Source organism: Bufo bufo, chromosome 4 (genome assembly GCF_905171765.1).
Source record: "Bufo bufo chromosome 4, aBufBuf1.1, whole genome shotgun sequence".
Taxonomy (NCBI): Eukaryota; Metazoa; Chordata; class Amphibia; order Anura; family Bufonidae; genus Bufo; species Bufo bufo.
Genome location: NC_053392.1, coordinates 551,466,774 through 551,538,862, shown reverse-complemented (window position 1 = coordinate 551,538,862; position 72,089 = coordinate 551,466,774). Strand labels below are relative to the sequence as shown.

General features: G+C 44.3%; 1 long non-coding RNA gene across 1 annotated transcript; it reads right to left on the bottom strand.

The window, feature by feature from the left end:
- Positions 1-30,623: 30,623 nt before the first annotated feature.
- LOC120997460 lies at positions 30,624-50,231 on the bottom strand. Its single transcript, XR_005778178.1, has 3 exons — positions 50,221-50,231; positions 46,971-46,976; positions 30,624-30,749 (listed from the first exon to the last, which is right to left on the bottom strand). It is a non-coding gene; the product is annotated as an uncharacterized LOC120997460 (long non-coding RNA).
- Positions 50,232-72,089: the final 21,858 nt, after the last annotated feature.

The window sequence follows — 72,089 nt, the reverse complement described above, 5'->3', positions numbered from 1 at the left end:
GTAAACCTCTCTTTTAGAGAGGAAAATGCATTTTTAGCGGCGTCAGACCATTTAGAAAAATCAGTCCCCTTCCTAGTCATGTCGGTAAGGGGTTTAACGATCACTGAATAATTTTTAATGAACTTTCTATAGAAATTTGCGAAACCCAAAAACCGTTGTAGGGCTTTAAGGTTCTCAGGAAGATCCCAATCTAAAATTGCCTGGACCTTCCCAGGATCCATACGGAAACCTGAAGCAGATAATAGATATCCCAGGAACTGTATTTCCTGAACGGCGAAAACACATTTTTCAATTTTCGCATATAATTTATTCGTCCGTAGGACCTGCAGTACTTGCCTGACATGCACCTCATGTGTTTTCAGATCAGCCGAATAAATTAAGATATCATCTAGGTATATGACTACAAACCTGCCGATGAGATGACTAAAAATATCATTAACGAAATGTTGGAAGACAGCGGGGGCATTGGTCAGACCGAAAGGCATAACTAGATTTTCATAATGCCCCTCAGGGGTGTTAAAAGCTGTCTTCCACTCATCCCCTTCCCTGATACGAATCAGATTGTAGGCCCCCCTAAGATCAAGTTTGGAGAACCACCTAGCACCCGCAATCTGATTAAAAAGGTCAGGAATGAGAGGAAGAGGGTATGGGTCTCGAATGGTTATCTGGTTTAGCTCACGGAAATCTAGGCAAGGACGCAGGCCTGCAGCCACGGGTGAAGAAGAGGGTCTGATGTGTCCCTTAGCCAGACTCTCGGAGATATAATCTTTTATGGCTTGTCTCTCGGGACCCGAAAGATTATACAACCTGGACTTGGGTAATTTTGCACCGGGAATCAGGTTAACCGGGCAATCATAAGGACGATGAGGTGGTAGCTTCTGACAACCCCTTTCAGAAAAAACGTCCTCAAAGTCCGAAATAAATGTAGGTAGGGAAGCTATGGAGGCGATTAAGCAATTGTTATTTAAGCAATTCTCTCTGCAATGCTCACTCCACTCCAATATCTCCCTGGCCTGCAAATACACCACTGGATTGTGCGCTACCAACCAGGGAAGACCCAATACCACAGGAGAGGGAAGGCCCTCCAGAACGTAACATGAAAGACACTCATTATGGTGGTCCCCTACCCGAAGGTGTAAATTATGAACAATGTGGGTGAGGTTTCTCTGAGACAGAGGAGCCGAATCTATAGCGAATACGGGAATAGGTCTCTGCAGCGTACAGAGAGACAAACCCATAGTGCGGGCAAAATGGGCATCTATCAAATTTACCCCTGCTCCACTGTCTAGAAAAAAAGAAATAGACTCCGTCTTAACACCAAAAACAATAACCGCTGGTAACACAAATTGAGATGTTCGTATGGAGGAAACGTATACTCCCCGGCTGACATCCTCCGCACAGCCTGGGGTTAGTAGTTTTCCGACGGTCTTTTGTTTTTGAGAAAGGAGGGACAGACATTAATGAAATGACCCTTCCCCCCACAGAAAAAACAAGCCCCCCCCCTACGGCGAACCTCAGGAGGACGGACCTGACGAGAAGTTCCGCCTAGCTGCATAGGCTCATCTAAGTCAGTACAGACTAATTGTTGCTTGGGAGAGGTAACCAATTGCTCAGGAATTTTCGATCTCTCCCTAAGACGCCTATCTATTCTGATAGAGAGGGACATAACAGCATCAAGGGAAAGGGGGGTCTCATACAGCGCCAGTGCATCCTTAACCCTTTCAGATAACCCAGAGCAGAACTGACTCCTGAGAGCCGGGTCGTTCCACTGAGTATCCGTAGCCCACCTACGGAACTCTGAGCAATATTCCTCTGCTGACCGATCTCCCTGTAGGAGTCTCCGTAACTTCGACTGTTCTTCATTACCTGAGGAGTAAGGGCGCAACTTAAAGTATAATTTGCAGGCCTGACGGAACGTCGCAAATTTGTCCCTTCCCCCAGAAAATCTGTCAGGAAGAACAACCTTGGGTTCTGTAACAACCTGGTTACCCATAGCAACCGCTGGGGGTGCGGTCTGCTGCATTTGCTGCTGTTGTTGGAGGACAGACGCCTTCAATCCTGCCACCTCCAAAGACAGGCCTTGAAGCTGTTTTGCCAAGGCAGCAATAGGATCCATATTGGATTCTAAGTAGAGAAAAAAAAAAAAAATATATATATATATATATTTTTTTTTTTTTCTCAAAAAGTAAGGGCCAGTTATAATATCACGGTCGGCGTGACTATCACATACGTGACACAGAGGGAGGGAACAAGGAAGGCCCTGCCCAAGTGAGAGGGAAGGTGGTGACCCCTGACTCACCTAGCGGCTGGCACCTGGCTGCCCTGACGTCCCTAGACGGGTTCCTCACCCGTACGCCGATCACGTGCCTAAAGCCCTGGCTTTCCCTAAGCTGAGCCCTAGATAGTGAACAGGGCGGTGGGAACACTAGTCCGCACCACTAGCTCTAAAGGAAAACACCAAGGGAAGGACAGACAATACAAACTCAACATATAATCCCAGGTGGGCGACAACAGGAGACAACAAGAAGCCCAACAGGGATCCGGAGGGTAGCACTCTGGAACGACAACCAGGATTCACAACTCCAGAGGGTCAGTATAGATGTCCAGGCAGGAAGCTCTATAACTGGCAACTAGAGAAGAGTGAGGGGAGAATATAAGGAGGTTGGGAGTGGCAGACAAGAAACAGCTGAGGAGGAGAAGCTACGGATCCCTGATTGAGACAAAAAGGATAGCAAGGCAAACACAGAAAACAATCACTAAGAAACAACGTGATCTTTAGATATAGAGCGCGCAGCCACCCGCTGCGACCTCCTGACCCCGGGTATAATGGAGTCAGACGTGGCTCTTGATACCCTCGTGACACCAATACATTCGAAGTGAGGGCATGCTGGTGACCCTATAAAAAATTAGGGGCGAGTGCCTGCTGCTGAGCTGACCTTTTAAAACATTATATGTGAGGGCCTGCTGTTCAGCTGATGCCATAAAACATTATATGTGAGGGCCTTCAGGTGAGCAGACCGCATAAAACATTACAGGCGAGGGCCTACCGGTGATCAGACCGTATAAAAGATTGGTGGTGAGCGGACCCTATAAAACATTGTAGTGAGGGCCTACAGGTGAGCAGACCATATAAAACTTTAGAGGTGAGGTCCTACCGGTGAGCAGACCGTATAAATCATTTGGAGGTGAGGGCCTGAAAGTGAGCTCACCCTAAAAAACATTGTAGTGAGGGCCTACAGGTGAGCAGACTATATAAAACATTAGAGGTGAGGGCCTACCAGTGAGCAGACCGTATAAAACATAGGAGTTGAGGGCCTACAGGTGAGCGGACCCTATAAAACATTGTAGTGAGGGCCTACAGGTGAGCAGACCGTATAAAACATTGGAGCTGAGGGCCTGAAGGTGAGCAGACCCTATAAAACTTTGTAGTGAGGGCCTACAGGTGAGCAGACCGCATAAAACATTACAGGCGAGGGCCTACCGGTGATCAGACCGTATAAAAGATTGGTGGTGAGCGGACCCTATAAAACATTGTAGTGAGGGCCTACAGGTGAGCAGACTATATAAAACATTAGAGGTGAGGGCCTACCAGTGAGCAGACCGTATAAAACATTGGAGGTGAGGGCCTACAGGTGAGCGGACCCTATAAAACATTGTAGTGAGGGCCTACAGGTGAGCAGACCGTATAAAACATTGGAGCTGAGGGCCTGAAGGTGAGCAGACCCTATAAAACTTTGTAGCGAGGGCCTACAGGTGAGCAGACTGTATAAAACATTGGAGATGAGGGCCTGAAGGTGAGCGGACCCTATAAAACATTGTAGTGAGGGCCTACAGGTGAGCAGATGGTATAAAACATTAGAGGTGAGGGCCTACAGGTGAGCAGACCATATAAAACATTGGAGGATGAGAAGACAAGATTCAAACATATACCCTTTTTTAGCGGTGAAAAGGGTGCATCTGAATCTTGTGGATTGAGTACATTATAAAGCATACATTTAAATTGTGTTTTTGTTCCTCATTAGCTCAGTTTTCCTCTGGTGGAGTGGAGAAGTCAGGGGCAATCCAGGCCTTCATTTTTATCTGAGTCAACTTGTCAGCATTTTCAGTGGACAAGCGGATACGCTTATCTGTTATAATACCACCAGCAGCACTAAATACAAGCTCAGACAATACACTGGCGGCAGGGCAGGGCAGCACCTCCAAGGCATAGAGTGCAAGTTCATGCCACGTGTCCAGCTTGGACACTCAGTAGTTGCAAGGCACCGAGAGATTATTGAGGATGCTGACACAGTCTGCTATGTATTCCTTCACCATCTTCCAAAACTTTTCCCTCCTTGGGACAGTAGGCTGCGCTTCAGGGTTCGGTTACTGGTGGGGTGTCATGAAAGTGTCCCATGCCTTGGAGAGTGTTGCCCTGCCTTTGTTGGAACTGGGGTGTGTTCCCGTTGCCTGCCTTCCTCGTTTGCCTATGGAAGTACAGACTCTGCCGCCAGCTTTGTCAGATGGAAATGTTTGGAGCAATTTCTCAACAAGGACCTTCTGGTATTGCACCATTTTACTTGCCCTCTCCACCACAGGAATGAGAGATGAGAAGTTATCTTTGTAGCGGGGGTCGAGAAGGGTGAACACCCAGTAATCCTTGTTATCTAAAATGCGTATAACGCAAGGGTCGCGGGAAAGGCAGCCTAACATGAAGTCACCATGTGTGCCAGAGTACCAACAGGCAAGACGTCTATTTCGACGTCAGGATGACTTTCCATCTCCTCATCCTCCTCATCATCCCCTTGTGCCCATCCACGTCGAACCGATGGAATTAAAGTTCCGTCGGTAGTACCCTCTGTAGCAGAGGCAACTGTCTCCAGCTCCTTCTCCTCCTCATGATCCAATTCACGCTGAGAAGACGAAATGTGGGTGGTCTGGCTATCACCCACACTAAAGTCCTCCCCCATTTCCACATCTGCCACATTCAGAGCACCGTCCTTAATTGTGAGCAGCGATCGTTTGAGTAGACAGAAGTGGGACGCTTAAGCTAATTATAGCGTTATCGCCACTAACCATCTGTGTGGATTAATCAAAGTTTCTTAAAACCTCACAGAAGTCTGCACAACGACCATGTTGCAGCTGGTATTTCACAACTGCCCTCTGCTGCTCACAAAGCCTGGACAACATGTAGAACGTACAGTTCCAGCGCGTGCTCACGTCGCACAACAGTCGGTGAGCTGCAAGCCCCAAGCGCTGCTGCAGCGTTAACAGAGCGTCTGAAGCTGTGGACAAATTGCGGTTGTCAAGCTCCAAAGCCACCACCAAGTTACGGCCATTGTCCGACACAACCATGCCTGGTTGTAAGTTGAGTGGCGACAGCCACAGCTTGGTCTGGTCCCTTATACCCTGCCACAGCTCTGCAGCGGTGTGCTGTTTGTCCCCTAGGCAGATCAGCTTCAGCACGGCCTGTTGACGTTTCCCCACAGCAGTGCTGCACTGCTTCCAGCTACCGACTGATGGCTGACTGCTGGAGGTAGAAGTGGTGAAGGTAGTGGCGGAAGAGGAGGAGGAGAAGTGGGGGTTGGAGCCAGTAACATAGCTGCTGGCGGAGACCCTGATGTACGTAGGACCCGCAATCCTGGGTGTGGGTAGCACCTGTGCCATCCCAGGGTACGACTCACTCCCAGCCTCCACAACATTCACCCAGTGTGCAGTGAGAGAAATGTAGCGTCCCTGGCCACCAGCACTTGTTCATGTGTCCGTGGTCAAGTGGACCTTCCCAGTAACTGCATTGGTCAGGGCACGGGTGATGTTCTGGGACACATGCTGGTGTAAGGCAGGGACGGCACACTGTGAAAAATAGTGAAGGCTGGGGACTGCGTACCGAGGGACGGCTGCCGTCATCACGCCTCAGTCTCCACAAGCCTATATGGCAACATTTCAAGGTCCAGTAATTTTGAAAATTTAGTGCTATGGACAGTGGGTGGGTGGGTAGTTGGGTATTTCCACTTGCGTTCAAATGCCTGGGGTAAGGACAATTGGACGCTGCGCCTTTGACAGGGGATTGGCCAGCAGTGCGTAACACAGGGGAAGAGGAGGCAGTGGGGTGGCCCGCAGACCCAGATTGTGGACCCAGGCATTCGGCCCACTGATTAGGGTGCTTGGATACCATGTGGCGGATCATGCTGTTGGTGGTGAGGTTGCTGGTGTTCGTGCCCCGGCTCATTTTGGTACGGCACAGATTGCAAACTACCACTCTTTTGTCATCTGCACTTTCCACAAAAAAGCGCCATACTGCGGAACACCTACCCCTTGGCAAGGGAGATTTATGCATGTGGGTGCTCCGTGTAACGGTTGCGGGCCTGTTTGGTGTGGGCCGACTTCTCCCTTTTGCCACACCACTGCCTCTTACAGCTTGTTTTGGTGCTGCAGATCCCTTCTCGTCTGTACTGCTTTCCTCGCTCGGCTTTTCTTCTTCCCAAGTTGGGTCAGTGACCTCCTCGTCCACCACCTCCTCTTCCACTTCCTCATTCCCATCCTCCTGACTTGACCTAACCACAACCTCAGTGATTGAAAACTGTGTCTCATCCACATCCACTTTGTGAACAAATAATTGATGTTCACCACCCACATCTTCTTGACCCTGTGATAGGTCCAGAGGTTGTGAATCAGGGCACAAGATCTGTGCCTCTTCAAGCGTGCTTGGCGAGAGTGCCAAATCTAGTGATAGCAATGAAAATAGGTCCTCGGAATGTCCGAGTGTGGTATCAATGGTTTGTCCGACTCCTGACTCTACATGGTGGGATGAAGGAGGATCAGGGTGAGGATTCTGTGGACCAGACTCTTTGCTAATGAGACTGGTCTTGGTGGAAGAGAGGGTGGAAGAATTATCTTCTGCCATCCAACCGACCACCCGGTCGCACTGGTCCGACTTCGACAGTGTTGTCCTGCGACGCCCAGTTAACTGTGAAATGAAACTGGGTATGGTGGATTTTTTCTTTTTTCCAGTTTCACCGGCAGCTGGCACAGTTTCATTGCGCCCAGGGTCACGGCCTCTGCCTGAACCGTTAGCAACACGCCCACTTCCCCGTCCCTTAGTGCTCGCCTTCTTCATATTAAAAGGTTTATTCAATAGATATTTGACAACTTATTTAAATTTGCCCCCAGCAAAATAATTCTCTGCTGGAATACTGTATATAACGTTTGTGGATTGAATGCACACACAGATGTGCCCCAAACTAGTTAAATTTGACGCAAATACAAATAATTCTATGCTGGAATACTGTATATATGGTTGCGGCCTAAACGCACACACAGATGTGCCCAAAAGTAGTTAAATTTGTCCCAAATAAAATGTATTTTCTGCTGGAATACTGTATATAACGTTTGTGGATTGAACGCGCACACAGATGTGCCCAAAAGTAGTTAAATGTGTCCCAAATACAAATAATTCTCTGCTGGAATACTGTATATAACGTTTGTGGATTGAACGCGCACACAGATGTGCCCAAAACTAGTTAGATTTGTCCCAAATACTAATAATTCTCTGCTGGAATACTCTATATATGGTTGCAGCCTAAACGCACACACAGATGTGGCCAAAAGTAGTTAAATGTGTCCCAAATACAAATAATTCTCTGCTGGAATACTGTATATACAGTTGTGGCCTAAACGCACACACAGATGTGCCCAAAACTAGTTAAATTTGCCCAAAATATTAATAATTATCTGCTGGGGTACTGAATATAATGGTTGCGGATTGAACGCACACAGGGGAGCACCCAGGAATTTTGTTTAGGGGGGTCTGAAAGGCAAAAAAATGCGGCATGTGTAGTGCGCTGTGCTAATTGAATTTTTCAAAGCCCCCTTTATATTTAAAAATGCAGGGAAAGGGTGTAGTGTGTTGCGCTGATTCTTTTACTTGGCGATTCTAAAAGCGAAGCGCGCCGCAAATTTTTTGGCCCCGCCCATTATTAAAAGCCCCTCCTACATATAATAGGCCACTCCCAACAAACACTGTACAGCTGACATTCTATAGTTGCGGCCTGTCTCTACACATCATACGGAGAGGGGGGGGTCTGTCCTGGCTGCACTGCCTGCTTATATAACAAGCTACAGCCAGGAAGCTCCTTCGCTCTCCTCCCTCCCCTGATCCTGCTCAAGGCCTGTGGTTCCCCCCACCATCTGCCACCCGCCCGTGGCCTGCTGCCCCCCTTGACCGTCCTCACCTAGCTCTGAATCCTCCTTCTGCAAATGGCAGGGGGAGGAGCCGGAGCATCTCCTCTCCTACATAGCACCACATACCTCTTACATCCAGTGATGTCACCTTTGTTGTAGACGTTCTCTTTCCTAATCTTCTCCATTCAGACCAGACCGCCATAATGATTTTTCAGCCATCTCCCATCTCTGCAGAGATTAACAAACAGACATTAGTTTCCCACATTTCCATCATCTTCACATCTTCTGAACACCCTTTCCTGCCACCCCCAATACTGTGCCCCCAATACTATACTGCAGAAACAGTCCCCCTGGAAATACTACTACCACACAGATAGTGCCCTCCTCAACAATTATTGGCACACAGTGCTCTAAAAAAATAACTGCGCCCAGACACTAATAGTATAAAGATAATGTCCCCCAAAAATTATTGTGCTAAGCTGATACTGTGGCAGGGTGCCCCCCAAAATAACAGGGCTCCCCAAAATAGAAATAATTCTCTGCCAGAGCACACTTAGTAGTAATAACGCCCCTATAGTGCCCATACTAGTAATCATGTTCCTCATAGCCCCCCAGTATTAGCAAAGCTCCGCATAATACCTCCTAGTACTAATAATTCTCCCTACAATATGACAGTACATGAAATACCCCCGCTTAGTGCCCGCTGTTGAGCTAATGTCCCCATAATGTATGCCAGTATAAAATACCCCTATATAGTGCCCCAGTAAATGCCCTCATAGTGCTCCTCTCCCCCTTCCCCATAGTGTCCACCATAATATGCCAGTAAAAAATGCCCCTTCTAAGTGCCACCATATGCCCCAATAGTGCTCCACTCCCCCATAGTGCCGCTCTCCCCTATAGTGCCTACCATAATGTGCCAGTAAAAAAATGCCCCCTTAGTGACACCAGATGCCATAATGCCCCCATAATGTGCCAATAAGAATAAAGGCCCCTTTAGAGCCCCCACTTCCCCTTAGTGCCCCCAAATAATGCCCCTATAGTACCACCAGATGCCCCATAGTGCCATTCTCCCCTATAGTGCCCCCATAATATGTCAATAAAAAAAAGCCCCTTTAGACCCCCCAGATGCCCCCATAGTGCTCCTCTCCCCCATGGTGCCGCCCCATAAAGTTCCACCATATGCCCCAATAGTGCTCCACTCCTCCATAGTGCCGCCCTCTCCTATAGTGCCTCCCATAATGTGCCAGTAAAAAATGCCCCCTTAGGGCCACCAGATGCCATAATGCCCCCATGTGCCAATAAGAAAAGTACCCCCACTTCCCCATAGTGCCCCCAAATAATGCCCCTATAGTGCCACCAGATGCCCCATAGTGCCGTTCTCCCCTATAGTGCCCCCCATAATGTGTAAAAAAAAAAGCCCCTTTAGAGCCCCCATAGTGCTCCTCTCCCCCATTGTGCCCCCCAAATAATGCCCCTATAGTGCCACCAGATGCCCCATAGTGCCGTTCTCCCCTATAGTGCCCCCCATAATGTGTAAAAAAAAAAAAGCCCCTTTAGAGCCCCCATAGTGCTCCTCTCCCCCATGGTGCCCCCCAAATAATGCCCCTATAGTGCCACCAGATGCCCCCTAGTGCCGTTCTCCCCTATAGTGCCCCCCATAATGTGTAAAAATAAAAGCCCCTTTAGAGCCCCCATAGTGCTCCTCTCCCCCATGGTCCCCCCCCATAATGTGCCAGAAAGAAGTGCCACCTAAAAAAAAAAAGTACCACCAGATGCCCCATAGTGCCGTTCTCCCCTTTAGTGCCAGCTCCCCCCCTCCAAAAAAAACAAAACAACAAAAATAAAATAAAAAATACACTGATACTTACCTCCATCAGCAGCGATGCGATGCAGGCTCTTCCGTCCTGTGTCCCTGCTGTGTGCTGCCCGGCTCAGGCGCGTGATGATGACGTCATCTCGCCTGAGCCGGCCTCTGATAGGCTGTAGGCATTAGTGCCTGCGGCCTATCAGAAGAACAGGGGAGGGACACGCCTCTCCCTCCCTGCCGCAGCACAGCACAGGCATCTGTATCGCTGTCCTAAGGACGGCGATACAGATGGATTAGATATGGAGATGAGCGCTCCTAGTACTCCCACTGCCCCCCGGCCCCCCCACCACCACCGCCGCGGCCGCCGCAAATACATCCAGGGCCGCGCCGCCTGTGGTGATCGGCGGTGCGGCCCTGAAGGATTAAAAAATAAATAAATGCCCCTTCTAAGTGCCACCATAGACCCGCTGGACCCCCCTGTAGGTGCGCCACTGAACGCACACACAGATGTGGCACAAATAAGGTTAATTTCCCCAGAAAAAAAAATTCTCTGATGGCGCGGTGTATATCTTACTAGCAGGCACACTCTAATGAATAAGCCCCTTTTTATAATGTCTGCTAAACACACTACTTTCTGATGGCGTACTGTAGATCTCACTTGCAGACAAACTCTAGTGAATAAGCCCCTTTTTATAATGTCTGCTAAACACACTGCTTTCTCATGGTGTATTGTAGATCTCACTTGCAGACACACTCTAGTGAATAAGCCCCTTTTTATAATGTCTGCTAAACACACTGCTTTACTGATGGCGTACTTTAGATCTCACTAATATCAAATCTTTCTGTCTTTTAAAAGCTTTTGGGTACTTAAAAAAGCGATTTTCCAGCCCTGCACTATCTGTCCCTTCCTGAAGACGCCTGTCCCTGATACTGCTGAATTTAACCCCTGGTAAAAAAAAAAAAAAAAAAGTGCTGCACTGCTGTCAAACACACACTGTAGTCCTTAAGAGGACTGTTTGGTCTTTTTTTTTTGGAGTTAAGGCCTCTTTCACACTTGCGTTGTCCGGATCCGGCGTGTACTCCACTTGCCGGAATTACACTCCGGATCCGGAAAAACGCAAGTGTACTGAAAGCATTTGAAGACGGAACCGTCTTCCAAATGCTTTCAGTGTTACTATGGCACCCAGGACGCTATTAAAGTCCTGGTTGCCATAGTAGGAGCGGGGAGCGGGGGAGCGGTATACTTACAGTCCGTGCGGCTCCCGGGGCGCTCCAGAATGACGTCAGAGCGCCCCATGCGCATGGATGACGTGATCCATGCGATCACGTGATCCATGCGCTTGGGGCGCCCCCACTACACTTACCATGGCTGTCAGGACTTTAGCGTCCCGGCAGCCATGGTAACCACTCTGAAAAAGCTAAATGTCGGCTCCGGCAATGCGCCGAAACGACGTTTAGCTTAAGGCCGGATCCGGATCAATGCCTTCCAATGGGCATTAATTCCGGATCCGGCCTTGCGGCAAGTGTTCCGGATTTTTGGCCGGAGCAAAAAGCGCAGCATGCTGCGGTATTTTCTCCGGCCAACAAACGTTCCGTACCGGAACTGAAGACATCCTGATGCATCCTGAACGGATTACTCTCCATTCAGAATGCATTAGGATAATCCTGATCAGGATTCTTCCGGCATAGAGCCCCGACGACGGAACTCTATGCCGGAAGACAATAACGCAGGTGTGAAAGAGCCCTTAATCTGTGAATTTCCAGCAAAATGCTATCTGTCCCTGCCTACTGTCTGATCTCCCTGACTCTGAATGATCCGAGCGCGGGACATCGGCTCCTATATAAACTGGTATCACGTGTTCCGGCCAGCCAATCAGTGTAAGGCTAATAGCTAACATGGCTATGGCATTACACTGAAGGGAATTGCTTACCTGAATGTTGATTGGCTGCTTAGGAGGCGCCAAACGTGCAGGGAGGAGACTCGAGCAATGTGACGAGCACACGTGGTATTCGGCCGAGTATCGCCAAGTGCCAAAAATAGCGATGTTCGAGTCAAAAAGGTACTCGGCCAAGCATGCTCGCTCATCACTAATGCTTTATATTAATTTCCCCACTATTGATGTCAGGCTTACTGGCCTATATTTGCCCGATTCCTCCCTACTACCTTTCTTGTGAATGGGCACAACATTTGCTAATTTCCAATCTTCTCAGACGACTTCTGTTACCAGTGATTGGTTAAATAAATCTGTTAATGGTTTTGCTAGTACACCGCTAAGATCTTTTAATAGCTTTGGGTGTATCCCATCAGGCCCCTGTGACTTATTTGTATTAATTTTAGACAGCTGACTTAGAACCTCTTCCTCTGTAAAGACACATGCATCAAAAGATTCATTAGTCTTCCTCCTTAACTGAGGCCCTTTTCCTTCATTTTGGTAGTAAGCTAGTTCTTTATCTTCTTCCATATACCTTCCTTCTTTTGTTTTTAATTTGGTAATTCCTTGTTTTAATTTCCTTTTTTCATTTATGTATCTGAAGAATGTCTTATCACCTTCTTTCACTGACTGAGCTAATTACTCTTCTGCCTGTGCTTTAGAAGCTCTCATAACTTGCTTGGCCTCTCTCTGCCTAATTTTATAAATTTTCCTGTCATCCTTGTGTTTTTTTTTTTAATAATTACTAAATGCTATCTTTTTGTTTTTAATGACTTTGGCCACTTCTGCTGAGTACCATAGTGGCCTTTTTTTGCTTTTACTGACAAGCCTAATGCAATTATCTGTTGCCTTCAATAGTGCCACTTAACTCGGACTCCATTAAGACTGTTCCAGTCTGATAGGGACTCGGATACCACTAATCTAATTTTAGAAAAGTAAGTTTTTCTAAAATTTAAAACTTTTGTTTTTGTGTGGCGTGACACAGTCACTGTGTAAACCACACTGACTAGTGATCACTAGATCCCAAGCTTTCTCCCACAGTAATATCAGATACCAAATTCCCATTTGTGAATACTAAATCTAAAATAGCCTCCTTCTGGGTTGGCTCCTCAACTACTTGCTGTAGAGATAATCCCAGTAGGGAATTTAGAATATCTGTACTCCTAGCTATTTTGGTTTTCCAGTTTACATTAGGAAAATTAAAGTCTCCATAATGATAACTTCCCCTTTCAATGTCATTTTACCTATTTCCTCAACTAGTAGATCATCTAATTCTTTGACTTGGCCAGGTGGTCTGTATATCACACCTACACGAGTTACCTTATGATTACCAAGCTGCAACGTAATCCAAACTGACTCTAAATTGGTCTCGCTAACTTGTATGAGATTAGATTTTATGCTATCTTTCACATACAGGCCCACCCCTCCCCCTTTCCTTTCTTGCCTTCTCTGTCCTTCCTATATAGAGAGAACCCTGGTATTGTTATTTCCCAGTCATTACTCTCATTGAACCATATCTCAGTAACAGCCACTAAATCTATATTCTCAGAACCCATTATAGATTCAAGTTCATTGATCTTTTTCCCTAAACTGCGAGCATTTGTAGACAAGACTCTGAGCTTGTAATTTCTTAACCTATGTGCTACTGGCATCTTCTGGCATTGTTCAGGGGGGCAGTCGGACTGATGGATTATCACTCTTTTGCCCCCCTTTCCTAGTTTAAATGCTCCTTAGCAAATACTTTGAACTGTCCATTCGTTCCCTTGAGAGAAAGATGCAAACCGTCTTTCTTGTACAGTTCTTTTCCATTCCAACTAGAGCTAACATGAGACACAAAGCCAAACCCTTGGTTCAGACACCATTCACCAAGCCATACATTGAATTCCTTAATGCGCATCTTCCTGTCATGCTGAAGGTTATGCACAGGCAAAACTGCAGAGAATGAAACAGTCGATGCAACCTCCCGTATATATCATTACCAAGTGTGTGAAAAGCTTCCTTCACCTTTGAAACCTCATTGCAAGCCAGATCATTTGTCCCAAGATGGACAATAACATCCACCTCTCTTTCCTGCTTTGCTTGCTTAACAATATTAAGGATACGTCGTCTGTCCCTGCTAGCGGTAGCACCAGGGAGGCATCTCACAAAACCATTTTCCTCAAACTTCAAACCTCATGATAGAATCACCCACCAACAGCTGCTTACTATCAGTCCTCACCTTATACTTTTTGTCTTTGGCTGCAGTCTTGCATACCTTAGGCATAGGAGATGATTGTTCCTCACCCACTGTGCCTGAGCCATGCTCCATGTTGCTCTTGCACTCTGAAAGTGCTGCAAATGAATTATGGATCGCCACAGACTGTGGGACATGTCTTCTATCACCAACTCGAAGTCTACCAGAACCTACAGTAACCCATCTTCCATTTCTAGGGGGACTCTGTGGCAGTGGAATTGCAACATTCCCAGCCTGCTGCATTAAGGAGAGCTGTCTACAGATCAGACAGCATCCAAACCTCCGAACAGTGGAACATTAAATAAAAGCACCACAATTCCTGCACAGAACCAGGTCTGCCATTTTAAACAGAGGAAATATTTTAAACAAACAAATCTTACTTTTCTAGATTGTATCCACCTTCAGATTACTTCCTGAGTATCTCCTGAATCCAGAGGATAGGTCATCAGTTCTAAAGTCTCGGAACAACCTTTTAATATGTGATGAGTCATCAATGTCACCTCCTCATTGTGAGATTCCATGCAGTCATCATACAATCTTTAATTCTGTTTTCACAATTTTCATCTTTATTTTTCTTTCATTTTTGACCGGCATAGAAATCAATATCTCATTTTTGTTTAATGTTTTATTGCTTCATTTGTCCCACTATTCAGAATCATAACTTATTGAGTGTTTCTTGACTGAGTAAAAAAATCAGCGATTTCTCAGTGTTGAACACTTTCTCTGTTATAGATTTCCTTGTCTTGTTTTTAATGCTAGTAGTGTTCTTGGTAAATTAATTAAATGGCTCTGCCAATAAGTAAAAACAAAGACACTTATGAGATTTGTTTTGCTGCCCTTATTTTCACTTGCTGCACAAAATTAGGTGGCAGGATTAAAGCATATATTCTTCTTTTATGCTGTGTTTGAGTACTTGATCACACAAGCATGGTTTAATCCAAACATCAATAGCACCTCATCAATCCAGGCTGATGCAGTCGTAAGAGTGGACCTCTGGTTTATTTAGACAGAATTATCCCATTTTAAGGTCAGGTAATAGTTTCTTTGATTTCTACTGCTGAAATATTTCTTAATCTTCTAAACTACAGAAACATATGTCAAGATTAAGATGTAGAAATCCCATCTGAAAACGGATGCACTATTTGCCGGTCTACAGATGTAGTCTGTGCTTCTAGATTTTTCTTGGGACTCTACAACTGTTGCAGCTCTTGAGAAGGTGACATTTGTGGTCAGCCACAGAGGCAGTATGTTTGTGAATGGGAAGCCCACAGCTGATTTCTAGGCAGTTACTGATCACTGTGGTCTATTTCCCCTGGCAGCTATAATACTGCAGGTCGTATGTTTGGCCACATTAACATGGTTACCAAAAGAAGGAAAAGAAACATGAAACTGATACAGTCTAGCATGCAATAATAAAATCATTTAATAATCTTTGTATATTATATAAGAGAGTGCCAAAAATGGCCACATGTAATCTGTGTGAATTTAAAGGCTATGGGCACCTTTTGGGCCATTTTTATTGCTACAATTACTGACATATTTGGGCTAACAAACATTTTTGTAATGGGTTTTTATTAAAAATGTTGCATTCTTTGGCTACCGTCACTTCTGTGTTTCATAGTACATAGAGGTGGCAAAAAGCTCATCGTTGAGAGAGCTTCTCTAATGGCTTGGTCCCCAGCTAATGACTTGGTCAAAAGTCCCCTGAACAAACATCTAACATTATTTATGTTCAAAGTTCAACTTTTATTTTAAGAAAAAAAAATCAGGCTAAAATACATGAAAATAAATAATAATAAAAAGTCCCCAAAGGCAACCTTATTACACTGAATGTTGTCCAATCAGTGACAAGCATGTTGAAGAGCACAGGAAAGTGAGCAGATTGTTATAAAGCTCACTCTGAGGCCAGTGGGCAGTCTTACTGCCAGTAGAGATGGGCAAAGTTCTGAAACATTTGATTCGGCTTCTTCGCCGAACAAGAAATTCAATTTGTTACGAATTTCTTCGTCACAAATTGCTTTCTATTGCATGTAGTGGGGGCAATGACAGGGAACAGCGATCACGCTATCCCCTGTTATTTGACAAGTGCAGGAAGGGGCGTGGAAAGCAGCTCCAACAAAGTTATCTTTATTTACATCAGTTTTCTGGTGCAAATGAAGCCAGAAATCTATGGCAGCTGTTGTAGATATCTGTTTAGGTGCACAGACTGGAGGAGAATTTATGACAAAGCGTGCCCCTTATAATGAATTAGATGCATCCTTTAGCGGCACAGGAGATATCTTGATAAATCTCCCCCTTGTGGTCTTTTAGAGAACACGAGTTCTAAGGTGTATGAAAACATTTTACAGGTGAATGTAAGGGCAGAAGTTCATTGCCTCAAAATGAGTAGATGTTGGGTGATACAAAATAATGACCCAAAGCACTCAAGTAAATCAACTAAAGAATGGCTAAATAGGAAGCAGATTTTTATTTTAGAATGGCAAAGACAGAGTCCTGAACTAACCCCAGTCAAGTTGCTGTGACATGACTTGAAGATGGCTGTACACACAAGGCATAGCTAGAATATTGAAGAACTAAAACATATTTTCAGGGAGGAATAGTCCAAAATTCCTCCTCAAATTTGCAGCTACTGGAAATGTTTGGTGTAGGTTAGGCTACTTTCACACTAGCGTTCGGGTGTCCGCTTGTGAGCTCCGTTTGAAGGCTCTCACAAGCGGCCCCAAACGGATCCGTCCAGTCCTAATGCATTCTGCGTTGAGGCGGATCCGCTCAGAATGCATCAGTTTGGCACCATTTGTCCTCCGCTCCGCTCAGCAGGCAGACACCTGAACGCTGCTTGCAGCGTTCGGGTGTCCGCCTGGCCGTGCAGAGGCAAACGGATCCGTCCAGAGTTACAATGTAAGTCAATGTGGACGGATCCGTTTGAAGTTGACACAGTATGGCTCAATTTTCAAACGGATCCGTCCACCATTGACTTTCAATGTAAAGTCAAAACGGATCCGTTTGCATTATCATGAAAAAAAAAAAAATTTTTTTTTTTTTTTTGTTCATGGTAATGCAAACGGATCCGTTCTGAACGGATCTAAGCGTTTGCATTATAGGAGCGGATCCGTCTGTGCAGATACCAGACGGACCCGCTCTGAACGCAAGTGTGAAAGTAGCCTTATTGCTGCTAAAGGCGGATCTACACATTTTTAAGTTAAAGGGTTCACTTATTTATTTCCCTTTTATGTGGATATTTACCCAATATGCTTAATACAGGACAAGGACGGTTCCAAAGGGATCACTCACCTTTTCTTGCAACTGTCATTTGCATAAAAAGAATGAAGAGGCCTCAGCAATGTGGCTTCTTCAATGTTTGTCCAGGCACTGTATCTCCTTTGTAAATGTGGCTACATATAGTTCTACATATTAACCTTTTTCAAGTAACCATACTGAGGATAGGCCATCAATATTTTAGTCGTGGAAACCCCTTTGTATGTAAACTTGCCATTGTGCCATTTTTGTATTTGCACTAGTCTTCATCTATGTTACTCTGGCTTTTCACTGGACAGTTGGTAACTTTTGGTGGACATTTTTTTTTACAATCAATACTGCTTAGTCTAGACTTAGTTTCTTATTTATGTACACAGAAAATGAGCTGTTTTTTTCTGCTGGAACAGTTCTCTAGGTGACACTTTTTATAGATATTTTGGTTGAAGAAGCAGATGACACTTGTTGTGGAATACATTAACAAAATGACTTTGCAGTGACAGGCAGAGTGGTTTTTTATTATCATATTTTCATATCATTATTTTTTTTTTATAAATTATTCCAACATCCAAAATAAATTCTGATTAAGACAGCCTTCTATACTAAATACAGATTTATGGGAGCAGATCTTTTTTTCCACTGTATTCATATATACCAACGATGATTAATCGCAAATGCATCCTCCAAGCTTCAACAATACGATTCTCTAATGCATTCATGACTATTTGAAATGCATTTTTTGTACATACATATGATGTTGTGAACTTCATGCATAAAAGGTTAGAGTATCACGTTCTTCTTGAATTCTTCAATAAATTACGTTCTTCTGGACCACTAGAATGTAAAGCAGGTTTAATTATATAGTCAATATCCATACAATTGTAGTCCTAAAGTGTAAGTGTTTGACTATTCAGATCAGAAAATACACAAACTACCAGAGGGAAGATGAAGAATTTCACAATTCCTGAGAGGGTCAATAGGCTGTTCATGTAATGCATAGATGTACTGGGTCATCCAAAGACAGAGACCCTCACTCAGTGGTGTAACTTGTGCCTCAATGTAAAGTCAAGGTAAAATGGCTTATGTCTGGCGCAGATTCTGTTGCACGTCATGGAGCGGCAGAATCTGCGTCTTTTTCCCTGCTCACGCCAGGTCTAAAAAAGTTGGTGTGATGTGGGCGGTAAAGGGGAAAGGCCAGTAAGCCTGTCTCATTCTTTATTTTCTACGCCTGGTTAAGGCATAGAAAATGGTCTAAATGTAAGACAGCAAGGAAGCTGTCTTACATTTAGAATTAGCGGTGGATACCCTGACGTTATGTAGAGGTCGGCCGGTGTGGCGGATCCAGAGCCTGATCTCAGGAGGGGGCACTTCCAGATTGTTTTGTGGCGGTTGACAGAAAATAATGTGGTGCTTATAGAACAGACTATTTTATTTAACCTATCGTATAGCTCTAACCTTATTTAAAAACAGTCACATTTGTCTTTCCAAATTACGGATTTTAAAAATTACAAACAAATAGGTGACATTTCACCACATATAACTTTATTATTTAACAGTTTTGGAGTCATTTGGGGCATCTGTCGGGATGACACTGTTATGGGCATCAGTGGATGACTCTATTATGGGGGGGGAACGGGGGGAGGAAAGAAAATAACTTGTGGAGGGGCCAGGGGGTGTACTGGAGCCAGCCAATCCCCCCTTCACACAGTATTTATTAACCCCTTTCAGCAGTCCCCCGAGGGGTTAATAAATACTCTGAATGGGGGACTGCTGAAAGGGGTTAATAACTACTGTGAAGGGCCTTTCACAATAGTTATTAACCCCTCTCAGCAGTCCCCCATTCACAGTATTTATTAACCCCTTTCAGCAATTTCCGGCAGCACAGACCAGCTAGTAGTACCTAATTTCCCCCCTACCCTAGTTATTAAAGTCAGTCCCCCACTACTCCCCCCATGAACAAACTTCCCCCCAGCCCTTTCAGTTTCAGCAATCCCCATTCTCGGGCCACAGCAGTCTTCAATCACAGTCTCAGACCAAGTTGACAGTGACACTACCTCAGCGCAGCTGCGCTCCTGAATGTCCTGAGACTGAGTCTGTTCCTCCTGCTCGGAGCTGCTCCTTCCTTCCACTTCCCGCCGGGTTGCGCACCTGCAAACCAGAATTGACTGGTCTGGCACGAATCTGAGGGCAGCGTGTGACGTCAGTGCGCGCTGCGCAGTGACTTGATTCAGATGATCGGATCATGTGAGTACAGTATATGGGCGATTGGAAACCCTCTCTCTCACTATAGTCTCCGGGAGGGACAATTGACCTGTTGACTTCCCCCCCCCGGATCCGCCAGTGATAGGGTTTTTTAAGACTGGCGTCTAAAACGCCAGTCTTAATAAATGAGCTCCATAGATTAGCAAAAGGACATAAAAACTACAGTGCCACACTCCTACCTGAAATAAGCCAGGGCACTAAAAGAAAGTACAGCAGTAAGTGTACAACCCCTATCCTGTTTCACCAGAATAACCAACCTAAAAATACACTGTTCCCTACTACCGACATCAGCACATGTGGAGAACTGCAGCAATGAATCACCACCCCGAGCACACACAATACCAGGTAGTGAATTTCTGTTCTATTTTTATATTGTGGTCTCATTATATGGTTCATGGTGTGGCCGCATAGATAACGTTTAAACAAATTTTTACTAGTGCTAAAATTTAAGCATATATAGGAGTTTTTATTTATCCCCAATATTATGTATGTGCAAGCTAGATAAGCAAAGTAGCACAGGGGCACAAGTGTATTGAAGAAAATATAAAATGGGCTACTTTGGCAACTGCAAATATAATTTTTTTTAAATTTGGGTGAATATCCTCTTTGTCTATGGTTGCCTATTACTGTATATTAGAAAGAGAACGCAACAATTCATGAAGATTGTTATCCTATGAAAATAGTTTATTTTGTTAATTGTTTAAGATTACTCAGGCTCCTTTTGGTTTAATCTTGCAATCTTAATTTCCTTCATTCATTCTCAGGGTAAAACAAGCTGGATCTGTGTGTCCAGGAGTCAACTGTCTTCCCCCTGCAAAATGCCTTGTTTGGGCATTCCTACCTACAGTATCTACAGCCACTTGTTCTCCTTGGATTCTTTACCCCATCTCCACACACATCTGCGATGTACAACATCTCGTTTCTATCTCTAACACTAAGACAAAGAAGTGGGACAGAAGAGAAAACTTTCAGTAACATGAGCCTAGCTCTGATGCATTTATGTCAGATTCATCACCACCAGCAGCTAGGTGAAGGACTTACACACAATCCACAGGATAGGAGAAAACTATTAGTTCAGTGGGGTGCCTACCACTGAGACTATCACCAAACACGAGAACATGTACCCTGTACCTGATGGAGACCCGTCAAATGAATAAAACAGGTGGTCAGCCTTGCACGCAGCTACTCTATTCATTTCTATGGGAGTTCTGGAGATAGCCAAGCGCTGTACTTGGCTATCTCCCAAATTCCCATAGAAATGAACGGAGCAGCTGAGTGCATGCTCAAGCGGCCACTCAGTTCAATTTATCGTTCTCCATGAGGCCACAACTTTTGTGATCGTGGGGGTCCCAGTGGTAGGAGCCCACCTATCTAATAGTTATCCCCTATTCTGTGGATAGGAGATAACTTTGTATAACCGAAATACCTCTTTAAGTTGCATTTAGGACTCTAATGAACAATAAAAAATTCTCTGCAATGGTTACCATAGCCTTTTGTGATCAGAAACGATTCAGTGTGACAAATAAACAATAAAAGGGGAGGTCATGGGGGAACATATTTTATTCACAGCCCTGAACACAAGAAAAAAATGCCAATTTAGTGTTTTTGAAATGAATAAAAAAAGTCTCGGATGTTTTAATTTTCATTCCAAAAGTTAATTATCCTGTACATTTTAGAGGAATATAGTTGTAATGGAGAATGATCTAACGATGAGCTAATTTACTGCTGCAGAGATCAAGCCCAACATTTACATTCTTTTACTTCACAGTTTGATGGTAAATGACAAATTCTGACACAAATGTGTATTTTTTTCCTTATTCTGACATGGCCCAATAATTCATGTATGCTTTTTATGAAGATAGCAATATGCAAATGTTAAAGCCTTCCACAATGATACACAGTGTCGGGAATATGTCTATAAAAGTGTATTGTAAAAAGGACAAGAAGTTGATATTATTTTAATTTTAAATTAAATCTATGATAATGAGATCTGCTGAAAAAAATGCTATTAAAATCCTGTCAACTTGTTGCCCTTTAAAGTGGACTTGTCACTTATATATAATGGAGACATTTTATAATCCGGATTTATATTCATCGTGAGACCATAGCTTATAAATTCACAAAGAGCAGGTCTTCATGATTATAATCCAAGCTCTCGGATTTTGAACATTAATCTGCTTGTCATTATCATTATCAAAGGGGTTCTCCCTCCGCAAACTTGAATGGAACCTAATTTTTAGTGTTGAGCGAATTAAACCTGACGAAGTGGAATACGATCTGAATTTCAGGGAATTTCCTCGTGCTTCATTGTAACAAATCGATTTCTTCTGAATGGTGGTAAAAAAAAAAATTCACTAGATTTTCAATCAAGATGGCGGCGGCCGGCTCTTGGCAGGTAAGTATGATTTAATAATTTTTTTTTATATTACACTGTATTATTAATGTCAGATGTCGCAATAAACTATGAACGCGGAATCTGAGGGGTACAATGACAGGGAGCGGCACAATCGCCATTCCCTGTCATTTCACCCACTACTTACAAAGAAATACGCTTCGTAATTCATCACAAAGCAAAATCTTTTGTGAAATTCAGCTAAGCAGCCGAATCGAATTTTCCAATACTTCACTCATCTCTAATAATTTTCATTGGTAGGAGCCTTCTGACTACCATGGATCTTGAGAAAGTAAGAGGCACATTTATTAAGACTGGTGTTAGAAGCCGGTCTTAATAAACCCCTAAGCCAAAGAGAGTAAAACTAACCCTAAAATGTTCTTCAATTATATAAATGTTAATAAGTATAAATCTGAAGGTGTCGGCCCTTTAAAAAGTAATGAGGGGGAAGTTGCAGAGAGCGACGAGGAGAAAGCAAAGCTGTTAAATATTTTTTTCTCCAATGTATTCACTGAGGAAAATAAACTGTCAGATAAAATGCTGAATGTAAAAATAAATTCCCCATTAAAAGTGTCCTGTCTGACCTAGGAAGAAGTACAACAGTGACTTAAAAAGATTAACCACTTGCCATCTGGGCCATTTGCCCCCTTCCTGACCAGGCCAAATTTAGCAAAACTGACATATATCACTTTATGTGGTAATAACTTTGGAACGCCTTTATTTATCCAAGTCATTCAGAGATTGTTTTCTCGTGACACATTGTACTTCATGATAGTCATTAATTTGAGTCAAAATATTTCACCTTTATTTATGAAAAAATCCCAAATTTACCCACAAATTTGAAAAATTCGCAATTTTCTAAATTTCAATTTCTCTGCTTTTAAAACAGAAAGTGATACCTCATAAAATATTTATTATTTAACACTCCCCATATGTCTACTTTATGTTGGCATCATTTTGGAAATGTCATTTTATTTTTTTAGGACGTTAGAAGGCTTAGAAGTTTAGAAGCAATTCTTCAAATTTTTAAGAAAATTGTCAAAACCCACTTTTTAAGGACCAGTTCAGGTATGAAGTCACTTTGTAGGGCCTACATAGTGGATACCCCCATAAATGACCCCATTGTAGAAACTACACCCCTCAAGGTATTCAAAACCGATTTTACAAACTTTGTTAACCCTTTAGGCGTTCCACAAGAATTAAAGGAAAATGGAGATCAAATTTAAAAATTTCACTTTTTTGGCAGATTTTCCATTTTAATCAATTTTTTTCTTTAACACATCGATGGTTAACAGCCAAGCAAAACTCAATATTTATTACCCAGATTCTGCGGTTTACAGAAACACCCCACATGTGGTCATAAACTGCTGTATGGGCACACGGCAGGGCGCAGAAGAAAAGGAACTCCACATGGTTTTTAGATGCCATGTCCCATTTAAAGCCCCCTGATGCACCCTTACAGTAGAAACTCCCAAGAAGTGACCCCATTTTGGAAACTAGGGGATAAGGTGTCAGTTTTTTTTTTTAGTACTATTTTTGGGTACATATGATTTTTTGATCATTCATTATAACACTTTATGGGGCAAGGTGACCAAAAAATTGGTTGTTTTAGCACAGTTTCTATTTATTTATTTTTACAGCGTTCACCTGAGGGGTTCAGTCAAGTGACATTTTTATAGAGCAGATTGTTACGGACGTGGCGATACCTAATATGTATACTTTTTCTCATTTATTAAAGGGGCTCATTTTTTGCGGGATGAGGTGACGGTTTTATTGGTACTATTTTGTGGGACATACGTGTTTTTGATCACTTGGTGTTGCACCTTTTGTGATGCAAGGTGACAAAAATTGCTTGTTTTGACACAGTTTTTTTTTTTTTTTACGGTGTTCACCCGAGGGGTTAGGTCATGTGATATTTTTATAGAGCTGGTTTTTACGGACGCGGCAATACCAAATATGTCTATTTTATTTTATTTTTTCTATTTTTAAATATTTTTTTTTATTCCTTACTTGGGAACTTTTTTTTTTTTTACATGTGAAACTTTATTTTATTTTTTCAACCCTTTATTTTTTTTATTTTATTTTACACTTTTCGTCCCCCATAAGGTCATACAAGACCTCTGGGGGACATTTGCTTCACTTTTTCTTTTTTTTTTCACTGTTGATTTCTCCTGTAACTGGGGCTGATATAGTAGCCCCAGTTACAGGACAAATGCACCCCTAGACAGGCTGTACAGCAGCAATCCAGCGCTGTACAGCCTCAGAGCAGGGCTGATCGAGGTCTCTGAGAGACCTCACACAGCTCCTGCACTCTCCGGTCCCGGCGGTCACATGACCGCCGGGCCGGAACAGGAAGCGCACAGCGCTTCCTGCTCTGCATACACAGTGCTCGGTGAGCGCTGTGTCTGCAGCGATCGTGAAGGCAGGGACACCTGGGCACTGTCCCTGCCTCCTCTCTGGGTTGCCCTGCTGTCACTGACAGCGGGCAACCCGATCAGCAGCTGCACGATTAGCGTGCATCTGCTATTTCTGAAAGGACGTTCTAAAATGTGCTTTCAGAAATAGACGTCCACCCATAGGACGTTTATATCCTATGGGCGGACGTAAAGCGGTTAAAATAGACAAATCGCCAGGACCCCCGTAGTATCCTAAGGGAATTATGTAATGTCATAGCCAGACCCCTATTTCTGATATTTGCAGACTGTATACTGACAGGGAATGTCCCACAAGATTGGCGCATAGCAAATGTGGTGCCAATATTAAAAAAGGGTCCAAAAAAAGAGCCTTGAAACTATAGGCCGGTAAGTTTAACATCTGTTGTGGATAAACTGTTTGAAGGTTTTCTGAGAGATGCTATGTTAGAGCATCTCAATGGAAATAAGCAAATAACGCCATATCAGCATGACTTCATGAGGGATCGGTCATGCCAAACTAATTTAATCAGTTTCTATGAGGAGGTAAGTTCTAGACTTGACAGCGGCGAATCAATGGATGTTGTATATCTGGACTTCTCCAAAGCATTTGACACTGTACCACATAAAAGGTTAGTATATAAAATGAGAATGCTCGGACTGGGAGAAAACGTCTGTATGTGGGTAAGTAACTGGCTGAGTGATAGAAAACAAAGGGTGGTTATTAGTGGTACACACTCAGATTGGGTCACTGTCACTAGTGGAGTACCTCAGGGGTCAGTATTGGGCCCTATTCTATTCAATATATTTATTAATGATCTTGTAGAAGGCTTGCATAATAAAATATAAATTTTCGCAGATGACACTAAACTGTGTAAAGTAATTAACACTGAAGAGGACAGTATACTACTACAGAGGGATCTGGATAAACTGGAGGCTTGGGCAGATAAGTGGCAGATGAGGTTTAACACTGACAAATGTAAAGTTATGCACATGGGAAGGAATAATGCAAGTCACCCGTACATACTAAATGGTAAAACACTTGGTAACGCTGACATGGAAAAGGATCTAGGAATTTTAATAAACAGCAAACTAAGCTGCAAAAACCAGTGTCAGGCAGCTGCTGCCAAGGCCAATAAGATAATGGGATGCATCAAAAGGGGCATAGATGCATAGTCCTACCACCCAAATCATTAGTCAGACCACACATGGAGTACTGTGTACAGTTCTGGGCTTCTGTGAACAAGGCAGACATAGCAGAGCTGGAGAGGGTCCAGAGGAGGGCAACTAAAGTAATAACTGGAATGGGGCAACTACAGTACCCTGAAAGATTATCAAAATTAGGGTTATTCACTTTAGAAAAAAGACGACTGAGGGGAGATCTAATTACTATGTATAAATATATCAGGGGTCAGTACAGAGATCTCTCCCATCATCTATTTATCCCCAGGACTGTAACTGTGACGAGGGGACATCCTCTGCATCTGGAGGAAAGAAGGTTTGTACACAAACATAGAAAAGGATTCTTTACGGTAAGAGCAGTGAGACTATGGAACTCTCTGCCTGAGGAGGTAGTGATGGTGAATTCACTAAAAGAGTTCAAGAAGGGCCTGGATGTATTTCTGGAGCGTAATAATATTACAGGCTATAGCTACTAGAGAGGGGTCATTGATCCAGGGAGTTATTCTGATTGCCTGATTGGAGTCGGGAAGGAATTTATTATTCCCCTAAAGTGAGGAAAATTGGCTTCTACCTCACAGTTTTTTTTTTTGCCTTCCTCTGGATCAACTTGCAGGATGACAGGCCGAACTGGATGGACAAATGTCTTTTTTCGGCCTTATGTACTATGTTACTATGTTAAGCTGGCGGTGGTTCCACCCGAATTTATTAAGAGATAACTTTGGCGGATCCTCCGCCTGTCCTTTTTATACCCCGGAAATAGGTGTAAAAAATGGTAAATGACATGGGCCAGCTGGTCCGTCCCCTTCGCCGCCCACATTTTTAGACTTGGCATGAGCAGGGAGAAATCGCAGATTGTGGCACAACTAGCTGTTGCGCCTCAATGTGCGCCTGAAATAAACCTAATATAGGGGAATTTCTGCTTAATAAATGAACCTCTAAGTGCCTAGTCCCCCTTCCCAACAATGAAGTGACTAGCTATCGCCATTTTAGGTATGCTTGATTAACATCACCTTCTCATGTGTTCACCTAAAATAAAGCATTAAACCTCAAAGTAAGTACTGGTTTCCTCTAAAGAATAAAGAACCCTTGGAAACAGAATTTTTTATTTTTAGTTCAAAATGGATTATCACCCACAATGTAAATTTTTCTATTCTACATACAGTATTAGTAAATCGAAATTGTAGTAGTAGACACATTTTGGTTACCATGTCTGATTTACTTACAGACATATTGACATTTTAGTGTTTTGTCAGCCTTGCCATCTCCAAGGTAACTAATGACAAAACTGTCACTTTTTCAGCATACCAAATAAATAAAAAAGTGACAATTTATCAATAAACTGATTAAAAGTTGACAAAATGAAATAACTGCACTTCCTGTTTTTTTTTCCAAAAATGTCAACCATACCAAAGCAGACAAATGCCAAGAGATAAAGTAAAAGAAACAATTTAGAATTTAGCGTTCTATTTCCTAAACACTCTGTCCCATAAACAGTTTTGAGTATTCACTTTCAACAGACCATGAATTGTAAAAGACTTTATTTAGAATTTGATGAAAGTGACTCATTTTAGTTGGAGTTCACAGTTGGAAGATGTCTTGGAAAAATGAAATGGCAGATTATTAAAGAAAGATAATATGATGGTATAGTTCGGCTTGGTTTGGCTAGATTTATTTTGTATAACTTTTATCTTTTATGGATTGTAAGCACAAGCAAGATGAATAACAAATGTAATAAATAAAAAAATGGCCCATCCAGCCCATAAACCATAATTTATTTTATGTACATTATTCTATATTGTTTATTAGACAGTCTGTGGTTAAAGGTAGTCTTTCAGTACGATTTACCATATACAGCTAAGCACAGTGAGGGGCTTTCTCAGAATCTCACACCAGCACCGTGCACCACAAATTTGGCGCATGCACAATATGGTTATTTTCTCCTGGCTAGGGATGAGCGAATCGGATAAATTTCGATTTGGCGCGAAGCTGAATTTCCTTGTGCTTTGCGGTAGTGAAGTGATTTAAACTGAAATAGTGTAAAAAACAAAAATACTTATAGTAATAATACTTGCCTGATCCATTTGCTTGTGACGGGCGGTAAATACTGTGGGCGGTAACGTATGACGTCAACACTCCAGCCGGCCTGATGACATCATATCAGGCTGCATAAGATTTTGTGCCAGAACTTCAAGCAAGATGGCGGCGGTTGGCCCGTCATGAGCAAATGGATCAGGTAAGTATAATTTATTTTTTTATACTCTGTTATTAATATCAGATGCCATGATCACGTATGAACGCAGCATCTGAGGGGTACAATGACGAGGAGCGACGCAATAGTCGCTCCCTGTCATTGCACCCACCACTTACAAAGAAATGTTCTTCGTGACAAAGTAAGTCGTCATGTAGCAGATTTTTTTGTAAAATTTGGCGAAGCAGCCGAATCGATTTTATGATCACTTCACTCATCGCTACTCCTGGCCAAGATGCAGCTGTTGTATTGCACACTCTCTGAATTTGTGGTGGACAATGCTGCTGTGAGATTACAGGGCCGACAAATACAGGATTCAGACGCCTAGCTCTACCAATCAAACAGGGAAGAAGGGGCTTTTTCTCTACATTGGCAGAGCTTGAGTGCAGCGAAGGGCTACTTCCTACCTATGGTGCAACGAACAGCTCATTTGCATAACAGAACAAAGTAGTTTTTCCGATGAAAGCAATGGATTACAATAATAAAGGTACAGTTATGATTCTCTGTGAAAGCCCTTTAAATGGGTTGTTTAGACTAGAAAAGCATAGCTGCTTTCTTCCGGAAATAAAATTCTATATGGAAAAGCAAGTATTTAGATCTGTCCTTTTGAGGGGAGGGGGGGGGGGGGGGGTGTAGTCCTGAACTAAGTGGACTAGATTGGTAACCCATTCTGCAGGAGCGGTGTGGCGGATATGTTAGTCAGTCACTATATATTTCTACACCAAAAATTTAATTGGTGTGTAACCAGTACCAGCCATGTGGGCTTATACAGTTTGATCAAAATGTGTATTAAGAATCTCAGGTTCATTTTCAAAGGCAGAAATAGATCGCTGCTGGATATTGAATCCGTGCACTATTTCTTTCTTTTGTTCTCTTTTTGAAAATTAAAGGGGTTGTCCCATGATTAATGTAAATAGTAAAAAAAAGACATCATGTAAATATATTGGAAACTGCTTCCCCAGACAGTTATGATGCCCCTTTAGTGCCCTTACAGCGTATGAAGCCCCAGTTCCTCCCCAAACAGTATGATACCCCTAAGAGCAGTGGCATACATAGAGAAGTAAGGGCCCCATAGCAAGGATCAAACCAGGCCCCCCACACAGGACAGAAGGGTTTGCGCCTTAACCCATTTTAATGACCCTTGGGCCATTTTTCCACTGCCTCATTTGCTAAAGGTTATTTCTTCAGAGGGTAGAGTCCTGACCAATTTTTCACCCCCAGTAGAAGAGGAGATGATCCCTACTAAGACTGGGCCCCCTCTTGCCCTGGGCCCCATAGCAGTCGCATAGTCTGCCGCTATGGTAGTTACGCCGCTGCCTAAGAGCCCCCTCACAGTAGGGTATCTCCTAAGTGTCCCTACACAGAATAAGGCCCCCTTAAATGCCCACCACACACAGGGATGTCACCTTAAGTGCCTGGCTCAAAGAGTGATGTCCCCTTAAGGGGCACCTACTCAGTATCAAGTCACCTTAAGTGGTCACCACACAGTGATGGACCTTAAGTCCAACCACACATAGTGATGTCCTCTTAAGTGTCCCTCACACAGTATAATGTCTCCTTAAGTAATGTCCCATTAAAGGGGTAGTCCGGTTTCTAAAATTGCTGATTATCAATATCAGATCTGCAGGGATGTCGGCAGCTATTTGAAGAGACCGCAGTGCCGCATTCTCTTCACTGTTTACCTGCACGCTGTCAACACTGCATTGCTGAACACTGCAATTACAGCTCCTCCATCCTCTTGAATGGGAATGTTGTAGTTAGACTTTGTCCCATTCAAGTAAATGGGACGCAGGAGCTATAATTACACTGCTCGCCGCTGTAGACAGCAAGCAGGTAAACAGTGCAGAGAACACAGCGCTCACACATGTGCTGTGGTGTTTCAAAACAGCTGATCAATAGGGGTGCCAGGAATTGTTCCGCCACTGATCTGATATTGATGACCTACCGTATCTTGAGGATAATCATAAATATCAGCAACTGAACAACCCCTTTAAGTGGTGCCCACACAGTGATGCCCCCTAAGTGTAACCTCATAGAGTGATGCCCTAAGTGTTTCTCACACAGTATGTCTCCCTTAAAGGGCTCAACCCAGTATGATGTCACCTTAAGTGGCCCCCCACAGTGATATCTCATCAAGTGGGTCTCTCAAAGAGTGATGCCCTCTTCAATGGCCTCCACATAGTATGATGTCCTCTTAATTGGCCCCCACAGAGTGATGGCCCCTTAAAGGGGTTGTCCGGGATCAAGATTTTTTTTTAAAACCAGTTAAATCACTATTAATAGCGGTTTGAAGGTCCCCCCAGATGTTTTTAGGTATTTTTACACTTCAGCAGGGCTCCTACAGTCCCCCACTGATTGTTTACCTTTCTGTTTATGTATGCGGTAACTTCCTGCCTCAATGCTTTCTGGGTCCCAGCGCAGCATCGCGTTGTTTCGAGTGTGTGCCTTCTCCTCCGTGCAGCCACCACCCCTAATTCATATGCCGCCTCCTGCCGCGACGGTTCCTCTGCCTTAGTCACGCCCATAAACGCCTCCTTCCTTGCTAAGAATGCGCCCTGCTCGGTGAGGGGCGTGGCTTAGCGCGGTCTGTTGCCGCATAGTTACTGCCCCTCCATGCGCTTGGAATAATTAGAGGCTGACTGTGACGTCACCGGGCTCCTTGCGAAGCGGAAGAAGAGGCTTCGCTATGCAGAAAGGGACCCGGTACGTCACTGACAGTGATAGAAACTGCACTTCCGGCTGAAAACTTGTGAAGTGAAAAAGGGCCATCAGAAATGTCTGGTAAGGGAAGGACAGGCATGAATGTAATATTTAGGGGACCATTGTACATGTACACCCATGTCCCCAATCCCGGACAACCCCTTTAAGTCCCTGTCATGGAGTGATGCTGATGCCCCACTTCTGTGGCCCCCCAGAGAGATTCCCCCCATGAAGTGTAGCCCCATATTGCTTCTAATTTAAATGGTCACCTACCCTACGTTCCTCCTCATTCGGCTCCCTGCTTCTCCATTCGGCATTGGTGGTTCAGGGCAAGCAGCCCGGATGAAATGATGTCATCGCACCTGCCACACTGAGCCACAGGCAGCACAGCAGGGAGTGAAGCTCTGCTCTGTGCTGTGCTGTCTATGGCTCAGCGTGACATGACGTCACTGCATTGCACCTGCTTGTGTTGAACCACCGATGGCAGGAAAGCTGGGATGAAGCAGGGAGCTGACGGACTTTATTTAACTATATTGGGATCCTGAAGACACAGATACAGTTGAAAGCAGAACAAGCAGGTGTCTGGACAAGTGACATCCACAGTCTGGATTTGGACCACGGTTCACCTGTTGAGTACCCCTGGCCTAGACTATATAATTGTATCCACTTCTCAACTGAGAGCAGAACTAGCTGTGTATACAGTGTGCTGCTTCTCACTGTATACTGGATTGCTGTCATTCACTGACAGCAAACAAATATATAGAAAATTGTAAGAAGCTGAAATACTGAGTATAAAATAAAATTGTAAACTTTCAATAGAGAGTAAATATATTTCTAAATGGCTATTTTTTTGTTCCATTGTGGAGCAAACTTGCAAATTTAATTTGAAAGTGGCCGGGTCATATAGAATGCTTAAAGGAATCTGTCATCAAATGGACACCTTAAAGGGGTTGTCTCACTTCAGCAAATGCCATTTATTATGTAGAAAAAGTTAATACAAGGCACTTACTAATGTTTTGTGACTGTCCATATTGCCTACTTTGCTGGTTTAATTCATTTTTCCATCACTTTATACCCTGTGCATTTTCATGGTTATGACCACCATGCTTGTGCTTGTGTTAAGCTTGCACATTATAGGAAAAAGTGCCAGCCTTTCTGGTGGCCGGGACTGTGGGAGCTCACATAGGCTAGTGTTTTTTTCTATAGTGTTTAAGCACGGCCACCACTGCTGGATTGCAGGGTGGTCAAAACCATGGAAACACACAGGGTATAAAGTGATGGAAAAATCAATCCAGCCAGCAAAGGAAGCAATATGGACAATCACAATACATTAGTAAGTGCTTGTATTATCGTTCAGCTATTTGCTGAAGTGACAGAACCCTTTTAAGTAAAGAACATCTTCAGGAGGTGCTGTTCAGAAGTGCTTTCTGTATACGTATTATGGCGCTGCCTACCTGATTGGCCTGATTGAAACCCATGATGACTCCTAGTCAATCAGACCGAGAGGCTCTATAATTAACAGACAACATACAGCCTATAGTTTTGAACTTCACCCATAAGTACTATTGCACCCAGTGGACCGTGCCACAAACCTACTAAAAAGTACATTGACCTGAGCACCTTATCAATGCTTTTTGTAGTTTAGTGTAGGGGTACACACATGAGACTGAGGCTTGAATGTGGCCCCCCTTGTGCCAGCAAACCTGCAAACTAATTTTTTTCAAAAGAAACCTGAAAACCCACCTCTTCAGACAAGCCTACAACCAGTGACCCTGCTGCCTCTATACCGCCATGACCAGCTTCACCCTCATCTACTGTGTCCTTCTCCCATACCACGTAGATTGTAAGCCCTCACGGGCAGGGCCCTCTCTCCTTCCGTACCAGTTTGTAACTCGTCTTGTTTATGATTAGTGTAATTGTCTGTATTATGTATGTGCACCCCTTATCATATGTATAGCGCTATGGAATGAATGGCGCTTTAATAATAAATAATAATAATAATAATATGAAATATTTTTAATCTAGGGCTGTTAAGGGATTAATGGTAATATCCCTGGTGATTAATATTAACATCCCTGGTGAGCTAATACAGCGAAAGGATAGATAATGACATCTCTGGTGGTCTACAGCAGTGAAGGGGCTAACGATAAGACTTTTGGTGACCCTGTGAAGAGTTTACCCTCCTGTACTAAAGGCTGTATTACATATCGTCCTCTTCCTCTCTTCTCTACGCTATTTGGCCATTGACTCCTCAGACCTGGATGATATAGTGAAAACAATCAGAACATACACCTTGAGCAGAGGAGAGAAGCAGCTAAAAAGACCGCACCGGCTTCTGACCCTGATTTAACCCTGATCTGCATTTTTTAGGGATTGCACATGGACCTATACATTTCTTTAGGTCCACAAAAAAAAAAAACAGAACACTCACGGTTGTCATGCATGTGCTGTTAGCATCCGTGTGTCCATTCTGCAAAAGGATAAAGTGTGTCCTATACTTGGCCACAAAATGAAGTCAATGGGTCCGCAAAAAACCTGACACAAGAAGGATGTCATCCTTGCTTTGCAGATCAGTGTTTTGCGGACTGCGATTTCCTGTGTGTCAAGTCTGGACTGGGAAGTGGAGGCCAGACGGGAACTGGTAAGCTGTGGAATGGTAGATCGATTTTTGGATCATCGATTTGTTTTAACATCATTTTTAGCACTTTACTAAAAGTTTTACCCCACCAGAAGACCCCTTTACTGTTGTCAAAAAGATTCGATGAACAGTGTGGTTTTCTACATTTGCACAGGAGAATGGGGGAGGTTTATCAATATTGTAAGATGGACTCATTTTCAAGTTGCTGAAAATATACAAATTGTGCCAAATTAATAAAAGTAGCGCATGTGATATAATATATTGGTCAAAACGATATAGACACATTCATCTGTCTTACACCGGGCTGATGCACATTAACAATAAACATGTGCCCTAAAACATTCCCTACATCTTTAATACATTTGGAGAACCCTTTAATTACAAAGAGGTGAATCGATTCTGAAATCCGGATCAAATTTTCCAAAAAGTTTAAAAGAATTTTGTAAGAGAAAGAAAGAAAGAAAGAAAGAAAGAAAGAAAGAGGGAGAGAGAGTATCTGCAGCCAGGTGTTCAGACAGGGAATGTCAGGAATCGACTGGACAAAAAATGCTGTTTGCAGCAGTTATTGTCCGGTTGATTCTCAGCATATTTGCCGGGTATTGACTATAATGGAGTTCGGCAGGCAGGTGGCAGTATCTGGCTATGCTGGACCCAAAGAACTCCCACAGGCTGTTTTATGCTGGGGCAGCCTACCAGAGAGACAGTCGCAGGCAGAGGCATAGTTAAAGGCTCATGGGCCCTGGTGCAAGAGTTCTGCTTGGGCCCCTCTTCCCTCAGTGCTTTGTGGCCAGGGGCAGGGAAGCACATAGCCTTCGTGCTGCCTGAGTCAAAAATTGAAACGCATGCACTTTCTATGATATAATGTCTTTTTATGCACCACGAGGGTCATTGGGCCCCCTCCGGTTCCTGGGCCTGGTAGTGACTGCTACGTACCTCTGCACCCCGTATAGCTATGCCCCTGGCCGTAGGGTGTCAAACAAGCTTTAGCTATCCTTTTTCTTTTGAAAAGTTATAAAAGAGACTGGGATAAAAAGTGCTGAAAACATTTGTGAGGCATACGTTGTTTGGAGCATTCTGATTATTTTCCTAATTTCTAAAAAAAAATTCATTTTAATCCGGTGTAATATTACTAAGTGTTTTAAATTATTTTTAAATGCATCATGCTGCATATACTGTATGTATGATATCTTCTGCATGGAGATTACCATGGTCACTAGATGGCGACAGACATCAGAACATGTTTTAGACATTTCATCTGTATACCCAGCTAACTGTCTCTTTCTATATGTTTATTCACCTAGTTATCTATCTATCTATCTATCTATAATCCCAGAAAATCCACGGCACTTCCTTAGTAAAAACGTGTAGTTTTAATAACCAATAGCTATTGGTGAAAAAAACTACAAGTTTTTACTAGGGAAGTGCCGTAGATTTTCTGGGATTATAGATATTGGAAGTCTGGATCGCTTCATCGGCTACCGTCATCATATAATACTGCTGTGCTGTTCACACTCTCTTGAAATGCTGTTACAGGATGATTGTATGAAGGGGCTCGGGAGATCTATCTATCTATCTATCTATCTATCTATCTATCTATCTATCTATCTATCTATCTAATATCTATCTTTTTGTCTCTTCTCACACTCCAGACCAGTTTCCTATTTTTTTTTCTTTGTATTATAATTGTCTAAATTCTAATTATAAATTGAATTATTATAATGAAATTAAATAAACTTATTGCACATTTTTAAGGATTTATATATTTTTTTTTAGATAAACCCCTGCTTAGCTGTCGTTTTCCTATGTGTTCTTTTCCATCTCTACCTTCCTACCAGTCAATATAAATGTCGGTCCTTTCGATCACAATGCTGCTCTTTTGCAGTGTCTCATAAAAATGTCATATTCTGATAAATTGCATCAATCATTTTTGATAGTGCTAACTACCGATCTGAAATTGTAGAATACACACACACATAGGAGGCAATGGTGGCCATTACGATTATTCCTGCGTTTTTAAAGTTATACATTATACACGGCAGCACAGTATAGGGATTATATGTGAAATGTCAGTGCCGGCAGACGGTGAACTCCCCCCATAGTGCTGTGCTGGGTAAGGCATCGTTTTCCTCTGCTGATTGGTGTCACCCCACGTGCTCGGGATATCTGCTTGTCTCCTCTAAGTGTGAACACGTCTCTCAGAATGCTGATTTGCTCATTTCACATCAGTGTCAAAATGACTTAGATAAAACCCAGTATCTACTTGGTTCTTTGCGGCCCTTGTTCTTCTGTCCAAGCTGTAAGTCACAAAAAGGGTATGCAGGTGTCCTGCCCAGAAAACTCATTTACTCTAATAAAAATGACACCGCTACATAAATTATGCAGCTGTCCCTTTAATCAGACCTAATTGCTGGATATCACCCATCTTCCGCGTGCTGACGATGAGCGTTCGGGGCCTCAGTTTTAAAAGTATGATTAAGAATTGTAGAAGAAAAAAAAATTCTAATCTGTAGAAATCTTCTCCAGTGGCAGCGTTATTTCATCAAAAGATGGATTTTGCTCTTAATTAGCCAACAGGCCACAAGGGACGTTTCAGAGTCACGGGTGTGAAACAGCCTCAAGCATGAAGAGATCAATCTGAATAAAAAAAATGGCGGCTGGGGAATAATTGGCAGCTCCAGTGAACGCGGGCTGTTTATAACAGTGACAATATGTTCTGGTGTAATAACAGAGCCGGCTCCGCTCTGGTTTCTCTCCTGGCACATTTTAGACTGCAAGGAAGTGCAGATATAAATAACCAATTGAAGCCCCTTTTTTATTCTGTTCCTTGAAAACAAAATTCCCATTGGTGCTATTAGTAAATCCCATATCTTTCATAATAATCACACAATTATTCAGCTGTAGACGCGGCCTCATTGTTCTGTATTAGTGTGCGGAAGATTTCTTAAGGTATGTAACTAATTAAAACAATGAAGTACAGTGTGTGGAAAGCTGCTTTATACCATCGCACATATGGCAGCTACCCACAAAGGAAAGCCCTTAATTAAATAGATAGATTACCTTTTTTTCTGGTGTAATAAACTTGTGGGTTATACAGCATGTGCTTATAGTGGGGAGATGAGAGATGATAGATAGATAGATAGATAGATAGATAGATAGATAGATAGATAGATAGATAGATAGATAGATAGATAGATAGATATGAGATAGATAGATAGATAGATAGATAGATATGAGATAGATAGATAGATAAATATGAGATAGATAGATAGATAAATATGAGATAGATAGATAGATAGATAGATAGATAGATAGATAGATATGAGATATATAGATAGATAGATAGATAGATAGATATGAGATAGATAGATAAATATGAGATATATAGATAGAGAGATAGATAGATAGATAGATAGATAGATAGATAGATACGGATGTAGCAGTGTTAACTAGATTTCATAACTCACCAAGTGTGACTGTTAACTCTGCTACATCCATAGATAATTAGATAGATATATATTGGATATATAGATAGATAGATATGGATGTAGCAGTGTTAACTAGATGTGATAACTCACCAAGTGTGACTGTTAACTCTGCTACATCCATAGATAGATATATACACTACTCACAAAACGTTAGGGATATTTGGCTTTCGTGTGAACGTTATTGAAAATGTAAAAAGTTCACGTTACAGGAATATTATATCATGAAAGTCGGGCATTTAAGTAGAAGCAGCAATGACGATTTCCTCATCTCAAACAATTTATTGAAACAAAAGCCACCACCAGTGGTGGGTATATTCCCCCACAAAAATGTCAGTGTCTTAAACTTGTTATGTGGCCTTGAGCATCAATTACAGCTTGACAACGACGTCTCATGCTGTTCATAAGTCGAACCTGCTGAGGCATGGCATCCCACTCTTCTTGAAGGACGGCCCTCAGGTCATTGAGGTTCTGGGGTACACAGTTATGAGCCTCTACACGGTGACTTAGCTGATCCTATAGGTTTTCAATAGGATTCAGGTCTGAAGAAAGTGCAGGGCACTCTATTTGAGGTCCCCCAGTCTCCAGCAGCAGTTCCGTAATGATGCGACCTCAATGAGCTGGCGCATTGTCATCCATTAAGATGAAATTAGGTCTGTGTCATTCATGCAGAGGCACATAGACTGGATTCATTATTCTCTCCTTGAGGTATCGAACATCGTTGGCGGCCATCATTTCTGCTCAGCGTGAATTGATTTTCATCAGTGAACATCACTGAGGCTCACTGGTCCCTCGTCCAGCGTAGATGCTCCGTTGCCCATGCAAGATGATGACATCTGTGGTCAGGTACCCTTGCAGGTCATCTAGAACGCAGACCACGCTGATGTAAATGGTTTCAAATGGTCTGATGTGACATTTGGGTGCCTCTCACCTCCTTTAAATGTGCCTGGAGTTGTGTGCAGGGCATTGTTTACAATGAATGGTTCATCATTGTGAGATGTGGCCAAAGGACGTCCTCTTCTATGTTTTTCTGTGACTCTTCCAGGCTCTCTGCATCTCTGTTGCAACTTGCTGATTACACTCTGTGACACTCTAAGCTCAGTGGCCACTTCTGTCCCCATCCTGCTTGAAGCCTCGCAATGGCGAGGTACTGTTGAGCAATTGTTAGGTGTTGTCTTGGTCTCATGATGTCAAAATGTGAACAGCATGATTAGGAGGACTGTTTAAATACCAATTCTAATTGAGCCAGGAAATGTATTGGGTGATTAATGGATCAAACACCTGTAGTGAATTTGGCTGTTGAGCTCCTGTCACTACCAGAGCTTTGAGACGTTCTCACAGCTCTGTTTCTCCACCCCTGTGATGATGTCACTACTTGAGCTTGGAGGAGTTCTCACTGCTCTGTTTCTCCGCCCCTGTGATGAGTCTTTACTTTCTGTTTCCTTCCTCCCAGCTGTTCCCCCTGCATTTGATTTCCCTGCCTTTAAATCACCCCTCCTCCTATTGTAGGGCGTGGATTATATTTCTCATTTCAGTTGTAGCTCTTGCTTGAGTATCTTCACTTGTAGCTATCAGTTCACTGGACCTGTGTTCTGCTGCAACAAGCACTCTGGATATTGCCAGCTGTCCTTGGATCCGTCTTCTCTGCGGCTGCAGCTCCTTCAGCTAAGTGTGCAGACATTGTTGTGTACCTGGTTATTTTCTGACTGGATCTGAGGGGGCCACGGTTCCCTCCATATACTGAGCAGGGCACCGGTGGCCGTGCCCCTTCCACTATAGTAGGGGTTACAGTGGTCATCAGACTCATTCAGTGTGCAGGGGCCTCATCCTGTCTCGCTCCCCTCTGAGGAGGAGCCCATGCAGCTAGGTCGACTTGCCCCTGATAAAAGAGGATTTAGTCCTCAGAGTATGGTGTGTTTTTGTTGTGGGGGCATAGGTCATTTGGCAAATGTTTGTCCGTCTAGGAGATTCTTGAACTGTACTAAGAGCGATAATAAGAGAAAAACCTCAAAAGGTAAATCATCAAATTCTGCTTCATCTGCTACTTTGGGCAAAGTTGATGTAGGAATTGATGCTTTTCCTCTGACCTGCAGTTCCCGTTTTCTCCTGTCTGCCAGGGTGGCGCTAGAGACCAAAGTCATTTCTTGTGAGATTTTTGTCGATAGTGGAGCGGCCGTCAATCTTATTGACACTCAATTTGTAGCCATGCATGGTTTTCAGGTTTGCACATTAGAAAAGGATATACCTTTTTTTGCTATTGACTCTGCTCCACTCTCACAGAGATCTCTGAAGGGCATTGTTCACAATATCCGGCTAGCTGTAGGTGACACTCATGTGGAGGATATATCTTGTTTTGTCCTTAACGGATTGCCTTCTCCTCTAGTTTTGGGGTTACCCTGGCTCACTAGACATAACCCCACTATTGATTGGCAAGGAAGGCAAATAAATGAGTGGAGTGACTTTTGTAGAGAGAATTGTCTCACAGCGACTTTTGCAGAGGTGTCTACTAAAACTGTGCCATCATTTCTCTCTGATTTCTCGGACGTGTTTTCCGAGAGCGGTGTTCAGGAGCTACCTCCTCACCGGGAGTTTGACTGTCCCATTAACCTCATTCATGGCGCCAAGCTGCCAAAAGCACGCCTCTACAATCTCTCACAACCGGAAAGAATCGCAATGCGAACTTATATCTCCGAGAGTCTCGATAAGGGGCATATTCGTCCCTCAAAGTCACCTGTGGCCGCGGGTTTTTTTTTTGTTAAAAAAAAAGATGGCTCTCTGAGACTTTGCCTAGATTTTAGGGAGCTGAACCGTATCACGATTCGCGATCCCTATCCCCTTCCTCTGATCCCGGACCTCTTCAACCAAATTGTTGGGGCCAAGGTGTTTTCCAAATTGGATTTGAGAGGCGCGTACAACCTGGTCAGGGTCAGAGAGGGGGATGAATGGAAAACGGCCTTTAATACCCCTAACGGGCATTTCGAGAATCTCGTTATGCCTTTCGGCCTGATGAATGCTCCGGCCGTCTTTCAGCATTTTGTTAATAGTATTTTCTACCATTTAATGGGGAAATTTGTATTGGTGTATCTTGATGATATTTTGATTTTGTCCCCTGATGTTCAGACCCATCAGGATCATCTTTTTCAGGTTCTGCAGATTCTGCGGGAAAATAAATTGTACGCCAAGCTGGAGAAATGTCTTTTTATGGTATCGGAGATTCAATTTCTGGGTTTTCTCCTCTCTGCTTCTGGTTTTCGCATGGATCCGGAGAAGGTCCGTGCTGTACTTGAGTGGGAGCTTCCTGAGAATCAGAAGGCATTGATGCGCTTTCTGGGTTTTGCGAACTATTACAGAAAGTTCATTTTGAATTATTCCTCTGTTGTCAAACCCCTTACTGACATGACAAAAAAGGGGGCGGATTTTTCCTCTTGGTCGGAGGAGGCGCTTGCAGCCTTTTCTAAGATTAAAGAGAGTTTTGCGTCTGCTCCTGTCTTGGTGCATCCCGATGTTTCCTTACCTTTTATTGTTGAGGTGGATGCTTCCGAGGTGGGTGTGGGTGCAGTTTTGTCCCAGGGCCCTTCTCCTGCCAAATGGCGACCCTGTGCCTTTTTCTCTAAAAAACTCTCCCCGGCAGAGAGAAACTATGATGTGGGAGATAGGGAGTTGTTGGCTATCAAGTTGGCTTTCGAGGAATGGCGCCATTGGTTGGAGGGGGCCAGGCACCCTATCACCGTTTTTACCGACCATAAGAATCTGGCATACTTGGAGTCGGCCAGGCGTATGAATCCGAGACAGGCCAGATGGTCTCTGTTCTTCTCCAGATTCAATTTTGTCGTTACATTCCGACCTGGGATCAAAAATGTGAAGGCTGATGCTCTCTCTCGCTGTTTTCCGGGAGGAGGAAACTCTGAGGACCCGGGTCCCATTTTGGCGGAGGGGGTAGTTGTTTCTGCTCTATATTCTGATTTGGAGGCCGAGGTCCAGGCTGCCCAGACTGAGGCACCTGCCCGTTGTCCTTCTGGGAAGTTGTTCGTGCCTCCTGAGCTACGTCACAAACTCTTCAAGGAGCATCATGATACGGTTCTTGCTGGTCACCCCGGGAGTAGAGCCACGGTAGATCTCATTGCTCGGAGATTTTGGTGGCCAGCTCTTCGTAAGTCGGTGGAGGGTTTTGTGGCTGCTTGTGAGACGTGCGCTCGCGCTAAGGTCCCTCGTTCACGGCCTTCAGGTTCCCTTCTCCCGTTACCCATACCTTCCCGTCCTTGGACACACCTGTCCATGGACTTTATCACGGATCTTCCTCGTTCCTCGGGGAAGTCGGTGATCCTGGTGGTGGTGGACCGTTTTAGCAAGATGGCTCATTTCGTACCTTTCCCTGGTTTACCCAATGCTAAAACGTTGGCGCAAGCTTTTGTCGACCATATTGTTAAATTGCACGGCATTCCCTCTGATATTGTTTCCGATAGAGGCACGCAGTTTGTGTCCAGGTTCTGGAAGGCTTTCTGTTCTCGCCTGGGGGTTCGGCTGTCCTTCTCTTCTGCTTTTCACCCGCAGTCGAATGGTCAGACTGAGCGCCTCAATCAGAATCTGGAGACATATTTGCGCTGTTTTGTGGCAGAGAACCAGGAGGATTGGTGTTCATTTCTCCCTCTTGCTGAGTTTGCTCTGAACAACCGTCGTCAGGAATCTTCTGATAAGTCACCATTCTTTGGTGCATATGGGTTCCATCCGCAGTTTGGGACATTCTCGGGAGGGGCTCTTTCTGGTTTACCTGAGGAGGAGAGATTTTCCTCGTCTTTGTCTACCATTTGGCAAAAGATTCAGAGTAATCTTAGAAAGATGAGTGAGAAGTATAAGCGTGTGGCTGATAAGAGTCGTGTGCCTGGTCCGGACCTGAATGTGGGTGATCTGGTGTGGTTGTCTACAAGAAATATTAAACTGAAGGTTCCCTCCTGGAAATTGGGTCCCAAGTTTATTGGGCCTTATAAAATCTTGTCAGTCATCAATCCTGTTGCCTTCCGTCTTGATCTTCCACGGGTTTGGAAGATACATAATGTATTTCACAGATCTCTCTTAAAACCATATGTCCAGCCTACGGTACCCTCCTCTTTGCCTCCCCCTCCGATTTTGGTTGATGGCAATCTGGAGTTTGAGGTTTCCAGAATTGTGGACTCTCGCATTGTCCGCGGTTCTCTTCAGTACCTCGTTCATTGGAAGGGTTATGGTCCTGAGGAGAGGATGTGGGTTCCGGTGTCGGACATTAAAGCCACTCGCCTCATCAGGGCATTTCATAGGGCTCATCCTGAGAAGGTGGGTCCTGGGTGTCCGGAGTCCACCCGTAGAGGGGGGGGGGGGGTACTGTCACTACCAGAGCTTTGAGACGTTCTCACAGCTCTGTTTCTCCACCCCTGTGATGATGTCACTACTTGAGCTTGGAGGAGTTCTCACTGCTCTGTTTCTCCGCCCCTGTGATGAGTCTTTACTTTCTGTTTCCTTCCTCCCAGCTGTTCCTCCTGCGTTTGATTTCCCTGCCTTTAAATCACCCCTCCTCCTATTGTAGGGCGTGGATTATATTTCTCATTTCAGTTGTAGCTCTTGCTTGAGTATCTTCATTTGTAGCTATCAGTTCACTGGACCTGTGTTCTGCTGCAGCAAGCACTCCGGATATTGCCAGCTGTCCTTGGATCCGTCTTCTCTGCGGCTGCAGCTCCTTCAGCTAAGTGTGCAGACATTGTTGTGTACCTGGTTATTTTCTGACTGGATCTGAGGTGGCCACGGTTCCCTCCATATACTGAGCAGGGCACCGGTGGCCGTGCCCCTTCCACTATAGTAGGGGTTACAGTGGTCATCAGTCTCAGGTACGCGGGCATGCCTCGTTCCGCCATTTGGATCCGGGCATGTGCTTTAGCAGCATAGGGAGAGCTTTGAGGGTCTGACAGGGGTCACCCTTTATCCTCCCTAGTTTGGGTCCGGTCAGTAGCTCTTTTTACTCTGTATACTCTTGTTGCTCACATACAGCCGTGACAGCTCCTTGTTAGAGAACAGCAAGTTGTGCAGAAAGTACTGAGACATTGAACAGTCGGACATGTGCATTCAAAAGTTTAGAGAAGATCACATTAAGTTCACCTGTAAAGGTTAGACTGCATTTTAGGCCTCTTGCACATGGCCGCTGTGTTTCCATTCCATGCATTGGGAACCTCAATTTGCGGTCCCCAATGCACGGGCAACGTCCGTGCGGTGGCCGGAACGGATCCAGACGCATTCAACTAGAACAAGTTCTATTTTTTTGCGGAATGGAAGCACCGATTGGAACCCCACGGAAGCACTCTTCCATGGGGTTCCGTTCCGTGCTTCCATTCCGCACCGCATCTCCGGATTTGCAGAACCATTCAAGTGAATGGGTCAGCATCCGTGATGCGGAATACACACGGCCTGTGCCCTGTGTATTGCAGAACCACCGTATGTGGCCAGCAATACGGCCATGGGAGCACAACGGCCGTGTGCAAGAGGCCTTAGGTTCATCCTGATATTTCCCCCACAAGCCAAATATCCCTGACTTTTTGTGAGCAGTCTAGATACAGATGTAGAAGTGTTAACAGTCACAGTCATAACGCATTAACTAGATTTGATTGATAACTCACCAAGTGTGACTGTTAACTCTTATAGATAGATAGATAGATAGATAGATATACAGAAGGAAAAATCCAAGGCAGCACACAAGTTATCCGTGAAAAAAAGGGTGTTTATTGACCCATATGTGGACAGCAACGTTTCAGCTCTCTCACTGGAGCCTTTGTCAAGCCTGGCACTGTTATGGGGGGATCTGTGGATGGCACTGGTTTGGGGGGATCTTTGGATGACACTGTTATGGGGGATCTGTGGATGGCACACTGTTATGGGGGTATCTGTGAATGGTACTGTTATGGGGGGATCTGGGGATGGCACTGTTATGGGGGGACCTGTGGATGGTACTGTTATGGGGAGATCTGTGGATGACACTGTTATAGGGGTATCTGTGAATGGTACTGTTATGGGGGATCTGTGGATGGCACTGTTATGGGAGATCTGTGGATGGCACTTTTATGGGGGATCTGTGGATGGCACTGTTATGGGGGATATGTAGATGGCACTGTTATGGGGGGATCTGGGGATGGCACTGTTATGGGGGGACCTGTGGATGGCACTGTTATGGGGGATCTGTGGATGACACTGTTATGGGGGATCTGTGGATGACAATGTTATGGGGGATCTGTGGATGAGACTGTTATGGCGGATCTGTGGATGGCACTGTTATGGGGGATCTGTGGATGGCACTGTTATTGGGGGATCTGTGGATGGCATTGTTATAGGGGATATGTGGATGATACTAATATGGGGGATCTGTAGATGGTACTGTTATGGGGGATCTGTGGATGGCACTGTTATGGGGGGGATCTGTGGATGACACTGTTATGGGGATCTGTGGATGATACTGTTATGGGGGGATCTGTGGATGGCACTGTTATGGGGATCTGTGGATGGCACTGTTATGGGGGATCTGTGGATGGCACTGTTATGGGGGGATCTGTGGATGGCGCTGTTATAGGGGATCTGTGGATGATACTGTTATGGGGGATCTGTGGATGGCACTGTTATGGGGGATCTGTGGATGGCACTGTTATGGGGGGAACTGTGGATGACAGTGTTATAGGGGATCTGTGGATGACACTGTTATGGGAGATCTGTGGATGAAACTGTTATGGGGGATCTGTGGATGACAGTGTTATAGGGGATCTGTGGATGACACTGTTATGGTTGATCTGTGGATGGCACTGGTATGGGGGGATCTGAGGCTGACACTGTTATGGGACTGGTCTGTGGCTGACACTTATTGGGGTCTGTGGCTGACACTGTTATGGGGGGTATCTGTGGATGACACTGTTATGGGGCTGGTCTGTGGCTGACACTTATTGGGGTCTGTGGGTGACACTTATTGGGGTCTGTGGCTCTCTGGCTGACACTGTTATGGGGGTATCTGTGGATGACACATAGCATCTTATGCTATGTGTCATCCACAGATCCTCCCATAACAGTGTCGCTGTTTAGTGTGAATGTAATGGCAGCGGGGCCCGGTGCAGTCACTGTATTGCACCGGCCCCGCTCAGAGTAGTAATACTTTGAATAACTGTAATAATAATAATAACGATCTTCACTTCTTCACTTACTACATGGTGAGGCAGGAGGCAGGGCAGGCGGCCAGGCACTGGCAGCGTAACTCACTACGTCATGCCCCTGCGCCGCCTGCTTCATTCATGCAGTGGGCGGAGCAGGGGCGTCACTTAGTGAGTTACGCTACCAGTGCCTGGCCGCCCGCCAGGCCTCCTGCCTCACCATGTAGTAAGTGAGCGGGGCCGGTGCAATACAGTGACAGCCCCCCGCTGCCATTGCAATAGGATGCTGCACATGTAGTGTCTCATGGAGTGTGTGCCGATGGAGCGGCGTCTGGCCGCACTGCGCGTGTGGGGAAGCGGGCGCATGCGCAGTGCGGCATAATGAGTAAGATAGCCGGCTCTCAGTGTGGACGGCTCCTCGGGATCTGTGACGGCTGCGCTGTCCCGTGTGCTCCGGGCAGAGTATAACTCTGAAAGCCGCTGTGCCCGGCTCCCGGCGTCCTCCTCCTTGAGCGCTGCTGTCCCGCCGCTGTGCCCCCGAGCCCGGCTCTGTGACCTGGATTGGCCTGTGTGTGTGTGTGTGTGTCCGTCCGCTGCGCATGCGCACTTCTATAATCGGCACACACGCACGGACACCAGCCCTGAGCACGTACACAGGGCTTTTATTAGTATAGATAATATTTTCTCTTACTGTAATACTGAATTATATGTACAGTAGCTGTAATATGCGTCACTGGCACTGTCTTTTGTCTGAGACTGCAGGCACTGTGACTGCTGGCTGATATGACTGCCACTGACTGGTAGTGCTGAGACCACTTGCACTGTGACTGGTGACTGATACAGCTTTCACTGACTGGTGGTGCTGAGACCACTGGCACTGTGACTGGTGGCTGATACGGCTGGCACTGACTGGTGGTGCTGAGAGCACTGGCACTGTGACTGGTGGCTGATACTGCTGGCACTGATTGCTGGCACTGACTGCTGGAACTGACTGGTGGTGCTGAGACTGTGGGCACTGTGACTGGTGCCTGAGATGGCTGGCACGGACTGGTGGTGCTGAGACTGCAGCTGATGGCACTTACTGGTGGCTGAGACGACTGGCAGTGCCACGTGGGGCTGAGACTGCTGTCACTGTGACTGGTGGCTGATACGGCTGGCACTAACTGGTGGTGCTGAGACCACTGGCACTGTGACTGGTGGCTGATAGAGCTGGCACTAACTGGTGGTGCTGAAACCACTGTCACTGTGACTGGTGGCTAATACGCTTGGCACTGACTGGTGGTGCTGAGACTGCTGTCACTGTGACGGGTGGCTCAAACGGCTGGCACTGACTGGTGGTGCTGAGACCACTGGCACTGTGACTGGTGGCTAATACGCTTGGCACTGACTGGTGGTGATGAGACTGCTGTCACTGTGACTGGTGGCTGATACGGCTGGCACTGACTGGTGGTGCTGAGAGCACTGGCACTGTGACTGGTGGCTAATACGCTTGGCACTGACTGGTGGTGCTGAAACCACTGTCACTGTGACTGGTGGCTAATAAGCTTGGCACTGACTGGTGGTGCTGAGACTGCTGTCACTGTGACGGGTGGCTCAAACGGCTGGCACTGACTGGTGGTGCTGAGACCACTGGCACTGTGACTGGTGGCTAATACGCTTGGCACTGACTGGTGGTGCTGAGACTGCTGTCACTGTGACTGGTGGCTGATACGGCTGGCACTGACTGGTGGTGCTGAGAGCACTGGCACTGTGACTGGTGGCTAATACGCTTGGCACTGACTGGTGGTGCTGAAACCACTGTCACTGTGACTGGTAGCTAATACGCTTGGCACTGACTGGTGGTGCTGAGACTGCTGTCACTGTGACGGGTGGCTCAAACGGCTGGCACTGACTGGTGGTGCTGAGACCACTGGCACTGTGACTGGTGGCTAATACGCTTGGCACCGACTGGTGGTTCTGAGACTGCTGTCACTGTGACTGGTGGCTGATACAGCTGGCACTGACTGGTGGTGCTGACACCACTGGCACTGTGACTGGTGGCTGATACAGCTGGCACTGACTGCTAGGACTGACTGGTGGTGCTGAGACTGTGGGCACTGTGACTGGTGCCTGAGATGGCTGGCACGAACTGCTGGCACTGACTGGTGGTGCTGAGACTTCAGCTGATGGCTGAAACAGCTGGCGCTGACTGGTGGCTGAGACGACTGGCAGTGCCACGTGGTGCTGAGACTGCTGGGACGTTTTGGTGTCCGCCTGGCGGTGAGGAGCCGAACGGATCCGTCCTGACTTACAATGTAAGTCAATGGGGACGGATCCGTTTACATTGACACAATATTGGTGCAATTGTAAACGGATCCGTCCCCCATTGACTTTCAATGTAAAGTCAGGAGTCCCTATTTTAGGCCTCTTTCACACCTGCGCTAGGTGCGGATCCGTCTGGTATCTGCACAGACGGATCCGCACCTATAAATGCAAATGATGGTATCCGTTCAGTGCGGATCCGTCTGCATAACAGCTTTTTCAGATCTGAGTTTTCACGATATGTGATCCACACAATTAAACCCTCAGGTGCCGCACCTGAGGGGTTAATTGTGTGGATCTCAGCCCCCTAATCGGGTGCTGCCAGGCAGCAGGGGCCAGACTCCCCTCCTTCCCCAGTATTAAAAGCATTGGTGGCCAGTGCGGCCCCCCCTCCCTCCCTCCTCAGTATTAAAAGCATTGGTGGCCAGTGCGGCCCCCCCTCCCTCCCCAGTATTAAAAGCATTGGTGGCCAGTGCGGCCCCCCCTCCCTCCCTCCCCAGTATTAAAAGCATTGGTGGCCAGTGCGGCCCCCCCTCCCTCCCCAGTATTAAAAGCATTGGTGGCCAGTGCGGCCCCTCCTCCCTCTCTCCCCAGTATTAAAAGCATTGGTGGCCAGTGCGGGCCCCCCCTCCCTCCCCAGTATTAAAAGCATTGGTGGCCAGTGTGGCCCCCCCTCCCTCCCTCCCCAGTATTAAAAGCATTGGTGGCAGTAGCCACAGGCTAACAACCCCCCCCATCATTGGTGGCAGCAGAGCGGCATTTCTGATCGGAGTCCCAGTTTAATCGCTGGGGCTCCGATCGGTTACCATGGCAGCCAGGACGCTACTGCAGTCCTGGCTGCCATGGTTTCTTAGCTTATACTTAGCCAACAAAAGAACCAAACCAATAACCCCAAAGAAAGATGAAAGAACGCACATATAAAATATATGTAATTTATTGAGACATCATCAAATAACAGAAATTATGACATAAGGCACAAAGGTTGAGGAGGGAGGGAGACCTCGTGTGAAGAGGTCATATACAACCTCCCTCTCAAAAACCCTAGACTGGGCTAGTCTGCTATGTGCGACCATACTTACCCTTTATATGCATACAGCATACATATGATTATGTGTTACTTTTAGTGAACTTACAGTTCCCACATGTCTATGCTGTTTTATACCCAGGGCTGTGACCCTTTTCCTTGTTAGCTGGGTTTTTGAGAGGGAGGTTGTATATGACCTCTTCACACAAGGTCTCCCTCCTCAACCTTTGTGCCTTATGTCATAATTTCTGTTATTTGATTATGTCTCAATAAATTACATATATGTTATATGTGCGTTCTTTTATCTTTCTTTGGGGTTATTGGTTTGGTTCTTTTGTTGGCTCAGTATATTATACTAGACCCCAGTGTCATTTATACACTGTTTGTGAGTGAGTTTTATTCATATAGGTTGGTCTAACTACTTAGCTTATACTTACCTGCGCTGTCTGTGGCCGGCCGGCGCTCCTCCTACTGGTAAGTGACAGGTCTGTGCGGCGCATTGCTTATAGCACAGACCTGTCACTTACCAGTAAGAGGAGCGCCTGGCCGGCCACATACAGTGCAGGTAAGTATAATGCTTTTAAAATTGCTAAGTAACCATGGCAGCCAGGACTGCAGTAGCGTCCTGGCTGCCATGGTAACCAATCGGAGCCCCAGCGATTAAACTGGTACTCCGATCGGAACTCTCCGCTGCCACCAATGATGGGGGGGGGGTGATTTTAATTAGGGGGGGGAGAGGGGAGGCCGCACTGACCACCAATGAATTTAATTTAATACTGGCGAGGGAGGGAGGGGGGGCAGATCACAGCCCCCTGTAAGAGATCAGGTGCTGCCAGTCAGCAGGGGGCCGTTATGTCCACAGTTCTCAGTATATTCTAACTTGAAGCATCCCCATCACTATGGGAACGCCTCTGTGTTAGAATATACTGTCGGATCTGAGTTTTCACGATCTAACTCAAATCCGATGGTACATTCTAACATAGAGGCGTTCCCATGGTGATGGGGACGCTTCAAGTTAAAATATACCATCGGATTGGAGAAAACTCTTATCCGATGGAGTTTGTGCTGATTGGTTTGTGCGCTGCGCACTTCACTAATCGGCACACACGCACGGACAACAGCCCTGAGCACGTACACAGGGCTTTTATTAGTATAGATAAGGTCTTCTGTTTCCTTGGTGTGCTTTGTACAGGATGATGTTGCCCATAGCAACCAATCAGAGCTCAGCTTTCACTTTACACAGCAGTGTATGAAATAAATGAGGCCCGTTGTATCCTCTCTGCCAGGCGAGTGGTGCTCTTTGTGGAGGGCAGTACTGCTGTGTGTGAACTTGTCTTATTCGATTCAGCAAAGAATAGTGATGGTGGAGGTCTATGTACACACAGGTTCAGTCACAGGAACACGGGACTGATTAGCTGGTCAATTTATGGACCTTCTCGTTACAGGAAGAAATATACTGCACATACAGTTGCAATAAAAAGTATGTGAACCCTTTGGAATGATATGGATTTCTGTACAAATTGGTCATAAAATGTGATTTGATCTTTATCTAAGTCACAACAATAGACAATCACAGTCTGCTTAAACTAATAACACACAAAGAATTAAATGTTAACATGTTTGTATTGAACACACCATGTAAACATTCACAGTGCAGGTGGAAAAAGTATGTGAACCCCTAGACTAATTACATCTCCAACAGCTAATTGGAGTGAGGTGTCAGCCAACTGGAGTCCAATCAATGAGATGAGATTGGAGGTGTTGGTTACAGCTGCCCTGCCCTATAAAAAACACACACCAGTTCTGGGTTTGCTTTTCACATGAAGCATTGCCTGATGTGAATGATGCCTCACACAAAAGAGCTCTCAGAAGACCTATGATTAAGAATTGTTGACTTGCATAAAGCTGGAAAGGGTTATAAAAGTATCTCCAAAAGCCTTGCTGTTCATCAGTTCACAGTAAGACAAATTGTCTATAAATGGAGAAAGTTCAGCACTGCTGCTACTCTCCCTAGGAGTGTCCTGTAAAGATGACTGCAAGAGCACAGCACAGACTGCTCAATGAGGTGAAGAAGAATCGTAGAGTGTCAGCTAAAGACTTACAAAAGTCTCTGGCATATGCTAACATCCCTGTTAGCTAATCTACGATACGTAAAACACTAAACAAGAATGGATTTCATGGGAGGATACCACAGAGGAAGCCACTGCTGTCCAAAAAAAACATTGCTGCACGTTTACAGTTTGCACAAGAGCACCTGGATGTTCCACAGCAGTACTGGCAAAATATTCTGTGGACAGATGAAACCAAAGTTGAGTTGTTTGGAAGAAACACACAACACTATGTGTGGAGAAAAAGAGGCACAGCACACCAACATCAAAACCTCATCCCAACTGTGAAGTATAGTGGTGGGGGCATCATGGTTTAGGGCTGCTTTGCTGCATCAGGGCCTGGATGGATTGCTATCATCAAAGGAAAAATGAATTCCCAAGTTTATCAACACATTTTGCAGGAGAACTTAAGGCCATCTGTCCACCAGCTGAAGCTCAACAGAAGATGGGTGTTGCAACAGGACAATGACCCAAAGCATAGAAGTAAATCAACAACAGAATGGCTTAAACAGAAGAAAACACACCTTCTGGAGTGGCCCAGTCAGAGTCCTGACCTCAACCCGATTGAGATGCTGTGGCATGACCTCAAGAAACCGATTCACACCAGACATCCCAAGAATATTGCTGAACTGAAACAGTTCTGGAAAGAGGAATGGTCAAGAATTACTCCTGACCGTTGTGCACGTCTGATCTGCAACTACAGGAAACGTTTGGTTGAAGTTATTGCTGCCAAAGGAGGTTCAACCAGTTATTAAATGCAAGGGTTCACATACTTTTTCCACCTGCACTGTGAATGTTTACATGGTGTGTTCAATAAAAACATGGTAACATTTAATTATTTGTGTGTTATTAGTTTAAGCAGACTGTGATTGTCTATTGTTGTGACTTAGATGAAGATCAGATCACATTTTATGACCAATTTGTGCAGGAATCCATATCATTCCAAAGGGTTCACATACTTTTTCTTGCAACTGTATAATGCAAGATCCATGGCCCATACCACAAAAAATAGATAATCACTTGTTTGAACATCTAAACTTGTTGTAGACATCAGGGTGGACAACCATCTAGAAATTCCGTAAAAATAAGGCGCTTTTTTTTCAGCGTTCATGAAAAAAAACTAGATGTGTCCGTGATTTTTTTCAAGGCTGGTTGTACTTGAGCAGAAAATTTTAATTGTAATTATCATCCTTTTCTGGCTCACACTAAAGACTGCTAATGCATTCTTATCGGTACATTGAGCTGTAGACCTGATTTACCTATAATCTTTATCATTTAGTGTGGTTTTCCAATTTGTCTGTAGAAAATGTTGGCTGTCTGTGAATTTTAAATAAGTTGTCCAGAAAAGAAAGAAATTTCAGGTTGGCAACCCTAGTAGACATCCATGTCAACATGTACAGAAATTGCTTCACCTGAAGCTATATTAAGTGTCAGATGCGTAAGGTGATGCTCACACAATGGATTTTGAAAACGTGCCAAAAATATCAGCGCAGATTTTTGTTTGGTTTTGGGGCCAGTTCACACAACTGATTTTGAAAAACATGCTTAAAAAATATGAGTGTTTTTTCTCAGTGTGATTTTCCTTTTTTAATGCGTTTTTTTTTTTTCAACCAATAGATGTTCACTGCTATGCAAAGCTGCATTTTCTGCTTGAGGTTTCTGTCGCAGATCTGTGCCAAGAACCACGCTGAAAATACACAAAAAACGCATGGACTTACATGGAGCTGCTTTTTTAATGCTTCCCATTCATTTCATTAGGAGACTCAGCGCAGATTCGGCCTCCAAGATAGAGCATACTGTATTGCTTCTTTTTTACAGAAGTATTGCTTTCCATTGAAATGAATGGGAGGTTCTTTTGAGGCCTTTTTGAAGCTGATTTTGAGCCCAAAAAACTGAGTGTAAACTGGCTTAATGAAGGTAACATTCATTGGTTAAAAAATGACGTGTAAAAAAAACAACTAACCAAAAACGCACCTAAAATGAAAAACACAGGAAAAAATACGCTGACAAAATGCGTGGATTCTAGGGGTCTGTCCCCACAAACTTTTTTGTCACTATTTTTCACACGTTTTCTGTGCAGAATCAGCGCCTAAAATGCCTCCCATTGAAATGAATGAGAATTTGCTTTTCTTCCACACTGAACGAAAAAAAAAACACGTGGAAAAAAAGAAGCAGCATGCTCTATATTTGAGTGAATTCTGTGCTGAGTCTCCCATTGAAATGAATGGAAAGCTGAAAAAAAACGCACCATGGACTCCTGTGGAGCTGTGGTGTAGTGTCATTACAATTACTTGCTCTATTCAAGTGAAGAATTTGTCATTACACTGCACTTCCGAGGCAAAGTGCAGGGCCCATTCACACAATATATATATTTGTGCCCACGTCTGTTCTGCAATTTAGCGGAATGGATGCAGACCTATTCATTTCAATGTGGCCACAATAGATGCAGACAGCATCAGCTCCTGATGAAGCTGGTGTGGCGAAACCTGGGTCGGGCGGTGTTATAACCACGGACACTTTATATCTTGTTTTATGCCTACTGATTTTATACCTTTGTGAGTATAATAAAACCAATTATTAATAGAAAAATGGTGGACCTTCACTATGTGCCTTACCCTTTATATCTACAGAGGGGTTGTTTTGTGATAAAGATTATCTTCCTGTGGAATCTTGTTGTTTGGCATCACCAAAAAGCTGCCATATCCTATCCTGATCAAGAGATATAGCCAAAGTGAGGCAGCGCGACTCCTTCTTTGAATTGACTGGTTTGAATGTGAATAAGCTTTCTTCACACGGTGGTCTGCGACGCCAAAAGAGAAAAAAGAAAACACAGTGGTGAACTTATTTTATTATTTTTTTTAAAATTTATTTTACTTTTTATTTGATAGCACAACGTGTGCTGTCCACATCCGTACTTCTGCTCCGTGGATCCGCAAAAAAGATACATGTCTTAGGACAGGAATAGGCATTTCTATCATAGGGCTGGCCATTACATTCTGCAAAATGCTGAACGCACACAGCCGGTATCCGTGTTTTGTGGATGTGCAATTTGTAGACTGCAAAAATGGATAGGGTCCTCTGAATGAGCCATAATGAAGAGGAAGTGGTGCTGGCATGGAACTCCACCTCCTCTTCAAACAGCTGATCAGCCAAGGAGTCGGACACTGCCAATCAGATATTAATGACCTATACTGAGAATACGTAATCAATATAAATTGCTGCACAACCCCTTTCATATTGCTGACCTATTCTCACTGGCCTAGGAAGAGGATAGATCCTCAATATCAGATTGGTGGGCGTCCAACACCTGACACCTCTGCCGATCAGCTGTTTGAAGACCAGCCTCCTCACAGCCTACCAAGCACAGCGCCATTCATTGGATAGCGGCTATTCTTGGCATTGCAGCATAGCCCCATTCATTTAGACCATGTGACCTACCTAAACTTGACATCTCTCAACTAGGAAGAGCCTGCAGCCAGGCTTGCACTGGCCAACAGGGGTACAGGTGAATCCCCCGGTGGTCCCCTGAGAAAGGTGGGCCCCTAGTCTCCCACCCCCTGCACAAGTGGCATGTAAAACAGTAGACTTACTGCACTACATACATATATTCAATGTACAGCACCTCAACCAGCCTATCTTCATATAAAAAACTTGATAGATTATTAAAGAAACTCCCCAGTTTATTATTATAGACACGATCAGATCTGAGATGACTTCTAGGTATAGAGGAAAGCTACCAGTATCCTCTTTTCCCCAGGACCTACCTTCTCAAAGTTGCTGCAAGGACTCCCATATAGAGATGTCCCGAACTATTCGCCGGCGAACAGTTCCCGGCGAACATAGCTTGTTCGCTGCGGAGGGCGAACATATGCGATGTTCGGTCCGCCCCCTATACATCATTATTGAGCAAACTTTGACCCTGTACCTCACAGTCAGCAGACACATTCCAGCCAATCAGCATACCCTTCCTCCCAGACCCTCCCACCTCCTATCAAAAAGCAAGGACAGCATCCATCTTAGATTCATTCAGAAGCTGCAGTGTCACAAATTTGACTAAGTTGTAATCGCAATGCGATTAATACAGGTTATATTAATCGCATTGCGAATTCAACTTAGAGCTGGGTTCCTAATGGTTGTATTGCTAGAATATAACGAAGATTGAGAATATAGTGCTATATTCGTTATATTCGTCAATTCTAGCAATACAACCATTAGGAACTCAGATCTAAGTTGTAATTGCAATGCGATTAATACAGGTTATATTAATCGCATTGCGAATTTACCTTAGAGCTGGGTTCCTAATGGTTGTATTGCTAGAATATAACGAAGATTGAGAATATAGTGCTATATTCGTTAAATTCGTCAATTCTAGCAATACAACCATTAAGAACTTAGCTCTAAGTTGGATTCGCAATGCGATTAATGCAGGTTATATTAATCGCATTGCGAATTCAACTTACCACACTCTGCGTCAACTACGTAATTTTCCATGGGAGTTTTGCCATGGATCCCCCTCTGGCATGCCACAGTCCAGGTGTTAGTCCCCTTGAAACAACTTCTCCATCACTATTGTGGCCAGAAAGAGTCCCTGTGGGTGTTAAAATTCGCCTGTCTATTGAAGTCTATGGCTGTTCGCGCAGTTCGCCCGTTCGCGAAAATTTTATGTTCGTGACATCTCTACTCCCATATTCAATCATCTGGTAGCATCTTGCTGCTGTGTGAGCAGGTAATATTTGAAACCATATGGTGGGCCCCCAAAATAAATTTTACTGGTGGACCCTAGGCGCCCCTGTCCAACACTGCTTACAGCGCATGCTGAACTCCGTGGCCTCTTTAAATAGATGATTGGCGGGGTGACAGGAATCATACCTGCCGATATGTTATTGATGACCTATCCTGAGTGTCACGAGGGTGTCAAGACCCACGCCTGACTCCGTTATACCCGGGGTCAGGAAGTCGCAGCGGTTGGCTGCGCGCTCTATGTAAGATAGGGCTGTTTCCTTATGGTAGCTTTCTGGGTTTGCTTTGCAACCCTTTTTGGCTCACTCAGGGATCCGTAGCTCCTTCTCCTCAGCTGTTCCTTGTCCAGCACTCCCAACCTCCTTATATCCCCCTCTCACACTTCTCTGGTTGCCAGATATAGAGCTTCCTGCCTGGACTTCTATACTGACCCTGCGTTCTCTGGTTGTTGGTCCAGAACGTTACCCTCCGGATCCCTGTTGGACCTTTGTGGTCTGCTGTGGTCGCCCACCTGGGTGTATGTGTTTGTCTGTATTGTCTGTCCTCTCCCTGGTGTTTCCCTCTTAGTGTCAGTGGTGCGGACTAGCGATCCCACCGGCCCGTTCACTATCTAGGGCTCATTTCAGGGAAAGCCAGGGTTTAAGCACGTGATCGCCGCACGGGTGAGGAACCCGTCTAGGGACGTCAGGGCAGTCAGGTGCCAGCCGCAAGGTGAGTCAGGGGTCACCACCTTTCCCTCTCCCTTGGGCAGGGCTTTCCCTTTTCCCTCCCTGTGCATGACGCCGGTCATTACACTGAGAATATGTTCTACACAAACCAAGAAAAAATGGAATCCAATATTCTTCTTCTTAAACATGAGTTTGAATGTTAATTAGCTGGAGACTTAAAAATGAAAAGAAAAGGTCGCATAATTGAAGGTCCAATAGTCTATTATATAATTATAGTTTTGATCTATACACATAGTGATCAAGTGCTATAAAACAATAAAAGGGTTATATAGGTCATGTCAATGAGTCATGTGTCAAAGCGTAAGAAGATGGAGGCTTTCCCATTCATCCGCTGATAGTTCATTTGACAACACCACATACATAATACTACAGCATTTTCTCCATTGTGTACGCATACGTGTAAATCACTGTAATAAGGTTCAGATTCTAAGAGGGTTCTTAAAGGAGAAAGATCAACCGAAGGTTACACATAAGTGCTTCTGTAGAGCAAATTCATATGAAAATTTCTGAAGCTTCTCTGGCTGAGGACCAACATATCATTACTCACAAAAAATATGGAAGATCAAAGAATAAGGCCTAAGCTGAAAAAAGGGCAGAGGGCTGATCTCTGAGTAGCTTCATTATTGCTAATTTCTGTTTCCCAGCAGCTTATTTGCAAATACGCTTCCTAAGTCTTCAGGATTCGCTGATGTGTCCTTCATTTTATCTAGAACAACTAAAAAGGCTTAAACTTTCCATGCACTCTGTGAAGAATTTCTAGCCTGGCATCAGATGATTTATTACTATTATCCAGAATATTGGATTACATTAACCACTTCTTGACAAAGAGGTATTTTCACCTTCTTTACCAGGCAGATCGTCTTTTGTGAGGTGTAAGCGACTTACCTGAACAAGTTTTTAAAAATGCTTCACCTAAAGTAGTCAGATATTTCAGTTCTCTATTAGATCCTCCAAAACATAAAACATTTGTCAAATGAAATAATTTAGAAATTTTACAGTGTCTAGATATTGATGTGACATACTTATTACTGCACCCCCTGGTGTTCTTCTAATTCCTTTTCAGAACGTCCACCTATTGTGTCCAGTGATACTGAGAATAAGTCACTTCTTTTTCACCTGTCCTACAAGAATTGTCCTGCCAACTGTGTGCAAAAAGATTTGGAACTGATCTCCTAAGCATATGTGATAGTTGGTGCTCTGGTCTGGACGCCTCAATGGACTCTATCCAGTGATTCTCCAAGTCCAGGGGTAGGAACCTCCTAGTTCTGTCTATGGACTTTCTCCCTTTAACAAGTCCGGCTTTCATTTTCATGGAGTTGTAAGATTTAGCAAAGATTTTGCATGCATGTTTGACAAGCTCTATCTTTCCTAAAACCAATTCCAAATATTGTACAGTAGATTGCAACACCTTTATAAATGCTGACCCAAAATACCCCCACTCATAAAAGAGTTAAGGTTTTGCCTGTGTGCAGCCTGCCACGCCATGTGCTGATTCCTGCAAGCCAGAGGGCAGCAGGACTGGCATGGTTTAGCAGCGGCTCTCTCACCCTCCTTTTGTCTATGAAGAGTCATGGTAACCGACGGTCGCATGACCCATACATGATCAGTGCCACACCCATGCCGGGTTCCAGCCATCGGCAGCACCAAACCGTCCTCTGTCCGTCAGAGCACAGAAGCCAGTGAGGAACCAGCTTGCCTCGGCCCGGGAGTGGAAGTATCCCCGGCTCTGCCACTGGGATCGGTTCCCCTCCCCTCGGTGATGACTCTGTTACGGGCTGCTGTCGGGGTCCTCGGCGGCTGCCTCCAGTGCGCAGCCCGGATCATCGATCGCATGTCATGCTGTTGAATAAGCCTTTAGTTGCGAGGCTTAGCTACACACGGGGGGTAGTGTCACACAGCCCGAGGCAGACTTCACCAGGAAGGGGCTGACAGGCACCAGGGAGCAATTACACTGTCATCCAGCAGAGCTGAGTTTGTAGTCGAACAGCCGATAAACTTACCCCACAAAACAAAATCTGGTCCTCTACAATGCAGATGTCTGGAGAGGGAGAACATTTCAGGGATCCAGGAACAGATGGGGTAGATAGATAGATTATACCATGATGGACAACATGTATATACAGTCAGGTCCATAAATATTGGAACATCAACGCAATTCTAACGATTTTGGCTCTATACACCACCGCAATGGATTTAAAATGAAATTAACACGATGTGCTTTAACTGCAGACTGTCAGCTTTAATTTGAGGGTATTCACATTCAAATCAGGTGAACGGTGTAGGAATTACAACAGGTTGCATATGTGCCTCCCACTTGTTACGGGACCAAAAGTAATGGGACAGAATAATAATCATAAATCAAACTTTCACTTTTGAATACTTGGTTGCAAATCCTTTGCAGTCAATTACAGCCTAGAGTCTGGGATGCATAGGCATCACCAGACGCTGGGTTTTATCCCTGATGATGCTCTACCAGGCCTCTACTGCAACTGTCTTTAGTTCCTGCTTGTTCTTGGGGCATTTTTTCCCTTAAAAAACTCTTTGGTCATTTTTGCAGTATGCTTTGGGTCATTGTCCATCTGCACTGTGAAGCACGGTCCAATGAGTTCTGAAGCATTTGGCTGAATATGAGCAGATAATATTGCCCGAAACACTTCAGAATTCATCCTGCTGCTTTTGTCAGCAGTCACATCATCAATAAATACAAGAGAACCAGTTCCATTGGCAGCCATACATGCCCACGCCATGACACTACCACCACCATGCTTCACTGATGAGGTGGCATGCTTAGGATCATGAGCAATTCCTTTCCTTCTCCATACTCTTCTCTTCCCATCACCCTGGTACAAGTTGATCTTGGTCTCATCTGTCCAAAGGAGGATGTTCTAGAACTGTGAAGGCTTTTTTAGATGTCATTTGGCAAACTCTAATCTGGCCTTCCTGTTTTTGAGGCTCACAAATGGTTTACATCTTGTGGTGAACCCTCTGTATTCACTCTGGCAAAGTCTTCTCTTGATTGTTGACTTTGACACACATACACCTACCTCCTGGAGAGTGTTCTTGATCTGGCCAAGTGTTGTGAAGGGTGTTTTCTTCACCAGGAAAATAATTCTTGAGTAGGGTTGAGCGAACCTGAACTGTAAAGTTCGGGTTCATACCAAACTTTAGGATTTTTGGACCCCGAACCCGAACATTTCAGTAAAAGTTCGGGTTCGGTGTTCGGCGCTTTCTTGGCGCTTTTTGAAAGGCTGCAGAGCAGCCAATTAACAAGCGGTTAACTGTGTTCCCTTAGAAGCCATCACAGCCATGCCTACTAATGGCCAGTGTAGCATGTGACCCAGTCTCTATATAAGCTTGAGTCACATAGCGCTGCACGTCACTCTGCTGTTACTAGTGTAGGGAGAGGATGCAGCTGGTGATTTCAGGGAGAGAATAGGACTAAATCTTTGTTCAAAACGTGAATCTAACGATCTACATACAGTACAGACCAAAGGTTTGGACACACCTTCTCATTCAAAGAGTTTTCTTTATTTTCATGACTATGAAAATTGTAGATTCACATTGAAGGCATCAAAACTATGAATTAACACATGTGGAATTATAAACATAAAAAACAAGTGTGAAACAACTGAAAATATGTCATATTCTAGGTTCTTCAAAGTAGCCACCTTTTGCTTTGATTACTGCTTTGCACACTCTTGGCATTCTCTTGATGAGCTTCAAGAGGTAGTCCCCTGAAATGGTTTTCACTTCACAGGTGTGCCCTGTCAGGTTTAATAAGTGGGATTTCTTGCCTTATACACTCACCTAAAGAATTATTAGGAACACCTGTTCTATTTCTCATTAATGCAATTATCTAGTCAACCAATCACATGGCAGTTGCTTCAATGCATTTAGGGGTGTGGTCCTGGTCAAGACAATCTCCTGAACTCCAAACTGAATGTCAGAATGGGAAAGAAAGGTGATTTAAGCAATTTTGAGCGTGGCATGGTTGTTGGTGCCAGACGGGCCGGTCTGAGTATTTCACAATCTGCTCAGTTACTGGGATTTTCACGCACAACCATTTCTAGGGTTTACAAAGAATGGTGTGAAAAGGGAAAAACATCCAGTATGCGGCAGTCCTGTGGGCAAAAATGCCTTGTGGATGCTAGAGGTCAGAGGAGAATGGGCCGACTGATTCAAGCTGATAGAAGAGCAACGTTGACTGAAATAACCACTCGTTACAACCGAGGTATGAAGCAAAGCATTTGTGAAGCCACAACACGCATAACATTGAGGCGGATGGGCTACAACAGCAGAAGACCCCACCGGGTATCACTCATCTCGACTACAAATAGAAAAAAGAGGCTGCAATTTGCACAAGCTCACCAAAATTGGACTGTTGAAGACTGGAAAAATGTTTCCTGGTCTGATGAGTCTCGATTTCTGTTGAGACATTCAAATGGTAGAGTCCGAATTTGGCGTAAACAGAATGAGAACATGTATCCATCCTCTGATGGCTACTTCCAGCAGGATAATGCACCATGTCACAAAGCTCGAATAATTTCAAATTGGTTTCTTGAACATGACAATGAGTTTACTGTACTAAAAAGGCCCCCACAGTCACCAGATCTCAACCCAATAGAGCATCTTTGGGATGTGGTGGAACGGGAGCTTCGTGCCCTGGATGTGCATCCCTCAAATCTCCATCAACTGCAAGATGCTATCCTATCAATATGGGCCAACATTTCTAAAGAATGCTATCAGTACCATGTTGAATCAATGCCACGTAGAATTAAGGAAGTTCTGAAGTCAAAAGGGGGTCCAACACCGTATTAGTATGGTGTTCCTAATAATTCTTTAGGTGAGTGTAAATGGGGTTGGGACCATCAGTTGCGTTGAGGAGAAGTCAGGTGGATACACAGCTGATAGTCCTACTGAATAGACTGTTAGAATTTGTATTATGGCAAGGAAAAAGCAGCTAAGTAAAGAAAAACGAGTGGCCATCATTACTTTAAGAAATGAAGGTCAGTCAGTCAGACAAAAAATTGGGAAAACTTTGAAAGTAAGGGCTATTTGACCATGAAGGAGAGTGATGGGGTGCTGCGCCAGATGACCTGGCCTCCACCGTCACCGGACCTGAACCCAATCGAGATGGTTTGGGGTGAGCTGGACCGCAGAGTGAAGGCAAAAGGGCCAACAAGTACTAAGCATCTCAGGGAACTCCTTTAAGACTGTTGGAAGATCATTTCAGGTGACTACCTCTTGAAGCTCATCAAGAGAATGCCAAGAGTGTGCAAAGCAGTAATCAAAGCAAAAGGTGGCTACTTTGAAGAACCTAGAATATGACATATTTTCAGTTGTTTCACACTTGTTTGTAATGTATATAATTCCACATGTGTTAATTCATAGTTTTGATGCCTTCATAGTCATGAAAATAAAGAAAACTCTTTGAATGAGAAGGTGTGTCCAAACTTTTGGTCTGTACAGTATATATATATATATATATATATATATATATATATATATATAAAGATTCATTTGAATAAAATATAATCGCGGTGTTACGCTTTATTTACCCCAAAACGTTTTTTTATTTATTTTATATGTTATACAGTAATTTTGCTTTTCTTAGTTGTGGTTCTTACAAAAATTTGGTGGGGACCGCATGTGTGCTTCCCTTGTCAAAAGGTCTTGTGCAGTTAATATTGTACAGGACTGATTGATGACCCTAATTACATTTTATTCTTTTATTTTCTTGTTTGTTTTAATCAGGATATACAGTCAGGTCCATAAATATTGGGACATCGACACAATTGTAAAATTTTTGGCTCAATACACCACCACAATGGATTTGAAATAAAACGAACAAGATGTGCTTTAACTGCAGACTGTCAGCTTTAATTTGAGGGTATTTACATCCAAATCAGGTGAACGGTGTAGTAATTACAAGAGTTTGCATATGTGCCTCCCACTTGTTAGGGAACCAAAAGTAATGGGACAATTGACTTCTCAGCTGCTCCATGGCCAAGTGTGTGTTATTCCCTCATTATCCCAATTACAATGAGCAGATAAAAGGTCCAGAGTTCATTTCAAGTGTGCTATTTGCATTTGGAATCTGTTGCTGTCAACTCTCAAGATGAGATCCAAAGAGGTATCAGTGAAGCAAGCCATCATTAGGCTGAAAAAAAAACAAAAAACATCAGAGAGATAGCAAAAACATTAGGCGTGTCCAAAACAACAGTTTGGAACATTCTTAAAAAGAATGAACGCACCGGTGAGCTCAGCAACACCAAAAGACCAGGAAGAACACAGAAAAAAAAAACTGTGGTGGATGACCGAAGAATTCTTTCCCTGGTGAAGAAAAAACCCTTCACAACAGTTGGCCAGATCAAGAACACTCTCCAGGAGGTAGGTGTATGTGTGTCAATGTCAACAATCAAGAGAAGACTTCACCAGAGTGAATACAGAGGGTTCACCACAAGATGTAAACCATTGGTGAGCCTCAAAAACAGGAAGGCCAGATTAGAGTTTGCCAAACGACATCTAAAAAAGCCTTCACAGTTCTGGAACAACATCCTATGGACAGATGAGACCAAGATCAACTTGTACCAGGGTGATGGGAAGAGAAGAGTATGTAGACGGAAAGGAACTGCTCATGATCCTAAGCATACCACCTCATCAGTGAAGCATTGTGGTGGTAGTGTCATGGCGTGGGCATGTATGGCTGCCAATGGAACTGGTTCTCTTGTATTTATTGATGATGTGACTGCTGACAAAAGCAGCAGGATGAATTCTGAAGTGTTTCGGGCAATATTATCTGCTCATATTCATACTCATTGGACGACGCTTCACAGTGCAGATAGACAATGACCCAAAGCATACTGCAAAAGCAACCAAAGAGTTTAAGGGAAAGAAGTGGAATGTTATGCAATGGACAAATCAATCATCTGACCTGAATCTGATTGAGCATGCATTTCACTTGCTGAAGACAAAACTGAAGGGAAAATGCCCCAAGAACAAGCAGGAACTAACCCAGCATCTGGTGATGTCTATGCGTTCCAGACTTCAGGCTGTAATTGACTGCAAAGGATTTGCAACCAAGTATTAAAAAGTGAAAGTTTGATTAAGGATTATTATTCTGTCCCATTACTTTTGGTCCCTTAACAAGTGGGAGGCACATATGCAAGCTGTTGTAATTCCTACACCGTTCACCTGATTTGGATGTAAATACCCTCAAATTAAAGCTCACAGTCTGCAGTTAAAGCACATCTTGCTCGTTTCTTTTCAAATCCATTGTGGTGGTGTATAGAGCCCAAAATGTTAGAATTGTGTTAATGTCCCAATATTTATGGACCTGACTGTAGGTTCGAACATGGTGTTGTCTGTCGTCTTGAACAGGATGCCTGACTTCCATGTTCACCTCTCCACATGGTTGGGTGTGACTGGCGTTAAACTCTTCCTTGTGGTAATCCTGTTTTGGGAATGGAGCGTTATTGCCACATGTATATATCTATATATACATTTTTATTTGATGTTACTTCTTGAAAACTATGTAATAATAATGTGCATATGCGATTTTCATAGAATTAAAGCTTTTCACTTTACAATATAAAATGTGGTATATATAATATTATTGCAGCCACGTCACCATTTTGGGAGTTATTCTTATCATTTCCAAGGTTTGCCATCATGTGACTGCATAGACTGGATACGTTTGCGGCTCAGCCTGCGTTCACTTTTTGGCGCGAACACGTGATCTGTTATCATGTGAATCCACTGTCTATGGACACTCGCGGCCTCTGTGTGTTCCTCCTTCGATGCAATCACATTATTGCATCACATTTTTTTAATGTAATGCGGAAGCAATGCGCCAACATGTGCAATTAACCAAACGGGATGCTGGATCCATGCTGATTAGTTCTTGGCCCCCTCCATTATGTTTTTAACCAGTACACCTGAAATTTTAGTGACAATTGCTTTTTGATATATTTTATATTGAAATTTTATGAATTAAGCAGATAATATGAATTCACATACGTTAATGAGAGTTATTAATCTCTCCACAGTATGGATACTAGTATATTATATATATTATTTTAGACACAATATGAAACACATAAAATCTAATTCTATTATTAATATTGTGACGGAATACCACCCCTCGTGCCCGCTTAACGTCAACTACGTCGAGCTGACAAGACGCAGTATGGTGCCTGGTTACCAAGACGTGACGTTACACCCTCCTGGAGGAGCATGTAAGGTCAGCTTGGTACAGTTTACACAGACACCTCTTGTCCACGCGGGCACAGAGAGGCAACAAGCTGAGAGAACCTTTTCACTGCCGCAGCGAAACAGCGCCTTCTCAGCCCGGGTAATCTGCCACCAGCTTCTCATTTGATATAAGCCCGGTCCGCTAACGGGATTATATAGGGTGAGAAACCAACCTGCGGTAGCTTAGAACTAGGCCGAAACATGGACGTGAGGATTCGTGATCTGGATACAATACAGCACAAGATTAAATTATATATTTAATCGCCTTAACGGCACACTAGATAACACAATATACACAAAGAATATATACAGTGGTCTGAGGTTACAAATATAGGTAATATGGTACAAACAGGATTACACAGAATACAAGTCAGTTACTGGGTAGATGAATGTTCCTTTGCTGTATTCACATGGAGGGCAGTGATCTCAGCTGGTTTCCAGGTCTCTCCAAACACATTTGCATGATGTGACCCCCTTTCAGAAAAAGACATGCCAGCTTGCTGGCACAAGCCTTTTAAACTGTAACTGGCCCCTCCTCTGGGAAGGGTCCACTCCCCCCTATTCTGGGCTGGCATTAAATGACCCACAAAACACTTTAGGGTTCATAGCTCCAGACCAAAATGTCGTAGGGAGGTGGTTCCAGGCCCAATTGATCCACCTGGGTTCTGGTTACAACAAGAGTCCAAACATGATGCCGCTATGTGGTTTCTGTGGGGAGTTATGTATATATCCCTTCTCTGGCATCCCACCATCAAACTAAGACCATGGGCATGTTCATTGTGGCCACCGGTGTCACACACACAGGGGGAAGGGAAGTGACCACTGAGCTCAACCCTCACCCTTGTCCCTGCCTACTTGCCTCACAAGTCCTAGTGACAAGGGACAACTGGTTGACAAACCCTCAACTAGGATAAGTGCAGTGAAGACGGACAAAACACACAATAGACCAGTCAAACGAGCAAAGTTAAAACCTGGAGAGCAGCAAGGTACCAGAGGAGCAAGCAGAGGATCGTCAGGAGGAATCCAAAGTCAGAACCAGGAGGGAATGCCAAAACCAAGGGATGAGACGGACGGAAGTCTAACACGAGCAGGAGAACAGCAAACCAGATAAGTAGAGTTGAGCGGACACCTGGATGTTCGGGTTTGACGAGTTCGGCCGAACTTCAGAAAAAAGTTCGAATTCGGGACCCGAACTTGACCCCGAACCCGAACCCCATTGAAGTCAATAAGGACCCAAAATTTTGAGCACTAAAATGGCTGTAAAAATGTCATGGAAAGGGCTAGAGGGCTGCAAATGGCATCAAAATGTGGTTAAGAGCATGGCAAGTGCGCTGCAAACAAATGTGGATAGGGAAATGACTTTACATAACATCAAATACATAAAAATAAAAAGTTATAATCTTGATCTAGGAGGATGAGGTCCATATAAAGTAGGAGGTCGAGGAGGCGGTGGATGTGGTGGTGTAGGTTGAAGCGACGGTGGAGGAGGAGGTAGCCTACACTGCTTTTTGGTTTGAAATTTTATTTTTAAAATTAGGGTACACCCCAAAACATTGGGAAATATAACCTGTGATAACCACCTCCAGTCATGCTAAACACACGTTCAGACAATACACTGGCTGCAGGGCAGGCCAGCACCTCCAAGGGGTAAAGGGCAAGCTCAGGCCATGTGCCCAATTTGGAGACCTAGAAGTTGCATGGGCTAACCTCTGTCAGTCACTTCGTGTAGGTGTGTGCACACTTACTGCCCCACCATGTCACACGTCCCTGTGATGTTCACGATCCAATTTGATATCTGCTCTATCAACTTTTGATGTCCTTATATGCGCCTACCATGGTGATCACGGGTGGCGGGGAATCAGGGTTCCAGGCCAGAGAGGGAGCGTGAGAAAGAGAGACCACATCCAAGGGAGGATTCATTTTTTCAAATTTAAAATTATAGAGTTGAAATATGGGAGAATTTATTAAAGCATAAAAGTGTGACAACTTTTCAAAGTTTAAGCATAAAATGAAAGAATGTGGCGCGCATTAATTACTGAATAATTTATAACATTTTATTCCCTGTCACCTATGCAGAGCAGGTGTTTATTCACGTCTAAAATTGTATAATGTCAACCTAAGAATGTAACAGAAAAATTACTGAAATTTATTAAGCTGTCAACTAGGTAGAGGAAGGGTATATTACACCCAAAAATTTGTGAATTTCACCCAAAAATGTAACTGACAATTTTTTTTTTTAACTTGTCTACTAGGTATAGCAGTGGTACATCACACCCAAAAATTGGTGAATTTCACCGGAAAATGTAACTGACAATTTTTTTTTTTAACCTGTCTACTAGGTATAGCAGCGGTACATCACACCTAAATATTGTTGAATTTCACCAGAAAATGTAACTGCCAATTTTATTTTATTTTTTCGGTCTATTAGGTATAGCAGTGGTACTATACACCCAAAAATTGGTTAATTTCACCGGAAAATGTAAATGACAAATTTTTTTTTTAACCTGTCTACTAGGTATAGCAGCGGTACATCACACCTAAATATTGTTGAATTTCACCAGAAAATGTAACTGCCAATTTTATTTTATTTTTTCGGTCTATTAGGTATAGCAGTGGTACTATACACCCAAAAATTGGTGAATTTCACCCGAAAATGTAAATGACAATTTTTTTTTTTAACCTGTCTACTAGGTATAGCAGCGGTACATCACACCTAAATATTGTTGAATTTCACCAGAAAATGTAACTGCCAATTTTATTTTATTTTTTCGGTCTATTAGGTATAGCAGTGGTACTATACACCCAAAAATTGGTGAATTTCACCGGAAAATGTAACTGACAATTTTTTTTTTTAACCTGTCTACTAGGTATAGCAGCGGTACATCACACCTAAATATTGTTGAATTTCACCAGAAAATGTAACTGCCAATTTTATTTTATTTTTTCGGTCTATTAGGTATAGCAGTGGTACTATACACCCAAAAATTGGTTAATTTCACCCGAAAATGTAAATGACAATTTTTTTTTTGTTTAACCTGTCTACTAGGTACAGTATAGCAGTGGTACTATACACTGAAAAATTTGTTAATTTCACCAGGAAATGTAACTGACAATTATTTTTTTTCCCCCAGTCCACTTGGTATAGCAGTGGTACTATACACCCAAAAATTGGTTAATTTCACCCGAAAATATAAATGTCAAATTTTTTTTTTTACCGGCCTACAAGGTATAGCAGTAGTACTATACACCCAAAAATTGGTTAATTTCACCCGATAATGTAAATGACAATTTTTATTTTTTAAACCTGTCTACTTGGTATAGCAGTGGTATATACACCCAAAAATTGCTGAATTTCAACAGAAAATGTGACAAAGTAGTGAAATGATATAAAATAAAATACGTACAAATAAAAAAAAATTGATTTATGAGGTGGAGTTCCATATGGAGTAGGAGTTTGAGGAGGCGGTGGATGTAGTGGTGTAGGTGGAAGCGGCGGTGGAGGAGGACGAGGTAGCCAACACAGGTCTTTGGTTTAAATATTTTTTTTTTAAATTAGGGTACACTCTAAAAGAGTGTGAAATATCCAAAACACAAGAATGAGCAATTGTGCTGCAGTATAACAATGGCTGGTTAGTGTCGGTATACATGTCTATTCTGCGCAAGTTACGGACAAGTCTTGAGGGATCCATGCCTGGTTCATTTTAATGAACGTGAGCTTGTCCACATTGGCTGTGGATAGGCAGCTGCACTTGTCTGTGATGACGCCCCCTGCCGTGCTAAACACACGTTCAGATAATACACTGGCTGCAGGGCAGGCAAGCACCGCCAAGGCGTAAAGGGCAAGCTCAGGCCATATGCCCAATTTGGAGACACAGAAGTTAAAGGGGGCAGACCGGTCATTCAGTACGTGTAGGCGTGTGCACACATACTGCTCCACCATGTTGGTGAAATGCTGCCTCCTGCTAAGACGTTCCATATCAGCTGATGGTGCTGGTTGTTGTGGTGTGCTGACAAAGCTTTTCCACATTTCGGCCATGCTAACCCTGCCTTCTCTACTCGGTATCCCCCCAGCCACGCTCCAGTGATGGCCATGAGCTGGTCTGGGTGCCACCCTGCTGTGAACATGGTTCCTCCTCCTCCATCTCCTCCTCCTCATCCTCCACCTCGTCATCCTCCAGAACTGTGCCCTGGCTGGACAATTGTGTACCTTGCATTTGTAGGTGCTGGAACCCATCCTCGGAGCCACTTGGGAATGACTGGCCGGACACTGTACGAAATGATCCCTCTTCCTCCTCCTCCTCCTGTGCCACATCCTCTTCCATCATCGCCAGGAGCGTTTTTTCAAGGAGGCATAGAAGTGGGATAGTTACTGAGAACGACATTATCGGCACTGGCCATGTTGGTGGAGTACTCGAAACAGCGCAACAAGGAACACAGGTCTCGCATGGAGGCCCAGTCATTGGTGGTGAAGTGGTGCTGTTCCGCCAAGCGACTCACCCGTGCGTGCTGCAGCTGAAACTCCACTATCGCCTGCTGCTGCTCGCACAGTCTGGCCAGCATGTGCAAGGTGGAGTTCCACCTTGTGGGCACGTCGCATATGAGGCGGTGAGCGGGAAGGCCGAAGTTACGCTGCAGCGCTGACAGGCGAGCAGCAGCAGGGTGAGATCGCCGAAAGCGCGCACAGACGGCCCGCACTTTATGCAGCAGCTCTGACATATCGGGGTAATTTTTAAAGAATCTCTGCACCACCAAATTCAGCACATGCGCCAGGCAAGGGATGTGCGTCAAACCGGCTAGTCCCAGAGCTACAACGAGATTTCGCCCATTATCGCACACCACCAGGCCGGGCTTGAGGCTGACTGGCACAAACCACTCATTGGTCTGTTGTTCAAGGCTCGTCCACAGCTCCTGCGCAGTGTGTTTTTTTTCCCCCAAACAGATAAGTTTTAAAACTGCCTGCTGTCATTTACCCCTGGCTGTGCTGAAGTTGGTGGTGAAGGTGTTACTCTGACCGGATGAGGAGCTGGTAGAGGATGAGGAAGCTGAGTAGGAGGAGGAAGCAACAGGAGGAAAACTGAAGCGCCCTGCAATCCTCGGTGGTGGAAGGACATGCGCCAAACTTCTATCCGCCTCAGGCCCAGCCGCCACTGCATTTACCCAGTGTGCTGTTATGGAGATATAACGGCCCTGATCGTGCTTACTGGTCCACGTATCCGTAGTCAGGTGCACCTTGCCACAGATGGCGTTGGGCAGTGCACACCTGATTTTGTCCCATACTTGGTTGTGCAGGGAAGGGATGGCTCGCCTGGAAAAGTAGTGGCGGCTGGGCACGACGTACTGTGGAACAGCCACCGCCATAAGGCCTTTAAAACTATCCGTCTCCACCAGTCAGAATGACAGCATTTCAAAGGCCAGTAATTTAGAAATGCTGGCATTCAGGGCTAGGGATCGCGGTTGGGTAGGAGGGTACTTCCTCTTCCTCTCCAGCGTTTGGGAGATGGAGAGCTGAACGCTTCCGTGGGACATTGTGGAGATGCTTGGTGACCCAGGTGTTGGTGTTGCTGGCAGATCCTCTGTTTGTGGGGTGGCAGGTGGCACTGTCACTCCAGAGGTGGATGAAGAGGCCAAGACTGCAGCAGAAGAGGAAGCAAGAGGAGCCAGAGACCGTTCTTGGTTTTTGAGGTGTCTACTCCACTGCAGCTTGTGCTTTGCACTTAAATGCTTGGTCATGCAGGTTGTGCTCAGGTTGAGAACATTTATGCCTTGTTTCAGGCTCTGATTGCACAGCTTGCAAACCACTCGTGTCTTGTCGTCAGCACATTGTCTGAAGAACTGCCACGCCAGGGAACTCCTTGGAGCTGGCTTTGGTGTGCTCGGTCCCTTGCTGCGGTGGGCAGTAGCAGGTATACTGTCTAGAGGACGGCCGCTCCGCTTTTGCACCCTGCTCCCTCTTCTGCTGTGCTGGTGGCTCTGTGCGACCACCGCCTCTTCCTCCGAACTACATAGGTCATTCGCATGACCTTGATTCCATGTGGGGTCGAGGACCTTATCGTCCTGCACATCATCTTCCACCCAGTTTTCACCACTGCCTTACTTGTCGGTCTGCACAATTTCGAAAGCCCCAGCAGTTGGCACCTGTGTTTAGTCATCATCCGAGACGTGCTGCGATGGTCCTCCCATGTATTCATCTTGAAAAATAAGTGGTTGGGCATCTGTGCACTCAATCTCTTCCACTTCTGGGGCAGGGCTAGGTGGATGGCCCTGGGAAACCCTGCTAACAGAGTCATCAAAAAGCAGAAGAAACTGCTGCATGACTTGGGGCTCAGACTGCTTGGCTGATTTGCAAGGGGGTGAGATGAAAGACTGATGGACATCGGCTGCAGGTGCCAACTGTGGTCTTTCAGCAGGAGACTGGGTGGGAGACAATGTGAAGGAACTGGATCCACTGTCAGCAACCCAATCTACTATCGCCTATACTTGTTCAGGCCTCACCATTCGTAGAGCCGCATTAGGCCCGACCAAATACCGCTGCAGGTTCTGTCGCCTACTCGCACCTGAGGAAGGGGTTTCACTTGTGCGTGTAGCTGGCACAGATCGACCATGTCCTCTCCCTGCAACAGGAGCTCCACCAGAAGCACCACGACCTGGGCCACATCCCTTATTTGACGCTCTCCTCATATTTTTCGAATTTAGGATCTTGCCCTAAATGGGTGTTTAATTAATAATAGAATCAAACCCCTGTATGTAAAGGGTGTATCTCACACAGCCTGACCAGTGTAGGCCTGAATTAAAGATTTCTTTGCCCAAAATGTCTGTATTTCAAATACCTGAATCAAACCCCTGTATGTAAAGGGTGTATCTCACACGGCCTGAACCAGTGTAGGCTTAAATTTAAGATTTCTTTGCCCAAAATGGCTGTATTTTAAATACCTGAATCAAACCCCTGTATGTAAAGGGTGTATCTCACACGGCCTGAACCAGTGTAGGACTGAATTAAAGATTTCTTTGCACAAAATGGATGTATTTCAAATGCCTGAATCAAACTCCTGTATGTAAAGGGTATATCTCACATGGCCTGAACCAGTGTAGGCCTGAATTAATGATTTCTTTGCCCAAAATGGCTGTATTTCAAATGCCTGAATCAAACCCCTGTATGTAAAGGTTGTATCTCACACGGCCTGAACCAGTGTAGGCCTGAATTAAAGATTTCTTTGCACAAAATGGCTGTATTTCAAATGCCTGAATCAAACCACTGTATGTAAAGGGTGTATCTTACACGGCATGAACCACTGTAGGCCTGAATTAAATATTGGTGCACCATATGGCGGTATTTCAAATCTCTGAATCTAACCCAAATGTATTAAGGGTGTATCTCACAATGACATATGCAGCAAAGGCTGCCAAATAAACTTTTTTAGCCCAAATGGGGGTTTGTTTAATAACTCAATATGGCAGCAGTATATAACCCAGGAATTTCAAACGTGCTTATGCTGCAAGGCCTGAAATATTTTGTATTTTGCCCCAAAAAGGGTGTTTTATTAATGAAAGAATATAAGCCCTGTATATACAGGGTGTATCTCACACGGCCTGACCCACTGTATGCCTGAATTAAATATTGGTGCACCAAATGGCGGTATTTCAAATCTCTGAATCTAACCCAAATGTATTAAGGGTGTATCTCACAATGACATATGCAGCCAAGGCTGCCAAATAAACTTTTTTTGCCCAAACGGGTATTTGTTTAATAACTCAATATGGCAGCGGTATATAACCCAGGAATTTCAAACGTGCTTATGCTGCAAGGCCTGAAATATTGTGCATTTTGCCCCAAAAAGGGTGTTTTATTAATGAAAGAATATAAGCCCTGTATATACAGGGTGTATCTCACACGGCCTGACCCACTGTAGGCCTGAATTAAAGATTTCTTTGCCCAAAATGGCTGTATTTCAAATGCCTGAATCAAACCCCTGTATGTAAAAGGTGTATCTCACACGGCCTGAACCACTGTAGGCCTGAATTAAATATTGGTGCACCAAATGGCGGTATTTCAAATCTCTGAATCTAACCCAAATGTATTAAGGGTGTATCTC